This window comes from Canis lupus, chromosome 10 (genome assembly GCF_011100685.1).
Source record: "Canis lupus familiaris isolate Mischka breed German Shepherd chromosome 10, alternate assembly UU_Cfam_GSD_1.0, whole genome shotgun sequence".
In the NCBI taxonomy this organism is placed as follows: Eukaryota; Metazoa; Chordata; class Mammalia; order Carnivora; family Canidae; genus Canis; species Canis lupus.
The window spans coordinates 65,823,032-65,894,847 of record NC_049231.1 but is presented as its reverse complement, the minus strand read 5'-3'; the positions used below and the strand labels follow the sequence as shown (position 1 = coordinate 65,894,847).

The 71,816-nt window shown below is 43.8% G+C and overlaps 2 protein-coding genes across 2 annotated transcripts; one reads left to right on the top strand and one right to left on the bottom strand.

The window, feature by feature from the left end:
* Positions 1-13,991: 13,991 nt before the first annotated feature.
* Positions 13,992-40,339, top strand: RAB1A (RAB1A, member RAS oncogene family). The gene is given in 6 exon segments (NM_001003153.1): positions 13,992-14,163; positions 28,936-29,008; positions 33,744-33,839; positions 38,020-38,115; positions 39,689-39,820; positions 40,068-40,339. Coding segments are annotated over 6 exon segments (618 nt in total). The 5' UTR covers positions 13,992-14,140; the 3' UTR covers positions 40,266-40,339.
* Positions 40,340-41,749: 1,410 nt separating this feature from the next.
* CEP68 (centrosomal protein 68) lies at positions 41,750-67,214 on the bottom strand. The gene is given in 8 exon segments (XM_038551450.1): positions 41,750-45,133; positions 45,989-46,161; positions 49,093-49,189; positions 51,539-51,661; positions 52,871-54,037; positions 54,039-54,326; positions 55,860-56,265; positions 67,106-67,214. Coding segments are annotated over 7 exon segments (2,235 nt in total). The 5' UTR covers positions 56,223-56,265; positions 67,106-67,214; the 3' UTR covers positions 41,750-45,109.
* Between the last annotated feature and the right edge of the window lie 4,602 nt (positions 67,215-71,816).

The following is a 71,816-nucleotide window of genomic DNA, read 5'->3' as shown; positions in this document are numbered from 1 at the left end:
CTGGAACAAAGAGTTTCAATTGATCACATGGTTCTAAACCCATCCCCAACTGCTTAGAATCCTAAGAAACAGAAAGCAAGTTTCAGTCAAGATTTAGTGTTTGGCTTGTACCCTGTAGATATCATTGAAGTACTCTTATGGATTAATGAATAATTGTATATAAAACAAAAAATCACCATAAAGCAGAAGTTTTAATCCCAGGGCTTTAAAAAAATATTTATTTGCTCAATTATAAATTAAACATTTGGAAATAACTTTTCTTCCTTAATTTAAATTTATCTGGCCTCTTGGGCATGGCCAAGTCTCCAGATCAGAATCAAGATAATCTGTTGATCACAAGTCTGAGCACAAGTAGGAGGATATTCTAGAACTGGTTCTGCTGTTGTTGGGCAACAATTTCAATCTGATGTTGTTATGGTAGACTACCACGGAGGTTCACTTATCACTCTTTTTAAACTTTGAGAATGTTAGATTTTGATTCTGGGGATATTGTCTTCAGATCTCAGAGCATTAAGTGTTTTCTTGTATCAAAAATAGAAAGTCACTCTGAAGCATAGCAGTGGACAACAATTTCTTCTTCTTCTTCTTCTTCTTCTTCTTCTTCTTCTTCTTCTTCTTCTTCTTCTTCTTCTTCTTCTTTTTTCTTTTAAGATTTTATTTAGTTATTTATTTGACACAGAGAGACAGAGAGAGCATAAGCAGGGGGAGTGGCAGGCAGAGGGAGAGGAAGAAGCAGGCTCCCCACCAAGCAGATAGCCAGTATGGGGTTGGTTGATCCAAGGACCCCCAGGATCATGATCTGAGCCAAAGGCAGACACCCAACCAACTGAACCACCCAGGTGCCCTGGACAGCAATCTCTTGCCCACTCCCAGCCAATTGGCCTACACTGTGTGCCTCTTTCCTATGCTCCAGTCTTGCTAATCTTTCAACAAGTCCTCATATACCATATTCCTTCCTGCTATGGGACCTTTGCAAGTGCTATCTTATCCTCCTACCCCCACCTCTCCATTTCTTCAACTTGCTGAATTCATCATTTTGCTTCGGTTCAAACACAAGTTCCTCAAAGATGCTTTTTCTGACTTCTGCAGAGTAGGTGAGGTGCCCCAGTTATATGCTCCCATAGTACCCTATATTTATCCATCACAGCATGTTTTGCAATTATAATTACATACCCTTAATTGTGTAATTATTTTTTTGAAGGGGCATATTTTTCACATGTTGATGGCACCATCTAAGTAGCTTAGTCTATATATCAACATGACTTCACCATTCCAGGCAACTCTTTACCAGGAAGATAAAAGTTACAAATGACTTCACTGTTGATTCCAGGATCTGCTTGAAAGACTCTTCTATTCTTCAAAACAAAGCATCAGACGACAATTTTTTATTTCAAGACTGAGCCCCTTGTCTCAATTGCTGTGTGTACCAACCCTAAACTATCATATCATGATCCTTATCCAATGCTAACCAAGACTACCCCCCTACCTTCCAGTGAAAGACTCACATTAAACTGGACTTTTAAAGTTTAAGAAATCGCCCAATTTTGTCCTTATCCTCCCCTGAGATGCTACAAAGCTTATTTAGATAATGCTTTCCCTTACCTAGGTAAGAAATAAACTGAGTTTTGTCATACCAACACATTGCTTTAGTGATATTTTTGGAGAGGAATTTGTGATGGTGACATCGAATCACTGTGCATATTTAGTGTGGTAGCACTTTTTCCTCCTGAAAAGCTATTATTAAATCCATGAGGGAAATCAATGATACCTTAGATTTGAGGAAACCTAGTTGACTGATATACCTCTTATGAGAATTTATATTCTTCATAAGGGCATAGACCCAGCCAGTTTTTCTCATTGGTTTATCTCCATGTCAGAGCAGAATAGGTGCTTAATATATAATTGTTGAATGAATGAGTGGATCAATGAGTAGATGACACACAAAGCTGGATTTCATGAAGTAGAAGGACAATTCTTACTGATGAGACTTCCTGGTTGAGACTCTTGCGGCAAAACGAATCAGGGAAGATAGCTCCACTTTCTCACCCTTCTGTTCTAACCCAATTTCAGAGAACATCACACGACTATAAGGGTTTTACAAGGAGCTCTGATGATTGGGGCACCTGCGTGACTTTATTGATTAAGTGTCTGACTCTTGATTTCAGCTCAGGTTATGATCTCAGGGTTCATGATCTTGGAGTTGTGAGATCAAGCCCCACATTGGGCTCTGTGCTGAGCATGGAGCCTGCTTAAGATTCTCTCTCTCTTAAAAAAAAATAAAAAAATAAAAAGATTCTCTCTCTCCCTCTCCCTCTGCCCTACCCCTCGCTCTCTCTCTCTCTCAAATAAATAAATAAATCTTAAAAGAAAAAGGATCTCTGAGGGTGACCTCATATTGTCATACAGTTGCTTATCTATTAGTTCATGATTTTGATTTGCCCAGACTAGTTATGTAAAGTAGAAATTGTCCATAAGGTTGCCATTGTTTTAGAAATGAGTGAAAATGAGTTCTTAGCAGCACATAATACGTCGGTGTGACTTGGGTAATTGAAGAGTGAAGGGTAGTAGCACGTGCCACCTCAAAATATGCTATTTTGGCATAAAGATTGTTTTGAGCTGAAGGCAACTGAGAAGAAGCAAATGTAAGACAAACAAACAAACAAACAAAAACAACCGTCTCTGCTATTTGCCTATTTGCCTCAAAGCAGGACATAAATTTATAAAGATGTACCCCTCTTTTTTATATCTAGAAGAGAGGACTTAATTATCAGAGACACCTCTAGACACTTACTGGCCCAGAGATGACACCAGAGGAATCTACATAACAAATCTTATAACTAGTCCATATCTTCCATTCATTCCCCAGATATATACCTTCCCATAATTTGCTACCCCCAGAAACCCAGTCTTTTCCTTTCTTTTGTCACATTTCTACAGATGTAATATTCTTAGGTTGAAACGCTGTATGAGCCAAGTTCTAAACACTCTTTTGAGTTGCTCATCTCTGAGTATGCATGATGCATATGTTAATAAACTTCTATGTTTCTATTGTCAATCTGTTTTCTATCAGTCTAATTTATGGGGCACTAGCCAATAAATCTAAGATGAATAAAGGGAAAAAGATGCTCTCCTGAAAGAGTGTCAACTGAAATTTGAGCGATCCTATGAAGATGACAGCGCCCCACTCATGGATGGTATGGTGGCAGTGGCATGGGAACATGCCCCATAAGAAGAGCCATTACTGAGATTTGTCCATCACTAGCATGGCTGATACATGCACTGTTACGTGTACATTAGAATATAAATGGCCAGAAGACTGACTTGTTTCCTATAGGGCTTATTTAGAAACTTCACTCAATCAACACTCAGTACTTAAAACATCTTAGGCACTATGTAAAGTGCTTTGAAATATGAGTATTTTTGAAAAGCACTTTAAAGCACTTTAAATGGTTTGTTCTGGGGTGCCTGGCTGGCTCAGAACCCGAGACTCTTTATCTTGGGGTTGTGAGTTTGAGCCCCACATTAGGTATAGAGATTATTTTAAAAAATAAAATAAAAAGGAATGCCTGGGTGGCTCAGCAGTTGAGCGTCTGCCTTTGGTTCAGGGCGTGATCCCTGTCTGGGGGTGGAGTCCTGCATCCAGCTCCCCACAGGGAGCCTGCTTCTCCCTCTGCCTATGTCTCTGCCTCTCTCTGTGTCTCTCATGAATAAATAAATAAAATCTTTAAGAAAATAAAAAATAAGTAAAAATAAAAGCCTTTGTCTTGAATATATTCCATTATGGAGAAAGATGACTGATGCTTGTGTGCTCAATATAATCAGCTATTTATTAAGATATATTTGTTGGTTTTACAAACAAATCAAACACTTACATATTTATACAAAATCTATTCCGGGCTAAGCCCTGGAGACCCAAAGAAGTATAAAATACTCAAGATGCATACACGGAAAGGTGACAATACTCATGCCAACAGAGTGTGGAGGGGCCCAGCAGCGTGGTAGTGCAAGCTGAGAAGTGAGAGGGATCGTTTCCTGCTGGGTTTAAGGAGAGCGTTCATGGAGAGAAAGAAGATTTTAAATTGTACCTTTAGAAGGGGGAAGACTTAGAGGAATGAACAAAGGAGGTGTTAGCTCGGGGGTAGATGCCAGGGACAGAGACAATTTTGAGGCCTCTTCCATGGCAGGCATTTTTACAGGCATCACCTTTTAATCATTTCAAAAAAGATGGGAGACAATGATGACAATGAGTTCTCTGCTTTCAAGGGTACGAGCATTACAGTTAGAACAATTAGAAGACCATAGAAGATGACAGGGAAGAAAACACTGGAATGAATATGGTCAAGTATGGTTCAGCTCTTGCTTGCTAGTGGATTTCTGGGAGAAAGGAGTCTCCAGTAACTGAATCCCAAAACCCTCCTGATTGAGATCAGGTAGGTAGTTGAGAGCTGGGGAAGGTCAGGCTGCTAGAGCTGGGCTCTGAAACAGGTCCAGATTGGCTCGCAGAACCCTTTAGCACAGGTGTCACACTCCTCTGTAATGGTTCTGAGACCTATTTTGGGAATTTTTGATTTGATTTTATTTGACACACCTGTGGCCCCACCCTGCCATTTGCTGAACACTGTGGTGACCTTGGCAGCACCCTGACCTCACAAATATTCCAAATTGGGGACAACTCTATAGGAGGTAAAAGGGAACCAGGTGTCCAGACAGAGGTTCTTTTCAGAATATTGTAGGCCGGGAGTTTGATATCTATGGCAAGCATAGTGCACTACGGCCAGTCCTTTCCTTTGCCCTTTCTTCCCGCTGACCATTACTAGATGGACAGGAATTTCTTATAGATTAGCCTTTAACACATTTTTCTTCTTTCTGGGAAGATGGACTGGGCTTTATTTTTGGCTGAGAATAAAGGAAAAAGATTTAAGTAGTCCTAGAGCTTACTAATGAGGCAATTCTTTCCTGAGGAGCCAATCAATGAATAGATATTTATTAGGTATAAAGCGCTGTGCTAAGCTGGGGAGGGATATAGAGTTGAAAAACTCCTCAAGGAGCTGATACTCTAGCTAAAAAGATTAAACATACACATAAAAAATTATAACTAACAGTATGTAGTGCTGTTCCAGGGTGCCTGGGTGGCTCAGTCGGTGAAGCGTCTGCCTTAAGCTCAGGTCATAATCCTGAGGTCCTGGGATCCAGCCCCGCATTGGGCTCCCTGCTCGGTGGGGAGTCTGCTTGTCCCTCTCCCTCTGCCCCTCCCTCCTCCTCATGTTCTTTAGTGTGCATTGTCTAATATGGCAATTCAGCACCTGAAATGTGGTTAATGCAATTGAGGAACTAAACTGAATTTTTAACTTAACTTTAACTCCTTTAAATAGTCATATGTGGATCAAGGTTTCTGAACTGGACAGCTTTGTATGAGGCATTAGGGAAGGCTTCCAGAAAGGGGTGTGATTGGAGTTGGTCCTTAGGAATAAGTAGCATTCTGAGAGGACAATATGTAGAAGATGGCATTAGCTCCTGGGGACTTTCAGAGCACGCTTGGGGGTACCAGAGAATAATTACTGAATAGAGTAGATATCTTTTTTTTAAAATATTTATTTTAGGGATCCCTGGGTGGCGCAGCGGTTTGGCGCCTGCCTTTGGCCCAGGGCGCGATCCTGGAGACCCGGGATCGAATCCCACGTCGGGCTCCCGGTGCATGGAGCCTGCTTCTCCCTCTGCCTGTGTCTCTGCCTCATTCTCTCTCTCTCTGTGACTATCACAAATAAATAAAAATTAAAAAAAAAATAAAATAAAATATTTATTTTATTATTTATTTATGATAGTCACACACACACAGAGAGAGAGAGAGAGAGGCAGAGACACAGGCAGAGGGAGAAGCAGGTTCCATGCACCGGGAGCCCGACGTGGGATTCGATCCCGGGTCTCCAGGATCGCGCCCTGGGCCAAAGGCAGGCGCCAAACCGCTGCGCCACCCAGGGATCCCCTAGAGTAGATATCTTATTTCAGTTTTCATTCATCTATTGTGTTAAAAAGATGGTTGGATTTCATGAGACAAGTATCCGTCTTTAGAGCTCTGTGACACTTCCTTTCCAGGGGTCTGAGCAAATAACCTTAAAGAAATGGGAAGAGCACTAGAATTGGAGTCAGGATACATGGGTTCTATTCCTGCTATGTCATTAACTCACATGGGCTTAGTTGTTTTTGTTTTGTTTTGTTTTGTTTTGTTTTGTTGGTCTAAAAAGGAACAAGGGTTCTTTAGTAAATATTTTCCAACATTGTCCTGTACCAGGGTTCTCCGATTTCCCCCACATTTTAGTGGAACATGATGATGCAATTCAATATCACCCAACTTAAAGTCTTGCTCAGGGTAGAGAATAGAGTCATTACAAGTAGGGGTTGGGGGAGGTATAGGGATGCAAGAGTCTACTACATCCTCTACACCCTCCTGTTTTGGAGGAAGAAAACAGAGGTGAAGGAATGGGAACCTCACTTCTACTGTATCTCTCACCCCTAAGGCAACAGCGGTCTTTGATAGGTTGGGAAAGGTGGGAAAAGGTGGAATAGAAGAAGGGAACACCTTCAACTGAAGTGAGAATGAGTTTAACGTGTATTTGCAATATGTATTTGAAGTAAGGTTGGGTATGGGGAAGGGGTGTCTGGTGGTAACTGGTAAATTCAAGTCCTGGAAACATTTTCCAACCTGACATAAGAATTTTTTTTATTTTTTTATTTATTTTTTTTTTTGCCATTCCTGCCTACCATTACTACAGATCAAATGTGGTACTTCAGAGTCATTGACAAAAAGGGATGTTTCTTACACAATTACCGGACATCTTAAATTTCAGAGTTTTGTCTTGACAAAGACTCTCTTTGACTAAACTCTAGCAGTCAGTCTCCTTGGAACCCTCTTCTCAAGTAGGTCTCAACCTTGGCTTATAAAAACTACAGACTCTCAGCCTAAATTATTTTGTCCACCAACATACACTTACAAGATTTGAACAAACACCAGGATAGTTTCTAACAGCTCAAGGCCACATCTTTGGGACAACCAGGCCCCTCTTAGTGCCTGCCTGAGAAAGCTCAATGCTGCCTGGAGAATTTATTGCTTGTTCCAGCCAAAACATGGTGGCAGGCAGAGAGGTCCCCAAACCCCCTCGTAGTCACTTTAGGACACTTCTAATTGTAAATCCTTCCCTTCTTCCTGTTTCTTTGAAATGCAAACATTCCAAGAGGAAACTCTCACTCGCAGCCCAGTGGCACCGCGGGGCACCGGGCGCCTTGCTCTAACTTGCTTGCTGCTTCCTATCCCAAAGATGCAAAAAGTGCCTGTTGACAAACCCAGTCGTCCTAGACCCGTGGACCAACCCCGTTAACACCTGTCAACCTGTCAATGCCTTTTCTTAGCATATGCAAGCTTTAGAAAGTCTCTCCTTTCACAGATGGTAAGTTTGGTTCACACTGAGCCTTCCCTATTGCCATGGTTACTACTGAATGAAGTCTATTCTTTTGACCTCTTTAAGTAGGGTCTACTTTTGTCTTTTTTTTTTTTAAACTCTATACATTACTTAGTGCTCATGATGATAAGTATACTTTTAATCCCCATCATCAATTTCACCCCTCCCCGCACCCGCCTCCCCTCTGGTAGCCATCTTTTTGTTTTCTAGAGTTAAGACTCTATTTCTTGGCTTCCATCTCTCTTCCCTTCACTCATTTGTTTTGTTTCTTAAATTCCATATATGAGTGAGATCATGTCAGAAATCTTTCTCTAACAGACTTATTTTGCTTAACATTATACTCTCCAGGTCCATTCATGTTGTTGCAAATGGCAAGATTTCATTTTTTATGGCTGTGTAATATTCTACTATATATTTATACCACCTCTTCTTTATCCGTTCATCTATTAATGAACACTTGGGTTGCTTCCATAGATTGGCTGTTGTGTAAAATGCTGCAATAAACATACGGGTGCACGTATCCCTCTGAATTAATGTTTTTGTATTTTGGGGGTAAATAGCCAGTAGTGGAATTATTGGATCGTATGGTAATTCTGTTTTTCCTTGTCTGAGGAACCTTCATACTGCTTTCCACAGTGACTGCTCCAGTTTGCATTCCCACCAACAGTGCGAGAGAGTTCCTTTTCCTCCATATACTTGTCAACACTTGTTATTTTTTGTGTTTTTGGTTTTAGCCATTCCGGCAGACGTCAGGTGATATCTCATTGTGGTTTTGACGTGCATTTCCCTGATAATGAGTGGTACTAAGCATCTTTTCATGTGTCTGTTCACCATCTGGATGTCTTTCTGGAGAAATGTCTGTTGATGTCTTCTGTCCATTTTTTAATTGGATTGTTTTATGTGTATCAGTTCTTTACATACTTTGAATACTAACACTTTAACAGATATATCACTTGCAGATATCTTCTCCCATTCAGGAGGTTGCTTTTTAGTTTTGTTGATTGTTTCTCTTGCTGTTCAGAAGCTTTTTATTTTGACATAGTCCCGGAAGTTTCTTTTGTCTCCCTCGCCTCGGGAGACATATCCAGAAAAATGTTGCTTACATCCAATGTCAGAGAAATTACTGCCTGTGCTCTCCTCTAGGATTTTTATAGTTTCAGTTCTCACACTTAGGTTTCTTGATCCATTTTGAGTTTATTTTTGTGTATGGTGAAAGAGAGTGGTCCAGTTTCATTTTTTTGTATGTTACTGTCCAGTTTTCCCAACGACATTTCTGAAGAGACTCTTTTTCCAATTGCATATTCATTCCTCCTTTGTTGAAGATTAATTGACCGTATAATTGTAGGCTTCTTTCTGGGTTTTCTATTCTGTTCCATTGATTTATGTGTTTATTTTTATGCCAGAACTATACTGTTTTAATTACTACTACTTCGTGGGACAACGTGTTGGCTCAGTCAGACAGTATGCAATTGTTGATCTCAGGGTTGTGTGTTCAAGCCCCATGTTAAATGTAAAGATTACTTAAAAATAACGTCTTTTAAAAATTTACTACAGCTTTATCATGTAACTTGAAGTCTGGAATTGTGATACCTCCATCTTTGTTTTTCTTTTTCAAGATTGCTTTGGCTATTCAGGTTTTTTTTGTGTGTGTGTGGTTTCATACAAATTTTAGGATTGTTTTAGTTATGTGAAAAATGCTGTCGGTATTTTAATAGGGATTGCACTAAATCTGCAGGTTGCTTTGGGTAGTATGGACATTTTAACAATATTTGTTCTTCTAACCCATGAGCATGGAATGTCTTTACATTTCTTTGTGTTGTCTTGAATTTCATTCATCAGCATTTTACAGCTTTCAGAGTATAGATCTTTCATCTCTTTGGTTAAGTTTATTCCTAGATATTTTATTGTTTTTGCTGCAATCATAAATGGGATTGCTTTCCTAATTTTATTTTCTACTGCTTCATTGTTGGTGTATAGGAATGCAATATTTTTCTGTAGATTGATTTTGGATCCTGCAACTTTACTGAATTCATTCATCAGTTCTAGTAGTTTTTTGGTGGAGTCTTTAGGGTTTTCTGGTTTTGTCTTTGACAGTCTTGTGTGTGTGTGTGTGTGTGTGTGTGTGTGTGTATGCTGACTCAGAAAGAGTACAATTTCCAGACGTCCTACTACTTCTATACCAGGGCAGCTTTAACTCTGCCCTCAAACTGCATAGCACTGCCAATCTTCCACCTGTACCCCTTTCCATGGCCTTTCCCTCAGTTCTCGGACTTTAACTGGGGCCTTGGTGTCCATGCTGGCAGGTAAACTGAAGGTCTCTGGGTCACTTTAGGTTCCTTCCCTCCTCCACACCTTTAAGTTCTACATCCTCCTCTCTGGAATCTTCCCTCCTTTCCATTCTGGATGCAACTATCCTAGATCAGGACATATGGTCTCTTGCCTAAATGAATCTAATTACCTTTTAACTAATCTCCCTACCTCTAGTCTCCAAAGAACTGCAAAATGCTCTTTTTAAAACATCGACTGAATCAATCAATCAATCACTGAGCTGATCACCTCACTTTCCTTCTCAGAACTTTTCTTGGCTCTCTCCACCACCTACTCGACCTACTGAACAAAACTAAAACTCCTTAGAAGGCATTTGCGCCCCACCCCACCACCTTACCTTAACCTAAACATCTCCTACCTTATCTACCACGGAACCTATGGTCTTTATTCCTTAAACACATGTGTATCTTCACACTTCAAGGATTATGCTCACATTATTTTGTCATTCTGGGATATACAGCCCCCTCTTCCCCATTTCTGCCAATGACCACTATTTTTTTTCAGTGCCTAATTCAAATATCACCTCCTTCATGAAAGCTTTCCTAATAGTGTGAGTTGTTTCCTTCCTCTGTATTTCCAGCTTATATCATTTTTTGAAAGTCAGGTTCATAATTGAGGTATAATTAATACACAGCAAAATCGACCCCTTTCAGGTGTATTGTTCTCTGAGTTTTGCCAAGCAAAACATATAGTTGAATAATTAACTATCATTACAATGAAGTGATATTTTAGTGAGACCAAAAAATTCCCTTGTATCTCTTTGTAGACACTTCCCTCCTCCCATTCCTATTCCTGGCAATCATTGGTCTAATTTTGGTCCCACACACCTCATGTCATTTAAATGTATTTTTGCATTTTCCCCTATAGGCCTCGTTTGTGTACCCGTCTTTCTCTCACTGGGTTGTATGTAATCTCCTTGCAGGCAGAGAGCTCTAATCATTCACGTTTGTTCCAAATGTACTTATTACATGCCAGGTCATAAATATTTGATAAATGAGAAAAAGGCAGAATAGGCAGAAAGGAAGGCCAGAAGAAAGGAAAGAAAGAAAAAAAAAAAAAGGAAGGAAGAAAAGAATGAGCCAAGGAATAAATGGACAAATAGCCTAAGGTGAATTCTGATTCAGCAATGGGGCAGCCAACAGAGTCCCATGCTAGTTTAGTGAATTTTTCTGAGTTATTAATCTGAACTACAAAAGCAGTTACTCTTAAACACCTAAACATAAAATATATTGACGTGTGAATCAGCAAAACTGACATTCAAGTTTGGGAAGGAAACCTTAATGTAAAGGACATAAGGCAGGAAATGACCACCCACCACTCCCAGGCGAGAGCTGCCTCTGATCCCCTCATGTATCACACCAGCATGACTAACCTATGAGATGCTCTGTTCTTGATATATATAGCCCAGGCCCTGAAAACCTCCAGGGGAGTTAAGGGAAGGAGAAAGGTAATGTTAAGTGCCCCAAAGTCACGGTGTTATATACAGTTTGTACAGTTTTCTTTAATTCTTACAACTACTTTCTCACTGAAGTTAAAAGTAATTAGGAGGTAACTCTCTTTTTTGGGAAAGGAAATAGATAAAGGAAGTTTAGGGGTGGACCTCCTAAGGGGAGGGACAAAGTTAAAAGCTATTTTTAGTTCAGGGTAAGTTCTTTGGAGATTTTTCAGTTTTTCTTCTGTGAAATCACAATAAGTGAGAAGGGACAAGAGTCCAGAGGAATAAACATTTTCTTTTCCAGAGGAATAAACATTTTCTTTTCTTTTCTTTCTTTCCTTTTTCCTTCCTTCCTTCTTTCTTTTCTTTCTTTCCTTCTTTCTCTTTCTTTCTTTCGTCCAGAAGAGTAAACATTTTCTTTTCCAGAGGAATAAACATTTTCTTTTCTTTTCTTTTCTTTTCTTTCTCTCTTTCCTTCTTCCTTCCTTCCTTCCTTCCTTTTTCTTTCTCTTTCTCCCTTTCTTTCCTTCCTCCTTCCTTCCTTCCTTCCTTCCTTCCTTCCTTTCTTTCTTTCTTTCCTTTCTTTCTTTCTTTCTTTCTTTCTTTCTTTCTTTCTTTCTTTCTTTCTTTCTTTCCTTCTTTCTTCCAGAAGAATAAACATTTTCTTTTCCAGAGGAATAAACATTTTCTTTTCTTTTCTTTCTCTTTCTTTCCTTCTTTTCTTTCTTTCTTTCGAGTCCAGAGGAATAAACATTTTCTTTTCCAGAGGAATAAACATTTTCTTTTCTTTTCTTTCTTTCTTTCCTTTTTCCTTCCTTCTTTCTTTTCTTTCTTTCCTTTTTCTTTCCTTCCTTCTTTCTTTCTTCTTTCTTTCTTTCTTTCTTTCTTTCTTTCTTTCTTTCTTTCTTTCTTTCTTTCTTCCTTTCTTTCTTTCTTTCTTTCTTTCTTTTCTTTCTTCCAGAAGAGTAAACATTTTCTTTTCCAGAGGAATAAACATTTTTTCTTTTCTTTTCTTTTTTCTTTTTTCTTTTCTTCTTTCTCTCTCCTTTCCTTCCTTCCTCCTTCCTTCCTTCCTTCCTTCTTTCTCTTTCTTTCTCCCTTTCTTTCTTTCGTCCAGAAGAATAAACATTTTCTTTTCCAGAGGAATAAACATTTTCTTTTCTTTTCTTTCTCTTTCTTTCCTTCCTCCCTTTCTTCTTTCTTTTCTTTCTTTCTTCTTTTCTTTCATCATCCATCCATTCAGGGTGCTTCTCTTGGTGTGAGAAGACCCCGACAGGATGCGAAGGAACTCTAGTGCCCTGTTGGATGAGGTTGTCAGCTAAGGCGCAGGGTAGAATTTGGGGGTTAAGGAGCACATCGTTTAGTAAAGCGGGGAATCATCGCTCCCTTCTTTCCATATTTTGGTGTCATGAGAATTTAAAGTGCTTTTGCAACCGCTTGCAGAGGAGGCAATTTTCTTGGTTCTTAGCGCAAGTTGGAAGATAAACTTTGGACAACCTATTACACTATGCCCTCTGCAGTTAGACAACCCAAGATAATGTGTTAAAGTTTACTGGAGGTTTAAATTCCTGAGCTGATTAAAAGAAGAGTTACGACTATCAATCGGGTCTCAGAAATGTTGTGAATGCCGTTCCCGGAGTCTCTAGGCACCGTGCAGCGATGCGTTAGTTGCACCTTCCCCTCGCTTATCATTCTTCAGTCTTGCAGAGCAGCTCCGCCTTGAGTAGCTAAAATTACAGTTCGGCTTGAAGCCTGGGACCAGGGCGGGAAGACCCTGAATTTCGGGCCGACTCTGGGCTGCACCGCGGCCACGGAGAGGCGCGGCCCCCGCAAAACGGTGGTGGGCTCGGGATGCAGCGCGGTTTCGGGGAGATAATCCGGCTGCGTCGGCCAGCGGCGGGGGCAGAGAGGAGGCCGAGGCTCCCGTCGTCGCCGGGCCGGGTGGTCGGAGCCGGGCTGCACGGGGAGCCGGGGGGCAATGCGACCAAGGAGACGGCACCGTGTGCGGCCAGCGCGGGACCGTGGCCCTGCACGGGGACCTGACCCAGCGGGGCCGGCCGGCTGGGGAACACCACCGAGCTCCGCGCTCTCCGGACCCCCGAGGTTCCCAGTAGGGGCCCCTCAATTCCTCCTCCGTCCTGGGACCAGCTGGGAGCTCGAGCTCTCAGCAAAGCACTGGCCAGGCGCGACCTGCAGCCCGCATTTCCCCCGCGGCCCCGCCCTCCAGCGCCCCGCGGTCGCCGCTGCACCCCCCCCCCCCCCCCGCAGCGCCCGCAGCCCCCGCCCCCGCCCCATCCTCTGTCCGCGGCCGGCGCCGCCCTCCGTCCCTCCCCTCCCCCTCCCCCCTTGGGGCGCCGACGCGCCCTGCTGCCACGTCTCACTGATGACATCACCGGGGCCGCTCGGGCTTAGCCAATCCGCTAGGGGGAGTCCGAGCGAAGTCCTAAGCCAGCGAGTCAGCGGGGCGGGGAGCAGGGAGGGGCAAGACGGGGGGGGGCGGTGAGCGAGTGGGGCATGGGGCGGGCGACAAGCGCTCGAGTGCGCCTGCGCCGGAGGCGCGGGGCTTGGCGGGAAGCTGAGTCGCGGCGGCCGCGCCGCCCCGTAGGCCTTCGGCGCCCGCCGCCGCGTTGGAACTCTCTTTCCCGGCGTGCCGCGCGGTGCGGCCGCCCTCCGGGCCGTGTAAAGACCCCTCGGTCTAAGGCTTTCCTATTTCCTGGTTCGCCGGCGGCCATTTTGGGTGGAAGCGATCGCTGAGTGGCGGCGGCTGCTGATTGTGTTCTAAGGGGACGGAGCAGGGGAAGACGTTTGCTCTCCCGGAACAGCCCGTTCTCGTTCCCGTCCCTCGATTACCCGTGGCGTCGAGAGTCGGGGCGGCGGCTGCGGCAGCAAGGGCGGCGGTGGCGGCGGCGGCGGCTGCAGTGACATGTCCAGCATGAATCCCGAATAGTGAGTGCAGGAGAGCACCGGTCGGCTGGGGCCGTGGGGCAGCCCGGAAAAGCCTAAGGGGGGGAGGCGAGGAGGGCTGAGGCAGAGGCGGGGGCCTCGGCCAGGGCGGGCGGACGGTGGTAGGGCCGGAGATGCCGGGAGCCGGGGCCCATTGTCTGACGGAAGAGGGATCGGCCCGGGGGGGGGGGGCGTCAGGGGGGCCGGGGGGGCCGACGGGGGGGCGCCCGGGCAGGTTGGAGGCCTTGAATGCCGGGCCAGGGCGGAGGAACAGTCTTCGGAGGGGGGGGTGGGGCGGTGGGAAGGGGTAGCTTCACGCCCAGGCAGTGACTTTGGAAGGAAGACTTGTTTTTAGGGTGGGAGGGCTGCCCTAGAGGGCCCTGTCGGGGCCGGCGCCCGCGCCCGCCGAGCTGTCAGAACCGTCGCGGTGGGAAGCCAGCCCCACTTGCAAATCTTGAGCTCGTTGGCTCCGTCCTTTCACCCCTCCCCGGCCAGGTTGCAGGTAACACGGATGCTTTTCAGGACTGCGTGGGATGGAGCGGGGAAATGAGTAGAAGGGGAGAACAGATTTTAAATTTTTAGTGGAGGGGGGGTTTAGGTTATTTCCTGGAGTTTTTTTTGTTTTTGTTTTTTTTCCGAGAAGTCACGACGGGGCCCATTGCCTCCCTAAAAACCTAAGCATTTGTGAGATTTCCTTTTTTTCTTTTTTTTAGAGGGCACTGAAGTCATTTGGTCTTGTGTAAGGTCGAGGAAAAGAATAAAGAGAACTAAGACGTAGGAACGTTTTTTTCTTTTCTTTTTTCTGATACTATCAGATTAAAGGAAGACTGCTGTCAAATTGAAAGAGAGAACGAAGGGGCTCTCTATGTAATCCGTAGGTTTTGGATTACCTGCTTGAATACTCGAAGATAGGGAGTGAGGTTCCATGACGTGTCATGAAAAGTTAATGCATTTCTTTTTCTTGCTCACTCAAGAAGTCCCCGCAGCATATGTGACACACCTGGCACCTTTCCTGGGAACTGGTGTTCACCTTCCTTGGGAAGACTTCGTTGGGTTCTCCTTCATGGCCCTTTAAATTCCTCCTTGGGTTTACCTATATAAATTAACGAATAATTGGCAGACATTTAATTGGTATTCCCCTTCAGCGTCAGAAGGCTTGGGGGGGGGGGGAGGAATTTTTTTTTTTTAAAGGAAAAAATTGGTATTTTAAAAGCTGTGAATGTATTTGCAGCTTTGGTCATTTACTGCTAAACATTTCCCCTAAAGGTCCACCCATCAGTTTAGCTGACTGTCATGTGTGTGTCACATGGCTCTTGCAAAATGCATTCTGACTTCCAAGTTTTGTAATAACAGTGGTTTGAAGCAGAAATGTCCCCTTTTGCACTAAACAGAAGCCGTGGTATTTCACTAAAATTTTATGTTCTTGCAGAAGTTGAGGCTGGTGTTCTCATGGTGCCACATTTGGCCACGGCGGCAGTTTTTAGTTTCTTTATCAAGGGCTCCGAGGACAAAGTGGGTTTTGCATAGTTAGGGAGAATGGAACTTGAGGTACCTAATCTGGTGGTTTTCCTGGCAACAATAAAGTACATGGATCTACCACTTTACGGAGACTTGTAAACCTCCTCTGTTCAGGGAGTTTCTTATATTTGCTAAGTATGTCAAGTAGCATAAGTAGATCTTTACGATTAGTTGGACAGAGCCATGACACATTAGCCTCTGAATTTGTTTCCCCTTTTGTAAAATAGGATAATAGGAGTCATTATTCGTATCAGGGTAGTTGTGAGATTTAAGTGCATGTAAAAGAAAACATAAGAGGACTCTAGGTGGTGTTATGTCATTACCATGTACGGCATCGTAATAGTGCTGGGATTTAGGAATACAATCCTTACCCTCAAGGAGTTTATAATGGAGTATAGAAAACCGTTATATATGTCAAATACCAGTAGATCTAGTTTGTTCCAAATTTACAGGATGGATAGGAGCAACAAGATTTCAAAGGAGGGTGAAGGATTGTGGTTGGCTAGTTGGTTTCAGGAAAATTTTATAGAAAAGAGAATCCTAAGAGAATTATTAACAGATTTAGAGAAGCACTAGGGAGTGAGGAGGATTTTTCAAGGGGGAAGAAGGAAGAATGGTTAATAAATGGCAGTGATAGTAATTCTTCAGTAAATACCGTGCCAAACATCCATTAAATTAATGACGTTAACAGAATCAAACCCAGAAATTATACTTTTTTGCCACCGAGTATATGCCAGTATCAGGTCTACTGTATTTGTATTCTAGACTAGTAACATAGGAGTTTGGAAAAACCTTTGGAAGAGCACTAGTGAGAGGAGGTGATGGGTATTTTATTAGAGGAGGTCACAAGGGCAACCAGCAGGCAGATTTTTAATAATGTGACTTCAGCAGGTTTTTTTTTTTTTTTTGTCTTTAATGAAGTTTGTTACCATCAAAAAGTAATTAGTGGAAAATAGAAGAAAGAAGGAAAGAAATTCTTAGTTTAATTACTGAATACAAGTCCATTTACTTTTAATACCTTGTTCTAAACTTTAAAACCTTGTATTTTTTCTTAAATTAAAACTTTTAGTGGGTGAGTGCCTTTCATAATTCCATGATGTTGTCTTAATACCTAGCATTTATAGCTACATATATGTTAGGCATATTAAACATTATAATACATGTGTATTATATAGCATACACATTATATGTTGATGGGAAAGAGTAGTGTACTAGGTAGTGTTTATTTTTTTTATTTTTTATTTTTTCTAGGTAGTGTTTAAAAGTGCAGTCTAAATGTTCCTTGGTTTTGGTTTATCATCTACTAGTTTATTCCTTTTAGAAACATTTAAAATCTGCTTCATGGGTGCTGCTGACTTTGGAAATGAAAGTGGGTTCTTGACAAGAGAAGAGGTTTGGTTCTCTAAGAAGGAACAGGATTTTAGATTTATTGGTCGACATAGGGTTACCTCTTGGTAGCTTTTTTATTGAATGCTTTTACTTTATGATCTTTAAATTGTAAGCTTGGTTTGGAAGTGAGGAGAATAAGAAATATATCAGTCAAAGATTAAATTTTAAGCTGTCCCTTTGATTACTTTCTGTGTTATGTGGCTAATACAGGAGAAATGACAACCCTGGATGAAACCCTTTATGGCAGAAATTAAGGGTAATGACTTGTTTGAATTTCAAGTACAAACAAAAAGAAAAAGCAACTGGAAGTGGATCTGAATAGTGGAAAAGGTAGATGGAAAAGATCAGAGCTTTTTTTTTCTGGAGAGCTGAAGACAGATTTTGATTTTATGAGCTAGGTATTGAAGCAGGCAGTGATTATTTCAGCACACTGGCTAGGAAATGCTTAACATTATTCTCATACCAGAAACATTTTTTCTAATCCATTAGCTTTTAGTGGATTTTTTAGTGTCAAGAAAATCATTTTGGCTACTTCATCTATAAGGAATGTGTTAATAAAGTATGTGTACCTACATGAATATACCAGTTTACAATAGGAGGGACTATAGTAGTCTGCTTGGATCAACTGTAGTTCTTTAATGCAGAAAAATTTTATAGTAAGTGCCTTGTTTTTATTTTTTAATATGGCTCTGGAGTGATGTTTAAGATCATAGCTCAAGATTTAATCAGTCTCTTAAACTTTGCTCTTCTGTCATAGCAGACTCCAGGAACATTTGACTTTTTTTTTTTTTTTTTGCCGCCATTGTTTCGAATTAATCTGTCTTTTAACATAAGAGTTTGAATGTAAAAGCAACTTAATCAGTTTTTTTATCTGTCAGTATAATTTCATTAATGAGTATGTCCTAATTGGCTTTCATATAATTTTTATTTACAACTTTTTTCATTAGAAAAGAAGCGTAAATCAGTTAAAAGTAAGTTGCCTTTTTGTTGTTTTGATGACTTTTTGGTGGAGTTTGTAGTGGTTTGAAAAATTCAGAAAAGTTTAACAAAAATAATAATCAGTATTCTCACCATTCCCAATATGATTTCTTAATGTCTGTAGAGAAGCAGCATACGTAATTCTTTAGGTAGTGTAAGTTTCTAGGAGCTGTATACAATCTCCACAGAATGAATCTTAAGAGTTTTGTATGAATAGATTTTATAAGATCATTGGAAGATAACGGAAATTTTGCATTACAAAATTTTTTTCATGATTAAGGTAAAATGAGAATTGTTGACTCTTTCTTACATATTCCAAATAAAATTTTTAAAGTTTAAAAAATAATGTTGAAGATGGAAGAGCTTCAGAATCAAATGTTCTCTTAACAACTCTCTGACTTTTAAGGAGAATTTTGCTTTATAAATAATTTTATTTCTTGGATATTTCAGTTTGTTTTTTTTTATTCTACAAGCAATCTTAGTAATTTTGGTACTAACATTCTTTTTTTTTTTTTTTTTTTTGTACTAACATTCTGTTATGTTCATATCCTATTCGCAATCTTTTGTGTATGTGTGTTTTCTTGGCAACTTCTGACTATACATTTATGATAGTTTTACTATTTGCAGTTGTGATAGTTTTGTTTTTGATAATTAAGAATAGGGATCCCTGGGTGGCACAGCGGTTTGGCGCCTGCCTTTGGCCCGGGGCGCGATCCTGGAGACCCTGGATCGAATCCCACGTCGGGCTCCCTGCATGGAGCCTGCTTCTCCCTCTGCCTGTGTCTCTGCCTCTCTGTCTCTCTCTGTGTGACTAGCATGAATAAATAAATAAAATCTTTAAAAAAAAAAAAAGATTCTTTTTGCTAATATTATCTACTTTTTCTTTAACATGAAAATATTTAAGGTCAAGTAAAATACTTTTTTAAGTTTTTGAGAATTTTTTTTAAGATTTGCTAAAAAATACTTGGGTTTTTAAGATGAAAATAAACCAAAATGAGTATAGGATGCCAGTGCATGAGGTATTTTAGATATATAGCTTAGCAGCTTACCACTGTAAATTCAACTTTAGATTTTTAGTAAGAAAAACTCTAGTTTTTTAGTAAAAAATGCCTGCTTTTTTTTTTTTTTTTAAATCTTATAGGGAGAGGGGAGTAGTCGGACTATTCTATTCCACTGTTTTCCTGTAGAAGGTGGAGCTGCTATTGCTTCTTTGATGTCTAGAATAGAATTTAGGGAAGAACACCCAGGTCTTGGCTTTTCTTTGGAACTGCTCTGTGAATGTTTCAGAATATAAGAGGGTAATGGTGGGGTGATATTTGAAAAAAAAAAAAATAGTCTTGAGGAGCAAGGGAACAAGTGGTGGTATGTTGACTGACTTTAGTAATTAAAGAAATGGGGTACAAAGGAGAACTAGGAAATGAAGTTTTTCTTGCTAGTTTTGTGACTAGTTGGGTCATTTGGTCAGAACACTCTGTTTTATTAAATCCAAGATTGTGATAGTTTACTCTTCTGTTTGTGGATTCCTAATTCTGACAGGTCCTGTTACATGGAAGTGCCTTTGCTCACAAAGGGGACCATTCTTTGGAAACACCATTTTTTAATAGTAGCTACTATTTAATGAGTCCTTACTCTGTGTGCTAGCCACTTGGCATAAGATCTTTACACAGGGCATTTTATGTAGTCTGTGCTTCAAACTAGTGAGCTTTACAAATGAAATTGAATAAATTATGTAATTGAAATTTTCCAGGAACAGCAATGGATTCAACTTGTCTGAATGTATTTCTTATGAATAACAGTAGTACTTAAATGGAATTATTCTTTGTCTTTTCCACTCTGCCTATAGATCTTTCCCAACAACTTGATTGAGGGCAGTTACTCTTTTTTTTTTTTTTTTTTTAAGTTTTTATTTTAACTCCAGTTAGTTAACAGTGTAATTAGTTTCAGGTCTACAATATGGTAATCCAACACTTCCATACATCACCACGTGCTCATCTCAAAAATTTACTCCTTAATACCAGTCACCTGTTTCATCCATCCCCCCACTTCCCTCCTCTCTGATAGCCATTAGTTTTCTGTAATTAAGAACTTGTTTCTTGATTTGTCTCTTTTATTTTTTCCCTTTGTTTCTTACATCTCACATATAATGAAATCATATGGTATTTTTCTCTGATTGACTTAGTTTGCTTAGCATTAACTCTTTAGCTCCATCCATGTTGTTGCAAATGCCAAAGGTTTTCTTTTTTTAATGGCTGAACAATATTACATTATATATAAACATATATATTTTACATCTTCTTTGGCCATTCGTCAGTCGATGACACTTAGGCTGGTTTCGGACCTTAGTTTTTGTAAATAATGCTGCTATAAATATAGGGGTGCATGTATCCCTTTGAACTAGTGTCTTGTATTCTTTGGGTATATAGGGAAATTATTCTTAACCCATTATGATCATGTACCCCTCGGAGCATTTGATGAACTCTGTGGACCTGCTCCCCTTGTGCATACATGCTCATAACATTTTGCGTAAAAGTGTATGTTGTTAATATTTTCTGAGCCTATTAATGGACCTTAAGTTAAAGAACCTTAAGAATGATTTAGGAGATTGAAAACAGAAAAGAATGTTTACTACTACTCTTGAAAACATGAAGACCTGAATATGACAGTTTATTTTTATTTAAGATTTTATTTATTTATGAGAGACACAGAGAGAGAGAGAGAGAGGCAGAGACACAGGCAGAGGGAAAAGCAGGCTCCATGCAGGGAGCCCGATGTGGGTCTCGATCCTGGGTCTCCAGGATCAGGCCCTGGACTGAAGGCGGCGCTAAACCGCTGGGCCACCCAGGCTGCCCTGAATATGACAGTTTAATTAATTAATTAATTAATCATTTTAAAAAGATTTATTTATTTATTTATTCACGACAGACAGAGAGAGAGAGAGAGAGGCAGAGACACAGGAGGAGGGAGAAGCAGGCTCCATGCTGGGAGCCCTACGCGGGACTTGATCCCGGGATTCCAGGATCGCGCCCTGGGCCACAGGCAGGCGCCAAACCGCTGAGCCACCCAGGGATCCCCTGACAGTTTAATTTAAAATCTGGTCCTGAACTACTAATTAGTTTTAAAATGTGAGATTTCTTTGGGCATATTTTATTTTGATGACCTGTTCTGTTCTCTTTTTTTTTAAATGCTACCTTTCTGTTAAGTTACTAATATATGATTGTTTCTAAGAGCCTTGAAATGAGGCATACTAATAAGTTCACAGAACATTAGCATTTAAGAACAATAGGTTATCTCTAGTATCTTTACTACCTCAGAATCTGTGTCTGTCTTTCATTCTCTGTCTCTCATGAATAAATAAATAAAATCTGGGGATCCCTGGGTGGCACAGCGGTTTGGTGCCTGCCTTTGGCCCAGGGCGCGATCCTGGAGACCAGGGATCGAATCCCACATCAGGCTCCCGGTGCATGGAGCCTGCTTCTCCCTCTGCCTCTCTCTCTCTCTCTCTCTCTGTGACTATCATAAATAAATAAAAATTAAAAAAAATTAAAAAAAAATAAATAAATAAAATCTTAAAAAAAAAAAAAAGAATCCATGTGGCTGTAGATAGGATAAATGCCTAGCCAAGTTTATTATAGTCTTAAGCATTTGATGAAACTTATAAGTTGAATAGCTAGGTTTACAAAAGGACATTTGAAGCAACTTTGTGCACACTGTGGATAATTATTTAGTGCTTTATTTGTAGATTGGTAGCTAATACTTGTTTTCATAAAGAGCAGTTGAGTTCATCACTTACTAAAGCTAATGAAGTCTGAGCTCTAAAATTTACCATGCTTTTTGAGCTAAGCTCAACTTATTCCCTACTAACACAGATGTTCTGAATTAATTTAGGCAGTGAATCACACTTTTCTTTATATTTGGTCAGGTCCTGTGTGCTAGTTCATAGATGATTTGATTCATTCCTCTAGGTTAACTTACTGATATTTTTATCATCTGAGTATAAAGTATATTATTGAAGGATGTCATATGATAAAAAAAATAGCATTTGGAGTTATAACCCTGGGTTTAAGTTCAGACTGCCACTTACATCTGCAAGCTATTTATGCATTTTGAGCCTGTTTCTTTATCCATAAAATATGGTTAGTACCACCTCACTTCTGAGTCTCAACAGTAAACTGTACAGTACTATGAAGATGTTATTTGACATGTATATTCTAATAAAGAAGGTTAGAACATATGTAAATGGCAAGTAGTTTCAATTCTAAAGCTTTTTTTTGCACATAATCACACAATTATGTCTGTTTTTTACCTTAACAATTTTTTCAGTACAGATTTTTAAAAATCTTCCCGTAAATGCATACATGTATGTGTGTGTATACACATGCATGTGCACGCACACACACACTTACAGAGTTAATTTAACCTTAGAAAAAAAAGCTCAGTAAAGAAAACATCCAGCCCTTTCTCTGTCACCAGGAAAGAGTATGCTAGAAGTTGGGAGGTTTTTTGTTTTTGTTGTTTTGATTATGAAACATGGACTCTGCTCCCACGTGCTTACTCATCCTCAAACAAATATAATCAATATCACAGTATTAGCACAAATTACATCTTGTGATAGATACTTTTAAAGAATAGGATGAAAAAATAAAGAATAGGATGGCTAAATAGCATGAAAGATTTAGAGAAAAGAGGTGTGATTTCTGTCATTAACAGAAAGTTTTACTTATGTTTGGCTTAGCTGGAGAGTGACAGAGCACTGAGGAGGATTCTCCAGAACCCTTGGTGTGCTAGTCATGGGATGTGGTCAACAACTAACAATTTGAGTTGTCACCACCAGCCAGAAATTTTATGTATGTACATTATTTCCTCAATCCTCTGAAGAAACAGTGTCCAGTTATACAAATGGGGAAACAGAGGAAGAGAAGAGTTTAAATGGCTTGCCTAAGGGCATTCAGAGTAAGTAGCAGAATTGGAATTTTAACTCAAGGGCCTGTGATTTCACAGTTCTAGTATGCTGTTTCTAATTTACTATGTGTGGTTAACTCTAGGAATTTAAATTTTGAGCCAGTTAATTAGGCGACTAACATTTTTGTGGTCAGTTTGTTTTAAAATTCATGATTAGGTCTTTTTAGAAATGTTAAAGTTTTATGAAGTACATGTTATGAGCTACATATTATGGTCTTTGGTTTTCTCCACGTCTTGTGTTGGGTTGATATTTAAAGCTGCTTTAGGCTTGAAGTTAATTGTTGCATCCATTCTTGGTTTTTCTATCCTCATGACTATTGTTGAATATTTGGAGTCTTAGAAGTCATGGATGTCTTTTTGTGAGTAAAGCTAAAGAAGCAGAGAATTGCTTTTCTTTTGCTGGAGAGGGCACATTTGCTGCAGACCATGTTACTATTTTAAGTGTTACTAGACTTTCTGAGTTGTGACTAGTGTGATCATAGTACTTATAACTGTTAGTTGTGTAATTTTTAAACTTTTGCCTGAGATTCTACTGGTAAACTCCTGTGACATTTTGTCACCTATCATCTGAACAGAAGCTTTGGATAAATAGCTTCAAAGTAATGTCACAGCTCTTGAAGGTTTCCATCAAGTTACCTTGCAATTTGGAGAGGGAGGAGGAATAATAATAGCCACTTATTGTTGTGTGGTCCTGTAATGTGCCAGATACTGTGCTACAGGTTTTAGAGGCATTATTTCTAATTCTGACGAAAAGCCTAATTGGGTGGCAGAGGGTGCTAATAGAATCTCCCACAAATGAGGAAATTGAGGCGTGTGGTGAGGGAGTCCCTTGCCTCGAGACCTGACGGCTGGTATGCGATGGAGCCTGGATTCAAATACAGGTCTTTCCAGCTGTAAAACCCATGCAGGCTTTGAAAGGTAAAAGAGGTAGTGGATGATACACCTCCTCCTTGGAATAATTTTCAGCAAATACTTGTTTTATAGGTTGTAAGACCCATCTATCTACTTTCTTGTCCTCATGTATGACTTGGCACTTCCTTTAGCACTACCAAACTTCATTTTCATAATTCCAGCTTTGAATTTTTGGAACACTGTTCTAAATAGAGCTAAAATGGAATCTGGAAAACTAATTAATTGTCTCTAATTATGAAAGAAAAAATGTGTAGTATTAGGAGTAGATTATGGGGACAGTTTTTAAAAAATTGCTGAGCTATTTCCTTAAATTTGGAGGAACAACTCTTGTACTCTCAGATTCTTGATAATTGGTTCTTTGACTGTTTATTTTGACTAACAGACTGCTTTTGTCCATAGCTGAAGGTTTATTTTGTTTTTTATTTAGTTTAATCCTCAAAGTAATATGTGCTTTCTAAAAATCAACGTACAAATATGTGAAAGAACTAAAAGTTGTTACCGCTTCTCCAGCCTGATGGTCAATTTTGAATTGTTTTCTGTGGATCATACTTAAGATGAGTGAAGAAGACCAAGTAGGTTCAGACACAATTAAACTGTAGCCCAAGTTTTAATTAATCATTCCATACCCCAAAGTCTAATAGTGTATATAGTTTAATAGTGAATTAAAATATGTTTGGCCACTACGTCATAGTATCAGTCATAATTTTGTTTTAAATTTTATATGTAAGCTTAGTTTTAGGCTATTTTCAAGTTACGACATTTATAAAATGGCAAAATAACATGATTCCTATCATGCAAGTGAATTTGTTCCAGATGAAAAAACAAATTTACTTTCCCTGCTCTACCTACTTAGAAATCATTTGTGTTATGTCAGTTACTCTGGGCAAACTTGCAAAGATATTAAGTCTTTGAAAAAACCCTCTGATTAAAACTTATTCCTCTTGTCAACATTTTTTTGTTGTTGTTTTTTGGCTATAAGAGTATCATGGACTTGCTGCAGACTGCGAAAAAAGTATAAAAAAGAAAATATCAATTGTAATCCTAAAATTTAGACGTGTCCATTTTCCCCCACATTTTTTATGTTGTGAAAATTTAAAACAATGTGAAATGGGTTATACTAAACAAAATATAATCTTTTCACAATGATAGTGTTTCACATAAACAGTCCTTTTAGAGGGTTTAGAATTCCCAGTAGCATTTTAGATTCCGACATAAGCAGATTCATCCCTTACTACATATTTTTTGTATGTAGTTTGGTAATTCCATGAGAAGGAAACCATTTTACCTAAGTAGAATTTTGAACCAAAGTTTATTTTCGTGACTTTTTAAAAGTGTAATGTTACATACTCTCACAATAGTCTTTTTTTTAAAGGTACAGGAAACTTTCTGTTAGTGCTTGCATGCAAAGATGGTAGAGGTATCAAGATTATGTTCAGATCTTAAATAATGGACATAAAGAATCTCCAATAATGCCAAAGTAGACCACGAATCGACTTATAGGAAAAACTGATAGCAAAACATTTTTCACTTGCTATTATCTTTGATGCTCCACCATCCAGTTGTTAAAGGCTGTTAATTTCCCTGAACTACCCGTCTAGCCTTAATCTGTGTCAGTTTTACCTTTCTTTGCTTTCTCACTGAATTATCTCTTTTTTAAATTAAAATAATATCTGCTTGCGTTGCTATTAAGTTCAAGTAGCTCAAAAGAATTTTCTCTGATAATAAAAATACTTGTGGGCAGCCCAGGTGGCTCAGTGGCTTAGCGCTGCCTTCAGCCCAGGGCGTGATCCTGGGGTCTGGGATCGAGTCCCACGTCGGGCTCCCTGCATGGAGCCTGCTTCTTCCTCTGCCTCTGCCTCTGTCTCTGCCTCTCTCTCTCTCTCTCTCTCTCTCTCATGAATAAGTAAAATCTTTTAAAAAAATAAATAAAAAAAATACTCGTGCCTCAGAAGCAGGTATTAAGTTTTTATTTATGTTGATTTAACTTGAGAAAACACAAAGAAACACGATGTCTCTCTTAGGTTTAAAAACTCTTTTCAAAAAGATTGTGGTTTTGTACCCATTTCACTAATGTCTTCATACTTAGTGGGTTTTTTTTTTAACTTTTTATTTTGAAATGAATTTAGATTTATAGAAGAGTTGTAAAAATAGTACAGAGAATTCCTATGTCCCCTTTACCTAGCTTCCTCTAATATTAACATTTTTCATACTAAGGTACATTTAAGAAATTAACATTGGAGTGTTATTAACTAAACTATAGACTTTTATTACCAATTTCTTGAGTTTTTCTGTTACTGTTTGTTTTCTGTTGCAGAATCTAGTCCAGGATACCATGTCATATTTAGTTGTTCTGTGTTAGCTTCCTTCAGTCTGTGAGTTTCAGAGTGTCCTGTTTTTCATGATCTTGTCACTTTCCAAAGAGTACTATTACGTATTTTCTCAAAATGTCCTTCAATTTGGATTTGTATGAGTTTTCTCATAATTGGACTGGGGTTCTGGACTTTGGGGGAAGATACTGTAAAGGTGAAGCACTCTACTCATCACGTCATCTTAGAGGGTACATGATATCAACATGATCTTTTCCTGGTGATACTCACCTTAATCAGTTAAGGTGGTGTCTGTCAAGTTTCTACTTTGTAAAGTTACTGTATTTCCCCTTCCATACTCTTAGCAGTTATTAAGAGCCCATACTCAGCAAAAACGGAATTAAGTTCATCCTCTAGAGGGAGGAGTATTCAAAGAATCTGTGGGTATATGTTAAAGCTGCCACAGTAATATTTGGGGGTGGGACATACTTTGAGGCCATGTAAATATCTTGTTTCTCCTTGAAGTTTCATTCACAAATTTTAGCATTCACCAGTGGATTTTGCCTGTAGCAGTTATTACTGTGGTGATCTATTGATGAGTTTCTACCTCTGAATTCCTTCAACACATACTATTTGGACTCTTGTAAGTAAGGAAGATTAGTCTCTTATCCCACTTTTCTATTTAATAATTGATAACCAGTATGAACTCATAGATTTTATTTTATTCTTTGGCTTATAACCCCATATTCATGGTTGCTTATTTTGTGGCTCAAGTTATTCTCCTTTTGGCCAGCGAGAGAACTTTCTTTCAGGTTGGCTCCTGTGTGTGTCCTTTTGACATCATGGCCCCATCCATTTTTCCCCCTAGTTTTTTTGCCCAAAATGTTAATCAAGGTTGGCTGTAGATCATCTTTAGTAGTGTTTTACAATGAAAGAGACCTGATTAAAAATGCAAAATTAGGGATCCCTGGCTGGCTCAGCGGTTTAGTGCCTGCCTTTGGCCCAGGGCGTGACCTGGGATCGAGTCCCACATCGGGCTCCCTGCACGGAGCCTGCTTCTCCCTCTGCCGTGTCTCTACCTGTCCTTCTTTCTCTGTCTCCCATGAATAAATAAATCTTTAAAAAAAATGCAAAATTAAAATGTTCTTTAATGTCTTGGCATGTGCTATGTAAAAGTACAATGCTAGATTTTGGATACACAGAATAATAATTCAGTTTATAGACAAGGTATGTCAGACATAAGAGTAGGGAAAAATAAACTCTAGACTACTTACAAGGAGAAAATATTCAGTGTCTAAATATTTAGACATGAAAAAAACTAGAGGAAGTTCTGATTTGAGAACATTGAATAGGGTTTGCTAGAAAATCTAAAGTGGAAGAGTGATTACTAACAGTTGTAACTCTATAGATTCCTGAACTAGAATAATACGGTTTTTTCACTCAAGTCAAATTATATTGTAGACTGAAAATCCAAATTCTTGGGGAATGAAGAAAAAATAGGTGTAAAGTCTTACCGGTTGCTAAATTATTCTTTCTCTATACCAGAATTCTCACCTGTGTGCTCTATTTTTAGATTTGCATATTTTTGTCAATATTTTTACTGTGTTCTGTTTCATAAATTATAGAGAAATGTTTTTAAGCAGTCTCAAATCTCTGAATTCTCTTGAACATTTGGAAATTAATAATTTAGAGATAAGCTACTACAGTAGTAGGTGATTTTATTACCATTTTTTTTAGTTGTAGGTAATTTTAAATGCCCCAATGCAAATAACATGCTATTAATTGCACTCTCCAGGTATGTGTATTCAATTTTGATTTTGTTTGCCATTCTCTTCCGTTTCTCTGGTCATGTAGTAAAGCTGATGGTTTGGAAGAGAACAAAAGTAGTCTTTAGCAATAATTATTTCTTTGCAGAGAAGACTGCTCAACTGTTCATATTATTTATAGTAGCTGTTAACCTTAAATTATCAGAAACTCTCATCAATTAAATGAAGAATATGGTAATTGGAAAAGTTGATTTTTGGAAAATTGATTACTAATTTCATTTAACCATAATATAATTTGTAACACACTTAGGAAGCATTCTTGTTGTGTGTTGACATAAACAGCATTTGATCTTACCACATCTCAAGTCTAAAATATTTTAATACAGGTTTTCAGAAGTTAAATGATCCTTTTTTTTTTTTTTTTTTTTTTTAATGGGGAGAATTCCACTTAGATGCAAGATTCCACTTTCCACTTAGGAAAGGGTTGTAAAAGCCCCTTCTTTGGAGTATTGCTATGAAATACTGAAATACTGATCTGGTCTTGGAATTTGAAAGAAAGATTTATGTTTCATTGGCAAGAACAGTGGAAAGTTAACTCCCTGTATTCTAATAGTGCAGAGGAGTTGGATTTATCTAGCGTAAGTCTCTTGGGCTCTCCAGGAGTACACATGACTTATATGTTCTTTCATTCCTTCCTTGGAAGTAGAAGTTCATTGATCTCAAGAGACCATGGGTGGCATTGCTTATATCTTAACTTTACATAATTCTGTCATGTCCAGTGATTCATAAAAAGGGTTTCTGCTGTTGGTTGCAGTTTTGGCTTCTGAAGCCATTTATGGGCCTTTCAGAAGTCCTCGGATGAGCTATTATTCTTGGCTATATTTTTGTTGTAGAACTTACAGTGCAGTATGCTTTTTATTAATATAATCTTCTTTTTCTTTTTGCAGTGATTATTTATTCAAGTTACTTCTGATTGGCGACTCTGGGGTTGGAAAGTCTTGCCTCCTTCTTAGGTTTGCAGTAAGTTGAAATTGAAATGCCTTTAAAGAAATTAATGCCGTGTGTGTTTTCTAGGTAGACAAAGGATTAAACAATTTTATTCAGATTAAAGTAGTTCTTCCAGAATTTATATGTTTAAAAGCCTCCAAGCATATATTCCCAGTGATATCTTAGACTCTTAAAGTAGAAGAAATGCTTTTGCTTTTAAAAGAAATTCAGCAAAGCATGATTATTAAACTTAGAATGTCTAATACTCTTGGTAGAGTTCAAATAGTTGACCTGTGTTCAAGTGACTTTTTTTTTTTTTTGTGTTCAAGTGACTTGATGAAAAAATGAATTTTCAACTAAAATTTTAGTCGAATTAAAGACAAAGGGCCTGGTACTAACTTTTTTTTGACAATGGCATAGTGTTCTATATGCTGCACTTTACGAATAGGTATATAACTTTGAACCTACTGAATAGAATCCACAGTCCCCTTCATAGTCTTTATCAACTGCCTTCAAATTTAGCATGTTTTCCTTCTCACTGTCTAGGTCATTGGTTCTCAGAGTATGGACCAAAGACCCTTGGGGATCATCAAGACTTTCTCAGAGGGTCCATGAGATTAAAACTTTTATCCTAATAATACTAAGCCATTAGTATTTACTAAGTAAGTACTTACTTAGTACTAAGACAAAAGACATTTGCCTTTTTCACTGTGTTGACATTTGCTCTGATGATGCAAATGCTGTGGTGGGTAAAATTGCTGGTGCCTCATCACCACAATAAGGCAGTGCTAAGTGCTGAACTGTATTCATAGTCATAGTATTTACCTGTATTTGTGGGGTGGGTGGTGGGGAGGTGGATTTTCATTTAAGAGTGTCTGATGAGAACAGTAAAAATGATTAATTTTTAAAAATCTTGATCCTTGAGGTTTTTTTTTTTCAATGTTGTGTGTGGAAAAAAAAATGAGGAGTACATTGTACTGCAGACTGAAGTATGTTAGTTGGTTGTCTTGAGGAAGATTAAAGCACTTGTATAGGTGTTTGAGTTGTGAGCTGAAATAGCTGTTTTTTTTCCTTTTTTTTTTTTTTTTTGTTTCTTTTGTTTTACTTGAAAGAATGGACAAACTGGTAATGTAGAATTTGGTGGTATTGCACAGACATTTCCTCAAATGAACTGAGACTATCTTTGAAGGAAAATATCTGATAGCATTTGCTGTAATGAAACTCAAGCTTTCAAGGGAAAATTAGAAGTTTAGAAAACTTAAAATTCATCACTGTGAGTTTGATAGCATGCCAGATACTGTGACTTTTCTGATGAGTGACTATATTAATATCATTTAAAAATATATAATTTCATTATATGTAACAGTGAAACCAAGGAACTACTAGAATAAAACATAGGTGGCTCTTTTTATTCCCCCCCATAGGTGGCTCTTTAATCGTGTATGAAAATATTTTCTAACATGGAAACATATCAGGAAAGAAAGGGTTTTTAAATTTGATTGCATTAAAATTAATGTCACATCCATAAAAATGTTAGGAAACACGATACTAGCAAAAATACATATTATGAGGAAGGGATGATAGTCTCAATATATAAGAAAAGGATGTTTGTCCTAATGGAGGTATGGGCAAACACTACACAAACAGGCAGTTCACAAAAGAAGTACAAATTGACAATAAATATGAAAATTTCAGTTTTATTTGAAATCACAGACTTTAAAATTAGGTAGTACTTAATTTTTATTAAATTGGTAAATAGTAAAATCAGGAATCATCCCTAATATTAAATCAGCAGTGCTAGGTTATGTTGGAAGAAACTGGCATCTCTCGATGAACATAGTTACAGCCTGAGGTGTCTGTGTCTGAGAAAATCCTCTCTAGGATGCTTTTTGATGTAAGTCTCAGGTGTTCAGTACTGCCTACCTGCACAGTAGAATTGCCCAGGAAGCATTTAAGAAATACTGATTCCGGGCCCCTAGAATAGAGATGAGTTGCAGAGGGTATAATAAAGAAATGTACAAGCTGCAGGAGCACAGAGGAAAGAATCTCTGTTAGCCAAGGAGTTCAAGAACATTTGGACAGTCGGTAGTACCTGAGCTAAGCATCGAAGAATGAATAAGAATTGTGACCCAGGAGCTGGGGATTAGGAGGTACGCAGAAAGAGATGTTGAAAACTTGGGCAGAAGGAAGAGCATGTGCAGTGGTGCAGTGGCATGCAAGTAAGGCACATTAGGGACCTAGAAGAACTCTGACAAAGCATTTATAATAAGTACTTACAACAAAGTACCTGTTGTGGGAGTGCTAAGTGAATGCACTCATTCTCCATCCACTTTCTGTAGTACCTGATACTTATTAGACATTCAGTTAAAAAGAAGATTTGAAAAAAATGAATGCCTAGTAATGGTGACCCAGCATTTTGTCACATTGCATTTTGTGCTTTAAAAATATCCTTTTACCCAGTGATTCTGCATGTGCATAGCTACCTCTGGCCACCTGGGACTCTTTCTCATCACATTTTACAGTTTTCTTAAGAGATCGTTTTTGTTTTAATTTCATGTATACATTACATTCATTATTACTGAGACTTGCCCACATTGATTTCTTTTCTTTTCTTTTTTTTCTTTTCTTTCTTTCTTTTCTTTTCTTTTCTTTTCTTTTCTTTTTTTTTCTTCTCTTCTTCTCTTCTCTTCTTCTCTCTCTTTTTTCTTTCTTTTTTCTTTTTCTCTTCTTTCTTTTCTTTCTTTTCTTTCTTTCTTTCTTTCTTTTCTTTCTTTCTTTCTTTCTTTCTTTCTTCCTTCTTCTTTCTTCTTTCTTTTCTAGGAGGGAGGGGAGGGAAGGAGGGAAGGACCGGACTCCGTCATGCAGTAATCTTACTGGCTTTTTCTTTTCTTCTTCCTTTCCTCCCCTTCCCCTTCCCCTTCCCCTTCCTTCTTTCTTCTCTTTCTTTTTGGAGTGTTACAATGCAAATCCCAAATGTGTCATTTTATTCCTATGTACTTTATTATGCACTTCTAAAAACGACATTTTTGGAGTGCCTGCCTGGCTTAATTGGTGGAGTATGCAACTCTTGATCTTGGGGTTGTGAGTTCGTGCCTCACATTGCAGGTGATTACTTAAAATCTTTTAAAAAATGTAAAAAACTGGTCATTTTCTTATAAAATAGTGCGATTGTCAGCTTACAAAATAAATTTCACTGTCGCAGAAGTATGGTATCATAGTTGGTTTCAATCAGGATTCAGGCATGGTCTGTACATTCTATTTGGTTGTTTGCTGCTTAAATCTTAGAGTTTTTCCAACCTCCTTTTTTATTTTATGTATTTTTCGTGTCTTTTACTTTTCACAGAACTTGGGCAGTTGTTATATATATTATCCAACATTTTAGATTTGTCACTTTGTTTCTTTGTGGCTACTTTAAACTTATTCCTTTATCCCTTGTGTTACACAGTATTTGGAAGCCCCAGAACTGTGATATTCCTATAGTAGCTACTAGCCTCATGTGGCTATTTAAATTTAATTAAATTTGAATAAAATTTAAAATTCAGTTCCTTATTCTCACTAGCTAGTGGTTACTGTATTGACCAGCACAGATTATAGAACCTTTCTATCATCAAAGCCCTGTTAGACAGGGCTGCTCTTAATAGATTTAGGCCCATCTTCGTTAGCAGAGTACTTGGTAGGTGTTGCTTTGTGCTTGCATCTTTAAGATTATTCAGTGGGTTTAGGTGGTGATAGCCTCATTTCTCTATTCACATATCTTTTTGAAAAACATTTTCACTTAAAAGTTTTGTTTCCGTTCTGAATAACAGATACTTGAGAAAAACAGGTGCAATTTTAAAAGTTTGGGTTTAAACATTGTTCACACAAAAACTTATGCACAGATGTTCATAGCAGCATTATTCATAGTAGCCAAGAAGTGGAAACAACCCGAATGTCCATCAGCTGACGGATGTATCACAAAATGTTGTCTGTCCACACAATGAACTTATTCAGTCATAAAAAGGAACGAAGTGCTGATACATGCTGTAACATGAATGAACCTTGGAAACTTTATGCTGAATGAAAAGCCAAATACAAAAGGCCACATACATGATTGTATTCACATGAAATGTCCAGAATATACAAAGCCATAGGGACATAAAGTGTATTAATAGTGGTTTCTGGGATTAAAGGGGAGATGAGGAAATGGGGAGCGATTGCTACTAACAGTGTTTCTTTTTAGGGTGATAACAATGTTTTGCAATTAAATAATGGTTATGGTTGCACAACTTTGGGAACATACTAAAAACCACTGAGTTGTGTACTTTAAAAAAGTGAATTTTATGGTATATGCATTATATCTTGATATTTAAAAGTCATAGCTAGGAAATAAAATTGACTTCTAAAAAAACTGGAGAGAATGACATGATCATTTCTTTGTGGTGAATACGTTGGATGGAGGGTCAGAGGAGCAGGAGTTTTGATTAGGCGATTAGAAAGATCATTTGTAATCAATGAAAATATGAGACCTCTTTTGATATGTATGTAAAGAATTTGCCTAGAGAGGTTTGGTAAAATTAGAGGACAGTTCTTTAGAAAATCCTAAGAAGAAACTACTATTAAACAATGTATTGTAATCTGAACATGAACTGAGTACTAGAGTGGGATAAAGTAGCTGTTCTCAACATGTTATGGTTTATAAGCTTTTTCAGCTTCGTAGATAAAAGTTGACATGTTTTCTTATTTCCTCTGTTGAACATTAATTTTATTTGTTGACCTTTTTTCCCTTCAGGATGATACATATACAGAAAGCTACATCAGCACAATTGGTGTGGATTTCAAAATAAGAACTATAGAGTTAGATGGGAAAACAATCAAGCTTCAAATAGTAAGTCATTTTTAGACTAGAATTTGTTTTTGGAAATTATTTTGGTAAATTTAGAATGTAGTATTTGTCATTTTTTAACATGCTAAAATTTAAAGGATCGTAAGAATCACGCACCTATGATAGAATGGTAGAATAAGATTTAGACTTAAAATGATTTCTCAAAAAAAAAAAAGATTTCTCTAAGATTGCCTTCCTCATTGAATTTGCTTTTCATAAAGCAAAGAAATACATGTTGTTAAGTCAAACTTGGTCCTAGTTCTTGTGCTTTTACCAGCAGCGTTGGGAGGTGTTGGGGTAAGGGTCTCAGTTGAAATATGTCTTAATAGTGAAAGTAGGATTAAGCATTTTCTGGTGTCTAACTGTGCCGAATACTGCGAAACATTAAAAGGAACCTTAGGAGAGGATTTTCATATGTGGACAGTTGAAGAGTTTTATTTAGTTCTTTTGTATTTATTAGATTGTATGTACCAACTCTGTAGAAAGAATTTTATTGAAGAGGAACTACCATGTTTTAGAGCTCAGAAAATTAATGCCAAGGGATTTAATAACTTGTCCACAGTTACTGGGAGAACCAAGTGACTTACAGCTTTCTTCAGTATTTTATGTCCCTGTGCCATCCTAGCCCCCTTATGGGTTCCTTCCGTCCCCAACCCCAAATTAAAAATAGGCAATTGTAGTTCAGTTGTATCACCTTTGTATGGGTTTAGGCACTACAGTATGGACATACCAGTGGTCTTTAAAAACACTAATTTCTTAGTATCTTTTGGTGTTGACTCTTCATATGAGGTAACATAGAAAACCAGTGACTGCTAGGAGTTCTGGATTTAAGTCGGAAAACTTGGATATGTTGTCTTCACTCTGGTATTTACTAGTGAAAGAGTCATGTGTTTAACTTACTTCAGCCTTTTTCCTGGGACTCCATTTCTTATCTCTAAAATTACCATGATGATACTTGATTTACTAACTTAAAAGGTAGTTGTGAGAACCAAATTTAGTAGCTCTGTATGTGCACACAATGATGTATGTGAAAGCCCATCGTAAACTTTTGGGCATTATATAAATGCTACTGGTCGTGTGACATACCCAAATAAATGGATGTTTGACAGGTTTTTTTTTTAGTTGCTCCCTTTTCTCATCTGCCTTTGATAAGAAAAAAGAAGGTACATTACAAAAGAACTGTGGACTTCAATACAAGTGAACATACTTGATACTATAAATTAGGACTTGCAAGGATAGAGTTATCAAAAATAGCTTTTTTTCTTTGAACTAGTGAGATTAGGTGCCATATTGATTTTTCCTGTTATATGTAGATTGCCAACTGTATACTTGGTGTATCACAGATACTTTTGCAAAAAAAGATGTACTCAGCTGTCTAATCATTAATGTGAAATGATTATGTGTGATCATTGAGCTCATAAGATTTGAGTGTATGTTTGTGAAACATCCATTTATTATTACTTCCCTGTGGCTGGAGGGCATCTTACAGGTCAGATACTCAGTCTTCCTTTCATCTTCAATGGGGGTTTCCTTTTGCTAGCTGGTGCCTTTTTTTGAACACTTCTGGGAAGTTCACCATTTTTCAAAGCAGTTCCATTTATAAATAATTTTTTTAAAAGATTTTATTTATTCATGAGAGGCACAGAGAGAGAGGCAGAGACACAGGCAGAGGGAGAAGCAGGCTCCATGCAGGAAGCCTGATGTGGGACTCCATCCCAGGTCTTCAGGATCAGGCCCTGGGTCGAAGGCGGCGCTGAACTGCTGAGGGTTGTCCCCCGCCCCACCTTTTTTTTTTTTTCTTTTAATAAATAACTTTTGATTGTTAATTCTTTATATTGAGCTGAAGCCAGTTTCCTTTAATTTCTCATATTCTTCTGCCTTTTGGCACTGCCTAAACACAATTAATTCAATTTTGATTGGCAGCCTGCCTTTTAGATTGATCTTACCACAACTTTCTACCCCTGAAGTCAGTCATTCCTTTCTGGAAGCATGTTTCCAGAGCCTGTTACAGTTCGAGTCACTCTTGCACATTGTATGAATGCCTTTTATTAAAATGTGATTCCTCAAATCAAATATGAGATAGAGTCCAGCCAGTGTGAACTACATGTGGCAAATTTTCTTTTGATTTGGACTTTGAATTTTTTTTCTCCTCCTTTGCACTTCAGGATTCATGCCCTTTTCTCAAAATCCATTCAGATATGAAGTTGTAGAGATAGATGAAGGAAACAGGGCCCCATAGGAGGAGATTCCATTTTAGTGGGAAAGACAAATGTGGGAAAATCAGTTACCCTGTGATTATGAGGGGTAAGGAGAATTAGATACAAAGGGTGATCAGTTAGAGAGGAAGGTACTGTTAGGATGAAAAGTCACAGGAGTTTTCAGAGCGGAGAGGAGACATCAGACAGCTTACTCTTTGGATGCCTCTGCTTAGCTACAATTATTTATGTTAACATTTGTTCAGAAACAATTTCTTCCTTTTCTTGTCTAACGTTCTCTTTGTGAAAAGGGTTGGTGGGTGGAAGAAAGGGAACCCCTATTTTATAGAGCAGCTTCTATAATCAGGCTAGGCATTTTGCAAACATTAGTTCATTTAAACCCCGTTAGCAGCTCAATAAGGTGAGTGATACCTAGGATCTGTAGATGAGCAAAGTGTTAGGTGACTCTCCCTAGTGTTAAATAATCAGGAATGTAGGTTTGATGTTTTGAAGTCAGGTTGCCTTGACTCCAAAGCTCATGCTGCTTCACGGATATCCTGAAAGACTTTGAGGCTCCTCACTTATACAGTAGATCTTAATAGTCTTCTGCGCTCTCAACCTTAGTACTTTGGACAGAAAAGGTAATCAAGCTGTGGTGACTTGTTTTTGTTTGTTTGCTTTAGATTAACAGTTGTTAACATTTTACCTTATTCGCTTCATTCTTTTTTTTCCTGGAGCATGCTAAATTATGGACATTATGCTTTACTCCAAAAATACTCTAGAATGCATCTGTTTTACTGTGTAACCACCATTTTCACATCTAACAAAATTGACACTATTGTCATAATATTCTCTAATATCCAGTCTGTATTTGGATGTCCCCCCGGATTGCAACTTGTTTTTAACACCCCTAAGTGGGCTGGGTCTTTAAAAACAAAAAAAAAAAAAAAGATTTCACGGAGTGTTCCTGAACCTTTAGTTCTGCCATTTAAGATGTTAGTGGAGATCAGTGTCAAGTTCATAGGTATATTACAAAACCTTACAGTTCTTACCTTTGAAGGCTGTTGGGGTGCCTGGCTGGGTCAGTGGACTCTTGATCTCAGGGTTATGAGTTTGAGCCCCATGTTGGGTGTGAAGATTGCTTAAAAATAAAATTTTTAATAATTTTTAAAAGGCTGTTACGTCTTAATCTCCACTTAGGCATTGAATCCATTTTTTTGTTTTGTTTTGTTTTGTTATTGGTAACCATTAAATAACCACTGTGCTATTTATTTCCCCATCAGTCAAGCTGTTATATTTTACCAGTAACTTTTAGTGGGGTAGGTAGCTATTCTAATTACTAAAGTATTTTAAGAAGAGGTCATTGAGTAGGAGTAATTGCTCTTCTTAAAACCAAGCCTTAACAATTGAGTTTGCCTCTTGATGTTTTTAACAATGTTTTTTAAACCCAGAATTTTAGTGTAACAACGTAAGCATTTCTTTTCATTGCTTAAGCCTACATGGTTGAAGTGTGGTAAATGGCTCTTAAAATTAGTTTTATAAAGGTGTAAGGAATCCTCTTCTTTAAATTGTTTTTCCTCGGATTGAGATAGTATCTTCCTGAGATGGTTGAAATGCTGTCTTGACTAGTAGGTACCAGATTTGGGTCCTTTCAGTGCCTGTGCCAGCAAGTGGAAGTATAGAGTGTTAGCGAGGTGTTAGGAAAGCTGCCGGCCTAATAAGTCAGCCTGTCTCTGCATTCATACTGAATGCCTTGCTTAATGCTAAGGGCTCTAGGGCATATGAAAGGTATGATCCATTTTCTGAGCCTTCAGGTATTTGCTAATAACCATTAGTGGTTTAGTAGTGTGAGCACTGAGTGTCATGTTTCCATGTCAAATGTTGATAATCTCCAAAACTATGTAAATTAAACTGTTCTCCCTCTTCCTTCCCTTTCCTCCAACTCTTACTTAATGGAATTTTTTGGATTTCTTGATTGTTTTTAACAGTGGGACACAGCAGGCCAAGAAAGATTTCGAACAATCACCTCCAGTTATTACAGAGGAGCCCATGGCATCATAGTTGTGTATGACGTGACAGATCAGGTAAGTTCCGGGGGTACGTTTTGTTAGTGACAAAGTAGGAAGTTTAAAGCAGGTACATTGATATTTTTCTCCCCTCCATTATTTGAATATCCAACCAAAATTTTACATTATTTTCCTTTAATAGAAAATTTAGTAATTGGCTTTACATTTGCTTTCAAGGGACTCTGCTTATATTTATTATCAACTAAATCTTTTGATCATTTCAGCAAGAGTTCATAGGGAACTGTGGATTGTTTAGTGTGTACTGTGTTCTTGGTGTTAAGTATTAGCAGGAATTTGCTAGACCTCTTAGAGTTGTCAAAAGTGAGATTAGAGGTCTCTGTGTGTGGAGGATATGGGTCCGAAATAGGATGAGCTGGAGGAAGATTTTTAAGAGGACAATGAGGGGGCACCTGGGTGGCTCAGTCTGTGGAGTGGCCAACTCTTGGTTTCAGCTCAGGCTCAAGTTGTGATCTCGGGGTCACAGCTCAAGCCCCAAATCAGGCTCCATGCTCAGCAGGGAGTCTGCTGCTTCTTTCTCTCTGCCCCATCCTCCCGTTTGAGCAGCTCTTTTGCTCTAAAAGAAATAATCTTGGGGCAGCCCCAGTGGCTCAGCGGTTTAGTGCCACCTTTGGCCCAGGGCCTGATCCTGGAGACCCAGGATCGAGTCCTGCATCGGGCTCCCTGCATGGGGCCTGCTTCTCCCTCTGCCTGTGTCTTTGTTTCTCTCATGAATAAATAAATAAAATCTTTAAAAAATAAAATAATCTTTAGATGCTCATTGTTCCCCTCCCTCCCCCTTTTAAAAAAAAAATTTTCCCCTCCCCCCTTTTAAAAGATAAGCTGTTGAAAGAACATAGGGGATATAGAGGTAGTGTGAAGATGGTGGTCTAGGGGCCATGAATGTTCTTTTGATAAGAAAACTTCAGGGTCCTTTTTTTCTTATCAAATAATGAAAGGTAAACTTTGACTATTTAAATACATTTTTCTTGGGGCAGATGTTAAATCTCACTGCTACTGTGAAATCATAGCTAATTAAGAGATAGCTAGAATCCTAGACTTTAGTGCCATTAGAAGTATTGGGTCACTGATGTCAATAGAAGAAATGATGCTAATTTTAAAAATCTCAAGTCATTACCATGATATTATGAAGTATGAAAATTTTCCTCCCCTCAATAGGTCTGTGAAAAAGAAAAACATCTTTCTTTACCTTGGACCCATTTATTTAATATCTTTTGATATCTCTAGTATTATCATGTAGGTAGGCACTCTAGTATATGAACCAGCGTTTTATCAAATTTCAAAAACCAGGTTTTTATAGGTGCATTTAAATTGCATATTCCAAAACAGCTAGATTTGACTGAGCTGTAGTTTAATGATGAACTGGTATGTTCTCTTTCTTAAGCATTCAAATTCTAATCTCTTTTTCATGCAGGTACGGTTAGTCATTTTAGTATGTCACTTCACTTTCTTCCCAGCACAGCTCAAATTGTCTCACTAGTCTCTTCTTAGGCCAGGAAAGACCTTTTACTTGCTTGTTTAGAGCTGTTGTGTCCAGAGCTATGATCATTCTTAAAAATGTCTGTTTTCTTAGGAGTCCTTCAATAATGTTAAACAGTGGCTGCAGGAAATAGACCGTTATGCCAGTGAAAACGTCAACAAGTTGTTGGTAGGGAACAAATGCGATCTGACCACAAAGAAAGTAGTAGACTACACAACAGCAAAGGTATGTTTCAAGTTTGATTTTCAGCCAGAATTTGAAGGTGTTCAGTTTGAATTGTGTGTGGGTGTGGAGTCACACGACAGCCATAGCCACCTACATATGTGCACTGGATCACGCAGATAGTGACAATCCATGCAGTATCTATGGATTCACTTAAACTTAGTCCTTCCTCACTCCCCATTTCAGATGATAGAAATGCACTAGGTGGGAAAAAATTGTCAGTGTTAATTAAGGCTTCCTATTCTCTTAGGAATTTGCAGATTCCCTTGGAATTCCATTTTTGGAAACCAGTGCTAAGAACGCAACGAATGTAGAACAGTCTTTCATGACGATGGCAGCTGAGATTAAAAAGCGAATGGGTCCTGGAGCAACAGCTGGTGGTGCAGAGAAGTCCAATGTGAAAATTCAGAGCACTCCGGTCAAGCAGTCAGGTGGAGGTTGCTGCTAAAATTTGCCTCCGTCTTTCTCTCACAGCAAAGAATTTGCAATCTGAACCCAAGTGAAAAAACAAAATTGCCTGAATTGTACTGTATGTAGCTGCACTACAACAGATTCTTACCGTCTCCACAAAGGTCAGAGATTGTAAATGGTCAATACTGACTTTTTTTTTATTCCCTTGACTCAAGACAGCTAACTTCATTTTCAGAACTGTTTTAAACCTTTGTGTGCTGGTTTATAAAATAATGTGTGTAATCCTTGTTGCTTTCCTGATACCAGACTGTTTCCCGTGGTTGGTTAGAATATATTTTGTTTTGATGTTTATATTGGCATGTTTAGATGTCAGGTTTAGTCTTCTGAAGATGAAGTTCAGCCATTTTGTATCAAACAGCACAACCAGTGTCTGTCACTTTCCATGCATAAAGTTTAGTGAGATGTTATATGTAAGATCTGATTTGCTAGTTCTTCCTTGTAGAGTTATAAACGGAAAGATTACACTATCTGATTAATAGTTTCTTCATACTCTGCATATAATTTGTGGCTGCAGAATATTGTAATTTGTTGCACACTATGTAACAAAACAACTGAAGATATGTTTAATAAATATTGTACTTATTGGAAGTAATATCAAACTGTATGGTGATAAGTATTGTTTTAATTCTTATGGTTAAAGGGAAATAGAGCCTTGCATTATACTCAAAACAGCCATGTGTATGTGCAACCAGGGCACTCGTAGACCTATCTTAGAGCAGCATCCAATATGCTTTCCAGATAATATACCCAGTAAATGACCTAGGGAGGCTTCTGTGCTGTATAGGGATTTAACCAAGCCTTAGCGGTTCAGGGAGACTAAATTGTATGGAAAACAAGTTTAGAATGTATGCTATCCAGTCTGTTATCTCTGCTCCTTCTCTGAAACCATCCGAAATGGCTTCATCGATCAACATTTCGTTAATTCTTCTGTGGTAGAGGGGAGGTGGAAAGCAGCACACCTTTCCTAACTGGCCAGTGATCAGACGAATGTGTGTGCTGATATTGTTTCTTCCATGCTCTGAGTCACGTGTCAACTATTTGATCCTCCACAACTGTATAATTTAGGTTGGAGGAGAGTTAAAGCATTAAAGTAGAAAACAGGAAATTTACTATTGATTGCCCTAATTTTAGGAACTATATCCCTAAAAATTAACTGAAAACACAAATGCTAGGTGGGAATGATAAATGAGAAAGATGTATTTATTTCAGTGGAATTTTGCACATGTGAAAATTTTGTTAAATAGGACCTTAAAGATCCTAAGGTTTGCTTTTATGGTGGGAAACAAAAGTCTCGCTAACGATGACATTTTGAGGTGATAGATGTCAGAGATTGTTTCCTTGGGGTTGAAATAGCAGCCAAAACATTTTCTCTACTTAGGCACTTGGGATGTGGCTGTTGGCAACACATTTTATGGTGGGATCTTTAATCCAGTGATAAAATTTAAACTAAAAACAAGCCGAAAATGATAGGTTTCTTTATTTTCACTAAACAGGCAATTGAAATACATGGTACAAAAATAAGTGGTAAGATTATTGTAAAATGAAATGGACAGAATAAATATTCAATTTAATTTTCCATCTATGAGAATTTCACAATAAAATCATAGTTTACTTTGTATTATAGATGTGCTTGTTGGATCTATTCATCCTCGCATAAGGCAACTGAAAAAAAATCCCTCAAGTTACCAATAGTTATTTGGGTGAAGATTTTTTTTTTAATGTTTTGAAGTTTTGGTTTTTCCCTTAATGATGCAGTATAGAGGGGGAAAGGACTCAGAAACTATCTTCTAAAGTAGACGAATGCTACAAATGTTAGCATGATGCTGTGCACTTCAGTTTCATACAGCAAGTTGTTCAAACTGGCAGCTTATTGGTGAGTTAACAAGAAACATTACATGAATTTAAGATATAAGCATATTTACATACTTATGTAGTCTTGAAAAATCTAGTGTTCTTTCCCCCATGGCAGTCAAGACTGGGGCTTACCACAAGATGTTTCAGCATGCTTCACTATTTGCTTTTATGCATATGACAATAAATGCAGTTCAAAAACAAATATATTCCCATTTCTACTCCCATTTTCAAGTACAAACACCTCAAGGTACTATGGGCTTTAACAATTCGCTCATTTAATAAGGGGAATTCCCACTTGTCATTTTAATGTCAGTGGCTGCCATGAATTAGCTTACCTAAGTGGGGTGTTCTAAGCCCGAGTGGTTGCGGTCTCTGGGAAACTCTTGTAGAATGATAGCCATTCTGGCCTGAGCAGGAACTTCCTGTTCTTCTACCGTGGACTGAAGTCTCTAGCATACATGTTGCCACTGCAGCATAGTTTACATCATACATTCTTGATGTTCCCGTTTAAGCTCCTAAACAGTTCTGTATTGCCAGCGTTGCCTATTCGTGGAGTTGCAACATGAACCCAGGTCTTACTTGGTGCTACCCCTTCCCTGTGGACTCGAATCTGTTTACTGACAGGGACTGCTAGGAGACGTTACTACAGGTAAACTCGGGCTCTTAAAACTACTGTTCTGTCAGCGTGAGCCACTGCCGTCTGCCCCAACCCAGCCGTGTCCGCTCATGGACGTGCCGCTGGCAGCGTCTTCCTAGGCTGAAACCACTCCAGCTGGAGTTTGAGGGACAGCCTTAAACTTCCTACGGCCCCGCTGCACGTAGACTTAACGCTGTGCTGAGAACCCTTCCGTGGCACAGCTGGGTGCAGAGTACCTTCAGAGTCACACTTTATTTCAAAGGAGATGAACAAAAATATTCTAGGTCATCTCTGAATAAAGTAATACTTCCTCGGGAATCAGGGTACTCTGAAGTGAAATACTGTCCTGTCTGCTGAAGCTGGTAGCTGTTAGGTTGGATGGGAACAGGATGGCGTGGTCAGCGTTCACTTGCTGTAACATTGGCCAACTTTGTTTCCCTACAGTTATCTTCGAGTTTTTTTTTTTGTTGTTGTTATCATTTTTGTGTGAACTACCAGAAACATGTCTATCAGATACTAGCAAATTCATGAGTTTAAAGCCTCGGGGCTATCCTGTAACACGGAGTAGAAAGGCATGTACCGATTTATAGCCCCGTCCAAGAGAAGTGAAAAAGATCAATTTAAGAGACCATTAGACATACCTGCCTTTTTAAAGCATTTGTAGGTTTTTAAGAATGTTTTACCAATATAATTATTCACTCTGGAGGTGTTTTGTCCTGTCTTTTTAAATCTCACTGTGGAACCAAAATTAACATGGAGCTAGCAGAGTCATGATATAGTTTAATTCTGATCGTGCCCTTGCTCATTGGTAAATCCTACCATAGCAGCAGGCACTTGAAATACAGTGCATTTTATATAGTTTACTTCTGTAGTGAGTCTTTAAATAGTATTAGAATTTAACAGCTGCTTTCCCAGTGGCAATAAAGTCAGAGATTTTAAACCAGAAAAGTCACAGTAATAGGACTTTAGGTTCATATGGAGGTTAGATGACATAGTGTTATGATTATGTGGCCCCAGAACTAAAGTCCTTTTAAGTCTTTTAAAGAAGGTAAGTTGCCATTATTAAATATTTTGTTCTGAGGGAAGGTCAAAGGTCTCATTATTATATGAGAATAATCGTTCTAATGTCACCGTTAGGTTCAAGATGACTTGTTCATTTTTCATTATAAACATGAGAATCTTCCTTTAAGAACTCTCCTCAAGTGAGAATCTGGAAGCAGTTTGAAAAAAAAGATCTTTAAGTGCTTATCTCACATATATTTCAGTGTGAAGAATCCTTTCCTGACATCTTCACCCGCTGTAATACTAGAAATACGTGGGGGGAAAATGTGCTTTCCTGCTTCCATCTTCATTCATGGCACAAGAGAAATTTTTAAAGGTTTTTTTTTTTTTTTTTTTGCAGACTCCACAGCAACAGCTGATCGTTCTGCGTTAGAAAGCTACAGAACTAATGCTTTAAATGATTGATCCACGGATTTTTTTCCCATCAAGGTACAGGTCACTCTCAAGCAGTGAAGAATTTCCCCTTTTTCTTTCACTTCTGGCAGCCTTAGTTTCCGTAGTTAACCAGGCTGTGTGGTCCTATTGGTGCCCTTCTCTTCCCTGATCTTGAGCCACTCTTCCAAGGGAGAGTAGGAATGGAGCGATGCGTCCTCTGGGAGGTACCCCGGAGGTGTGGGGGATCAGGCCATGGTCCTGTAGAAGCTCAGTGGCAGTTCCCTAAGTCTTGGACACATTTCCGTTTAGGCAGGCAGATGGTGCCCCACTAAGCCCTGAAGAAACCTTAAAGGGTGTCTTAACAGCCCAGAATAAATTTGTTCAGAACTTTCTATTAATTTGGAGATTTAAAGTCTCCTCTAAAATCTTCAAGAGGGATTTATAAACCTAAGCTTAATTTTATAAAAAAGACCCAAGTGCCTGGCCAGTGACTCATTTTTCCCAGCCTCTTGGGTCTTCCGGTATGCCTGAGAATACCAAGTATCTGGTGCCTTCTATCACGTGAACCTTCTTCAAATGATCTCAGCACGTGGACTATTTCAGGAGCCCTGTTCTTTTTAATTGGATACAGGGGAATGAAAGATCTGTAAGCCTTATTAGCCTCATTTTATCAAAAACTGCAAAACTACATGCTTTTGTAGAGAAGCACCAAAAGGAAACCTCAGTTTGGAAGGATTCATCTTAAACAGTAACTCAGTAGCCCTTACTTCAGGGAGAGAAAGGCATTTTTAAAGCTAGTACATTAGAGTTCAGTTTCCCCTTCACTTCAGTGTTAAATGGTTCTTACAAGGGCTTCCTGGAAGTTTCCCACCAGCCAGGTTTTAGTCGACAGATTACATCTCTGCTTGAGAAGATGCCTGAAAGAGAAGGGGACACACTTTTTACAGGTGGGATGCTGCAGAGGAAGAAGTGACAACAGCAATCACTTGTATTCATTTTAGACCTGAAATGACCATTGCTCAAATCCCGGAGGCAAGTACAGGGATTCCCTCCTCTTGACATACCTTGATTTTATCCTTCATCCCCTCTTGGCTACAGTAAATTGTCACCTAGGAAGTCTGTAAATTAAGCGCCGCATTCTGGTTGTGGGAGAGGAAGTTTCAGAGAAGGTATGGTCCAGTTGTGGGAACGCGAGGAAAGTGGCACAGTGGCGATCCCACACTGGGCACCAAACCCCTCTGGCTCTTAGCTCCTCTTCCTGATTTTCCCAAAGATCAAAAGGAGGTTGTACTGTTAGGTCTCTAGGGCGTGTGGCCCTCCGTCTCCCCCCGGCCCTGTCTGCCAGGCAGTGTGCTGAGACCACTGCTAGGAGGGAGGGACGGGCACCTGGTGCTGGGGCTGCTGGGGATGGGGCGCCGCAAGAGCCTACAGAGCACGCGGCCTGATGGGCCGTACTGGAGGCCGACGCCGGCTGACTGGCTTAGGGACAGAGCTTTGCCCCTGTTGTCTGTAAGGGATGGGGGTGAAGGGATGGCCACAGAAGTGTGAGCGTGGGGCACCCTGGTCCCAGGCAGGCTGCAGGCAGGGGTGAAGTCAAGTCCTGGGAAGCACCGCCCAACCTCCCTCCAGTGATAAGGGCCTTCTAGCTTCTCTTTTGTTTCGAAAGCCCTTGGTTCAGCAAGCGTCTAGGAACTAGCCAGCTCTCGGAGCAGGAGCTGCGTGCCCTACGCCAGCACCGGGGCCCCTGGCCAGAACTCGGGGTGCCTACTCACCAGGCTTAGCCCTCTCACATCTGGGCTCCCACGTGCTGCTGGCGAGTCGTCAGGCATGAGGGTGCAGCCAGCCAGCATGTCCAGAGAGGCTAGGATGGCGTCGTACAGGCGGTCTGCGTGGCCCTCCAGCTCACTGGGCTGCTTCGAGATTCTCCCGAGGACATCCTTCAGCACTGACAAGTGAGGTGCAGAGCAGTTAGGCCAAAAACCAAAACCAAAATACAACGTGTAAGTAACTGTCTTTTCTAAAGAATCCCCAAGGGGTGTAGCATTTTACACAAAATAGGAACGTGGCGATAGTTTCAGGATGTTCAGGCTCTTTAACAGTGACTCCAGGGACTGCTGTTGCCGAGGATCTGTTCCCTCCTGATTAGGGCCAAGAGAAGAATTTCACGAGCTCCTCTTTGGATTTACCTGGTTCACACAAAGGCACACAAGCGTGACTCTGGTATGCTCTGGCTTTCGGAGTCCCGCCGCAGGGCACGCCCAGATCCTGAGGAGCAGGCTCCCCAGAATGGCAGGCCAAGCCAAGATGGGGACGCTGGCTCTGGCTGTCAGGGGCTAACAGCTCCCGCGGGGGGTGGGGTGGGGTGGGGCATCTGGGGCTCGGCCTGCATACGGGTCACCTGGGAATGTGAACCCTTCTCTGGGTCCTCAATAAGCAGACTTCAAAAGAAAATCCTCTGAAAGCAGGCGGATGAGCTTAGTGAGGTGCAGATTCCCCCGCCCCCCTGATGGGCCAAGTGCTCCCCCGAGGAAGGGATGGGCCACGTTTGGAGTGCACCACACATATCAGGCTCGTTCTCTCGGAAACCTTATTTCCTTTGTTAAACACAAAGGCTGCCTTGGCTTCCTGAGCCTTTATCAGCCGCGCTCTCTCGCTCTCCAGCTTCCTGCTGCGGCCGCAACATCTGCCAGCAGCGGAAGGGAAAGGGGAAGCCGCCCCTCTGCAGCGGATGCGGGCGGCGGGTGGCAGGGTGGGACCGGGCCGGGAGGGGACCTCAGCCCTCGGGGAGCTACTGCCCTGGGCCGCTGCCAGGCTGCGCCCCGCCCTCCTGTGTGTTCGTCAGTGGGATTCGGGGGACCTTTCTTTTCTTTCTGAACTTTTACTGTACTATGTTAGAATATTCGGTTGGGGCCAAGTAAACAGAAAGCTGGGCCTGAGAATGAAATCTTTCGCATTCAGACTTCCTTCCATGGTGTAGCTGACTCCATACACACAGGAGCCTGGTTCGGCTTCACGCCCACAGGTTCCAGTGGCGTGGGTCCCAGAGAGGACTGGGCACGTGTGCGCTGAAGCAGTGAAAAGGCCAGTGCTGTCCATGGGGAGGCCTCCGGCAGAGGCTGAGAGATATTTTTTGGGGGGGAATAAATGTGCTGCTTGTCCCTACGGTTCTGCTTGTGGCTGACGAGGAAAGCCGGCTGCAAAGCTGCGTAGGGGTGTGCGCGCCCTGGAGAGCGCTGAAGGCTCATGCCTCTAGCTGGGGAAGCCCTGTGACGGTCACGGGGAACACCCATCTTCACGTGACACTCAAGTTCCCGGTCAGTCCAGCAGGGGATGGGGGGGCAAGGGGCCCATCTCTGAAAATCACAGGAACCTCATATGTCTCACATTATGAGACCAGGGCAAAGGGGGACGTTCTTACTCCAGATTAAGCACTGAGAAGTATTACTGGGTTGGTTTTTAAACGAAGGTTCAAGAGCCTCCTAAGAGGCCCATTGTTACAAGTGGCCCCAGGGCAGTTTCCTGGCCTGGAGCTCCTTCCCTTCCAGCTCAGGCCCCGCACCTGCAGCAGGGGAGGCAGCAGCGAGGCAGCAGCGTAGAGGGCTGGGGTCCAAGGCCAGTTCACAGCTCTGAGGTGGGGGTGATAACATCATCTCACAGGACTCTGATTAAATGGGAGGAGACCTGATGTTAACCGTGTCAGCACGGTGTCTGGTGCACGGCGTTCAGTGTAACGCTCATGGTGTTACAAGTAGCAGAGGAGCCTGACATACTGAATTTCTGGCCCAATAAAACCGAAAAAATACTAGTGCAAGAACTGAAACAAAGGCCTCCTGCAGGCAAGGGATTGCCAAGGGTTCCCACAATCCACCCTGGGTAATTGCTGCCCTGCCACAGCCCTTCGGAGGCTCCCTGTCCCTCTGCCTGTCCCCAGTTCTCAACCCACTTTTCTCCCTAGGGGCTATGTGGCAAGTCTGGAGGTATTCTGGGTTGTCACAACTGGAGAGGAGGAGGCGGGGGTGACTGGTACCTAACGGGTGAAGGCCAGGGATGTTGTTAAATGTCCTGCAGCGTGAAGCACAGCCCTCCTCACAACCACCGTGCGGCCCAGAAAGAGGACACTGCCGGTGTGAGAAACTCTAGCAGCTCCCTAACACGCTCCCCCACTTCTGGTGGGGACAGGCTACCTCAGTGCCTCTCCAGCAGGAGGGTCCCGCCCAGCTTTGCTCCCGTGGGTTCTTTCCAGCACGAGCCCCAGCTCACTCCAGAACTGAGGCCTCACACAGATGGGATGTCACAGCTCTTGCGTGCTTAGACTCACAGGAAATCAGGGGCCGCTCGGGACCGCCAGTTCTTGCTCTAACCGAGCTCATCCTCCACTGCCCGTGTGCCCCAGCAAGGGCAGGGCCACCTGCAACTTGCACCCTGCGGGCCTGGTGTGCTCCTAGTCTGTGATTTTACATTTTCCTAAACCGGGAGCCTGCAAAACGAACTCAAGCCCGTCCTCTCATCGGTGCGCAGCTTTTTGAGTCTGTGCCCTTACAACCAAGCGCTCTCCAACACCGAACCACAGATGACAAGAGAGGGGTCCGGCCTGTGCTGGGGAAGGAAGGGAGCCCCTGAGGGCCCCCTGGATGAAAACCAGCATTCCCACGCAGGTCCCTACGAGGGAAAAGAGGGCGGCCCTTGCATGCCCGGCTCGCCGCATGGCTGGGGGACAGGGATGCCATGAGGCCTGGCAGGCAGTGGGGACCTACGGCAGCAGTGCAGACGCAGTGCAGACGGAGGCGCTCCTGCACTACTGGATCCTTACCGGGGACCCCGTGACCCCTGGACCTACTGCTGGGAGGGAGGGAGGGAGCTCTGGCTCAAGTCTCACCTGGGGTGTTCTCCAACAGGCACTGAAGAAGAATCTCCCCTTTCTGCACAACGCTCTCCGTCAGGGACTGGTGTTCATCTAGATCTTTCTTAAATTGCTTAAAGCATGTGAGAAGAGAGAAAAGAAAGAAAAAGCTTCGTTACTATTGTTTTGTAAAACTTACTCAAAATGATCCTTCGTAGGGGTAGCTTGACTCCCCTCTCACCTGGAAGACAAACCCCCCCAACCTTCAGAATTCCTGAAGTAAACAGGACATTAGTCTAACTTCACCTTGAGTCCAAAGTAAATCCAGACTCAGTCCTTTTTTTTCTGTTTACAGTTGGACAAAACAAAGAGTTTCCTTTTCCCTAGCAGAGCCTGGTTGGTGAACAGCTTGGGGGTCGGGGTTTCTTTCTGTCATTTCTCTCAGGGTTTTCTTTAAGCTCACAAGGCTAAGGGATTCCCCAAACACGGGGCCTTCTATGCCAATGGGCCTGGTAAGAGCCGCCAGAGGTGCCTTCACCCACCACCCTCCGTGTTTCGCTCCTGCAGACCTGGGGCCTCGGGAGGAAGCAGGGAAGCTGCAAGTCTCCCAAGTAGCCGGTTTGTTTCCCCCTCCGTGGGTACCTGGGAACCCTGTCGTCCTCTCTGATGTCCCTTTAGCCACTAAGATGTGTAAAGTCAAGTCCACAATGAGCTTTAGGCACAGAACCTGGTGGTTCACATTCTGGAGTCAGAATTTTACTCTTGGATTATACTCTCTTCCTGTCTTTAGTTTTCCTTTGCTCTAATACCTGTACTTATTATTTTATTCTTTGGTATCTTCTGTAGTTTATATGCTGCCATAAGCCCACTGTGTTAAGCCAAAGCATAGGAGACCTGTCATGATCAACAATATGTGTGCACACACCTGCTTGCCTGAGGTATCTGAGCAGGGGTCAAGGGGCCCCCACATACACAGAGACGTGCACCATTCCGTGTGGGGAAGGGCCTGGCCTGACTGTGGTTCCGCCACGCGACACGGCTGTGCGGGTAACACGGGGGCTAGTGTTCACTGACTTGTGAGGGTAACTCCCAGCTCACCAAGCAAGGAAGCTGCTCTGGCTAACCTTCCAGTTGAGGCCGAGGAGAGAGTGTGGGGATAAAAGGGAGGGAGAGACTTCTATTTGGCAGCTGCTGTGACAGGGATGGGCCTGAGGCACTCTGCAGAGACCACCTGGTAGTCAGAGGGCAACTTCCAGGCATTTCCTCTCTCCAGGTGGTACTGCCCAGGGCCCAAGGGGCGCATCTTGCTCAGCCCAGCACACGCACTGGGGAGCTGCCACAGAAGGCCCCGTCAAGCCCAACCCCCTTCTCCTTCCTCAAGCATGCTCTGGGCCAGGAACCCAGGGCAGCCTCTCTGCACATGCAGGAAATGGCGCTCCCACTGAGGTGGGACAGCTGACCCATCAGGCGAGGAGCTGGCTCTAAGTTGGAAAACAAAGGACCTCTCTCCTGCCAGGGTGTGGTGGGAGCTGGGGGGCTGCTGCTCTGGTGGAGGCACATGGAAATCATATCCTCCTCCCAAGGCACCTGATTCGGGTGTAGACATTCAAAGAACTGCCTTAGAAGATCCCTTCTAGACTAGCATCAGCCTCAGACCACATACACTGCCTCTGCTCCTTCAGAAAAGGCTAGAAATGCTTGGCCAACCAGACACGCTAGAGGCCTGAGGGTAGCTCAGTCGAGGTTATGGTCGTTAGACTTAGGGAAACGATAATTTATCATCCAACTCACAACACTTCTGGGAATGAAGGGGGATCTATTGATCACTATTTCTGAGCATCAGGCACAAACTATCACTCCAAATACACCTGATCTGAAGTCAAATTAACCAGAACCCACAATTAAAGAGATTTAAAAATAAAACCTTAATGAAAAAGAGGCAAAAAAAAAAAAAGAAAAAAAAAGAAAACCCAACAAAAACAAACCCCCCCCCCCAACCCCAAACAAACACACTTGAGAAGCAAATTCTAGTCAGTACTGGCCAACAGAACGTTCTGTGATGATGGAAGTGTCCCATGGACACCTGTTCACTATGGTGGCCGCGAGCAAACGAGATGCTGGGACACCTGGAATGGAGCCAGCGCAACTGGAAAATATGAATCTTTGACTGACTTTAAATAGTTGTATGTGACTAGTGACTCGTAACGAGCCAGTTCTACACTTAACCCCGGGGACACTGCAATCACCCGTAAGCATACTTGATTGAGGATCTACTTTCTCCAAACTCTGCTTGGTCTGGGAAATAACTCCCACATTTTACAGTTTCTCACCATTAGAAACTTGAGGAAGGCGTCTGATTAGATTTCAGGGCAAGCAGTCACTGCGCCGTAACATACCGAGAATCAGTTATTTGAGCTTTTACACTGTAATCAAGTACTTAGCACTGGCAGGTGCACGGCCAGAAGCCAGGACCGCGAATTACCCGGTAAAGCTGCAGAGAAGACTTGAGACCTGTAAGACTGGACTTGGGTGGGATCAGGTGGTCGGTAACGTCCGCCACGTTACGCAGCCAGCGGATCAGCTCCTCCAGCTGACAGCAGAAGGTCTGTGCAGACAAAGCAGAGAACGCGCGGTATTACTGACCAAACTGCTGCTGGCGTTTCCAAGGCCAGGGGTTCCGGGAGACAGACTGCGCCCCCTTCCCCGAGTGCCTCTCCCTGTCCCTGGCCTGTCCCCGCTCCATGACCCCTTCGGTCTCCCTCAGCCTCTGTGCACCGACAACGACAGGCTGAGAAAAGCCCAGGACACACGCGCCTACCCCGGAACTTGACTCGGGTGAGCACCACCGCTAACTTTCTAACTGTCCCAGAGGGAAAACATAAAATAAATGACTAGAATGGTGACTAACTTGAACCTATGGCAGGAAACAAGTGAATTAAAGCCGCGTATCCCAGCTTTGCACTTGCCTTGCAGTATTTCAGCCGTTATCCCCAAAGAGGCCCACGCTAACATCCGTCCTCCTGCTCCACACGACACACAAGATCACAGGCCCTCGGAGGCCGGGAGACGTCTGCACGGTGGGCTCATGGGTCTCCCGCACCCGGCCTGCTGCCGTGGGTGTGCAGGGCTGTGCCTCCCAGGACACCAGGCCGTGTGCGGACTCCCCGTGTGCAGAGACCCACGCTCCCGAGTGGCCTGTGTCAGGGACGATGCAAAGCCCTCAACGTGAAATACTTCACATAACCCACACCACATCCCGAAGAGGGAGGCTCCACGTTTTACTGGTGAGCAAACTCAAAAGATTGAGCTGAAATTCCAAATATGGCAGAGCCACGATTCGAATTCAGATCCGCCTGATGTGGCCAACGCCAGTGCACGGAGCATTCATTCCCCTCCAGACAGGCACGCATCTATAGGTGTGGTGGCCAGGATGGCCAGGACACTGGGCACCCCCGACTCCTGCTCCGTGCTCCACCACTTGGTCAGCCGGAGCTCCCAGCAGGCCTACGGGCTGGAGCACCACTTCCCTCTGCCCAGCATTTCCTACGGGCTCGTGAGCACGGACGTTCTTCGTGCAACACACCTCCTACCCCTCAGGGTCAAGAGCCCTAGGAAGCAGCGCAGTGGCGGTTAGACTCCGGCTGCAGCCCGAGGTGGGCAGTCAGCTAACCCCTCGCTGCCTGGCCTCCGTATCTTAAGGGAGAGCGCTGAAAAGCAAGGGGAGGGCACGGCACAGCGCAGAGCGCAGAGCCAGTGCTCAGGGTTACCGCGAGCGGAGACGCACGTGGAGGCAAAGGCCCCGAGCCCAGTTTACCTTCACGCACTGCACGAGTGATTCTCTTCCCTGCTCTCCCCTCCCGGGAGGCTGCCCCGCGGTGTCTGGGTCCCACACGGCCGGCAAGGAGGAGCGCGCTCTCAGTGGCCCGCAGGAGCCCCCCAGGGCCCGGCTGCCCCCCAGACCACCTTCCCTGGCCGAGCCCCTTGTGCAGATGAAGGAGCGCAGCAAACGGTGGTCGGGGCCCCCGGGGCCCCCGGGCGCTCTGCGGGCAGCCCCAGGCAGAAGCCGGCCACGACCCGCATCCGACGGGAGGGAGGCCGGCCCATCACTGTCCGACGCGTCCAGGGAGGTGCGCCCTTCAGCAGCCCCGGTGGGCAGGGTCACCGACGGGGGGACAGAGCCTCGATGGGAGACTAAACTAGAAACCTGCGTCAGCCGAGTGGGCAGGGCAAGATACTCATCGTCGCTTTCTAGCTCCTCTTCGGATTTCCATCCGGACTCCGCGTGGGCAGGCGGCCAGACCCCCGGGCCAGCCCCCTTCTCTCTCTCCGTCCAGGGCAAGGGCCAGCCTCTGTCCCACGTCCTCAGCTCACGCTGCCTGCCCACAGGGAGCCAGTCCTTCACAGCCCTCAGGGCTGGCTCTCCACTCTCCCAAGGAGCATCCCTACTGCCCGGGGCTCTGGGGGTGGACGCGAGCAGGTTACAAGAGGCCGACCCCACGTGGCTCTGCTTCTGCGGTGTTCCAGAGGGCCGCCGTGTGAGGCTCTGCTCTCTGAGCCTAGAGAAGGGCAGAGCGGAGGCCTCTGCGGATGGGCAATTCTGGGAGCCATTAGTGGGTGACTTCAGGGTACTTGCCGGGGAGACAGAAAAGCTATCAAGGTCTACACCTGAGTCCTGCAGGAGAGGGTCGGCCAGTGTGTGGCTGTCCAGGTGCTTTGGGAGTTGAGGCCCGGGCCTGAGTGGGTAAGTGTAGTCCAGCAGATCTTCATACTCTTTATTTGGGTTCCAGAGCGGGGAGTGGCGGTCGGGGGAAGGAGGCAGGGAGTCTGGCAGCACACAGGCCCAGTACTCGGCCTGGAAGGAGAGGCGCCTCCTGCCCAGCCCAGGAGCATCCACCCCAGACGACGCAGGCTGTGGTGGCCACTGGAGCCGTGGCCCCTGCCCCGCCACGTTGGAGGCCGAGTGGCGGCCGACCAGCTCCAGGAGAGGACGAGACCTTGGCAGCGGAGCAACGTGGAGGTCCAGCCTCTTCCCGGTGACCCTGGAGACTGCTGCCTGGGGAGGAGGCTCGGCTCCCCAGCGGCCTCCACTGTGGCAGGCAAGGGACACCTGGGCTGTGGGGCTGCTGGCTGAGGTCCGGCGCCCGCGGCCACTCCACAGGGGATGGCTCATCCTCGCTGTGGGCATCGTATCCTGAGTGAAGGCCTGCAGCTCTGGCAACGCTCGGAGTCTGAGGTAGTTCCTCTGAGGCAGAAAGCCTCGTCTCCTCCACCTGCAATGATGAGACAGAAGACAAAGCTCTGAGGTTAAAACAGCAAACCAAACTTCCCTCCTAGAGGACAACTCTGGATTCTCCTTGGGGCCCGGGTGATAGTCAGGAGAGCCCCGGCGACGAGAGTCGACCATCCGGTGCGGGAACCAGACGGTGTGCGGCCGGGCGGCCAGCACGAAGCACAGCACGCTCCCGGGGGGCAGACCGTGTCCCCACACCCCTCCCATCTTCCCGCAGGCGGGCAGTGGGCACACCACCTACCCTCAGAGAAGCCAGCCCTGCCTTGGGACGCAGCCACACCAGGCAGCCAGGTGACCCCCAAGCCCCACCCACTTGGCTCACACCTGTTAGCAATGAACAAAGTGAGCCCCTCAACTCAGCTTCTTTATTCTGAGTTTTCATTCTGCTCCATAAAGAACCTGCCCCCTGGGAGGCAGGACAACAGTGGTTAAGGCTGTATACTTTGGAACCAGACAGACTTGATGCCAACCCAACTGCTACCTTCCAGATGGACGACTCTGGGCCTCACTTCCCTCACCTGTAAAATGGGAATGGTAACGGTACCACTTCCTCAGGACATGAGGATCAAAGCAACTCGCGTGTGAAAAGCCCAGGGTAGGAGCTCAACCAACACTAGGTACCACAATTAACAAGCCCATTCAACAGCCTATTTCTAGGTTTACTTACTTGCTCCCTGCCTCGCTAAACCTCGGACTCACAGGTGCCCGGGCTCCCGAGCACCCCTGACTCCCAGGCAGACGGGCTCAGCCTCGTTCTCTCCCAGTCACGCTCACAGGAGAGAACGGCATGGGAGGAGCATGCTGCAGCCAAGGCCCCAGTGACGGCGAAGACATCAAAGCCATGCCCGTGGCAGGCCAAGCAGAACACAACAGGATGTCAGAGCTGGCAGGGACAGATCATCCAGATCACCTTCCCAATTATACGGAGGGCCTGAAAGATCTGGTGATATGCCTGGGGTCATAGAGTGAAGCAGGACTCATTGGGCCATGAGACTTGACCAGGCAAAGCTTCCAGGCAGTCAGGGAGGCCCAAGAAATTCTTCTTCCCCAGGGACAGTGCCCCCCAGCACGGGGGCTCCACGGCTCTGCCAGGTGCCCTGGGTCCCAAGGGATATAGGCTAAGAGCTCAAAGGAACCCCCTGGCCTGGACCCTTAGGGGCCCCCTGAAGAGCTCAGATCACCAAGTCAGAAACAGGACACGGCTCCCCTATCACAGCTCCCCCAGCCTGGCCCCCTGGGCAACAGGTCGTGGCCACAGCATCCCCAGTCTTCAGAAGGTCACCAGTCATGCTCTTGAGGAACAGGAGATGCTGTGGACAGAGTCCCCTCGCTGGCCCCAAGGCCCAACTCTCCAGGTGAGCCTGTAAAACAGAAATCATCACACCCAGACTCCCCCGATGGCCCAGCTTGTACAGGAACTGGGAAAGCAGGTAAGACAGCAAGAAAACGCGAGTACACACTCCCAAAGGCCCACACTAGTTAAAGCTACAGTCCCATTTGCCTTGTTACCTACCTGGCTTCCCACAGAGTGCAAAAGGTCTCTAGTGCCAGTGCCAGCCGGAGGAAGCAGGCAACCAAGAGCAAGCTTAGATATACCAGCTACTGGCTCCCTGCTGGTGCTGCTGGCCTGTGGCTGGTAGGCTCCGGAGGGGCTGGAGCCAGCTCCATCACCGCAGGCAGGGGCACACAGTCCCTCCGCTCCCCACACAGGGGAGGCAGCCCCGCCCGCAGCTTCCAGGCATGGTGGCTGCTCCTGCTCCCCGCTCACAAGGCCCGGGGTGTCCACCTCCTGCTCCCTGCAGCTCCACTGCCCATAGGACGGGGTCTTTGTGTCTGCGGACGCCTCCACCTCTGCCTTTTCTTCTCCCAAAGCCATGGAGATGTCCCTAAGTCAGGGTTCCCCTGAAGCCTTCAGCTCTCTATAAAATGGGAAAGGAAAAGAAAAAGTTATAACCTCTGCATCTGTGTCCAAGAAACCTTGCTTTTTCATGATTAAGACAGACATTTGCACAGTGAAGGAAACCAGCAACAAAAAGAAAAAGTAGCCTACTGAATGGGAGAAGATACTGCAAATCATGCATCCAACAAGGGTTTAATATCCAAATATATAAAGAACTCATGCAACTCAACGCCAAAAACATAATCTCATTTTTTAAAAATGGGCAGACGACCTGAACAGACATCAGGTGGGCCAACAGACACATGAAAAGATGCTCAACATCACTCATCACCAGGGAATGCAAAATCAAAACCACAATGAGATATCCTCTCACACCTGTCAGAATGGCTAAAATCAAGAAGACAGAAAATAAGTGTTGGTCACGAGGTAAAGAAAAGGGAACCCCTTGTGCAGTGTTTGTAAGTTACTATAACTGGTACAGCCACTGTGGGACACAGTATGGAGGGTCCTCAAAAAACTACAACGAGGGCACCTGGGTGGCTCCGTTGGTTAAGGGTCCGCCTTCGGCTCAGGTCATGATCCCAGGGTCAGGGGATGGAGTCCCACAGGGGGCTCCCTGCTCAGTGGGGGGCCAGCTTCTCCTTCTGCCCCTCCCCCCGCTTGTGATCTCTCATTCTCTTTCAATAAATAAAATCTTAAACGAAAAGAAGAATATGGAAACAAGGAATGAAATCGTGCCACTCATGACAACATGGCTGGACCTAGAGGGCATCATGCTAAGAAAGTCAGAGAAAGACAAATACCACACGTTTTCATTTATATGTGGAGTTTAAAAATCAAAACAAAGACCGACAAAAAGAAACAGACTCATAGAGAACAAAGGAGTGGTTGCCAGAGGGGAGGGAGGTGGGAGGATGAGAGGTGAAGGGGAGTAAGAGATACCAACTTCCGTTACCAAGGAAGTCATGGGGATGTGCCTGCCAGGTAAGCAAGCCCAGCATGGGGAATAAATACCATCTATAATACTGTGATGGCACCGCATGGGGACAACTGGTGACTCCACTTACCCACCTGTCATGGTGAGCACTGTGGGATATATACGATTGTTGAACCACTATGTTGTACGTATGAAACTAATATGTCAACTATATTTAAAAAAAAAGGGACAACCTCTTTTCTTTTTTTTTTTTTTTTGGTCAAAAAAAGAAAGAACAAATGGTGTCTGCTTCCTCCGAGAACACAGGTCCGGCTCTTCCTTGGCTCCAGAGCCCTCCGAAGAGGACACAGTGGCAGACCCTTTTGTCCTCTGCTTCCATAGGGCCAGGACCGGCCGTGGTGCCCAGGCAGCAAGTGCAGGTCCGGGTCAAGGCCAGGCTTCCAGCGCGCTGGCCAGGGCCCGGGGCTCGAAAGCACCACAGAAGGGTCCCCGCACAGCTTCCGTGCAGTGTTCTCACGGCAGGCGGCTCCGGCCCGGCGGTGACGGCGCTGTTCTAGGGGGCAGCTCAGGCCTTGGCTGAGCCCACGGGGTCCCACGGTGCCCCCTGTGCCTGGGGGGGCAGCAGGGTCCTCCCAAGCACGGAAACCCTGCCGCGGCTGTAGGCAGGGGCTGCTTCCCATTGGGAGGACGGCCAGGGAGCAGAGAGGGCGCGGTGGCCACTCTCCCCCAGCAGCCTGGTTACAAGCATCCCGCACCTGAAGCTGTGCAAATGCAGGTGGGCAATGGTGGCACGGGCTGCATGGCAGGTGTGCAAGGTGTGCACGTGACAGGGAGATGGGCCGCGGACAGGGTGGGCGGGCAGGGGAGAAGCAGGGCAAGCCCCAGGGAGGGAAGAAGGGACAGTGAGGGAGCGGGCCCCGAAAATACAACCGTTCCTTTAAGAGCCTCAGGAATAGCAGGGACCCCACTCCCTCAGCCTAAGGGTCCAGGGGACAACTGGACAACTGCTGCTGGGCACCCTGCGGGGTGGGGCTGGGCCGGAAAATGGGCAGGAGGGGAACGAGGCCACCTGCAACACACCGGGCCGACCTCCAAGCCAGAACTTGGACAAAAATACCCTCGCTTCCTCCGAAGCCAGGAGCTAATGTGACAGCAGGAGGTGCTGGGAGCAAAGGGGAAGCAGCTCACCCCACTCGACCCTGGGAAGCAACTGGGTGGGCACCACCACCCCGAAGGCAGCCACACCACAGAAGGGTCCCCTCTGTCCGCCTGGGCACACGAGGCTCTGGGCCTGTTCCAAGGCCACCCCAGAGAAGGGCACACACACTTCACACGTACTCACGTCTCACAACCACTGCCGGGGGCAGAAGAACAATTTTTTTGCAGAGTAATAGGTGGGTGAAATAGGAAATGCGCCGCAGATCTAAGTCTCCAGTCCTCACTCAAACAAGTACACACGCAGGTGTGGTAATAACACCGACCTTACATTACGACAGTGCCTGGTGCCCAGGGTACACAGAGCGTCAGCGGGTGCCATCAGTGTCATGGGGGGCACAGAATCAGTGTGACGAGTCACCTTACAAACAACAAAGGAACCCAACAGGGGGAGCAAAAGCAGCCAGCATTTCACAGGACAAAGAATATTTACTATTAGAGACTCCCATAAAAACAGGCGAACGGTCCCATCATTCTGTGTGTGTCTCTCGCCTCTTGATGCACACGCAAACACAAAGTCTCTCGCATCCTTCTCCCTCTTTACATAAAAGCAGCACACTGTACAGGACATCTTACTCAGAATGTTTTCTTTCTTCTTCTTTTTTTAAAGTATCTTGGAGACCTTTCCTCAGCAATACACAAAAAGGGAGCTTCCCTTCCTTCACACCCCTGCCCAGCTCTGTACTCCACCCTCTGGTTTATTTCACTGGTCCCTTAGGGGTGGATCCTGGGGTTATTTCCAATCTTTCCTTACAAGCCATGCAGCAAGGAACAACAAAGCACCTAGCGGAACCAACAAGTGCACACAGCCCTTGTGTGCATGCTGGCACGTGCACAGCACCAACATTCACAAGTGCAACTGCTGAGGTGAAGGCCTGCACATACTCTGGCATATATTGTCAGGTGGTCCTCTAAGGGGTGGCACTGATTTACAACCCCCCCCCCTCCAGCCGTATGTGAGAGTGAGTTTCCCACCGGAGGCAGGTCCCCCATCTCCCTTCACAGAGGGACAAACCAAGGCTGAGAGAGATGCAAATTCAGGACTGTAGGACTCCTGAACCCAAGCTATTTATGAACCACCAAGGGAAGTTACAAAGCAGATGAGCACATGGAGGAGAGGGAAGAGGTGACAGGACAGAGAGATGAGCCACCAAGTCCTGCTGAGACAGGTTTTCACGGAGCCCCAGCCTCACCTTGTGGCTGCTTAGAAAGCTACACGTGGGGATCCCTGGGTGGTGCAGTGGTTTGGCGCCTGCCTTTGGCCCAGGGCGCGATCCTGAAGACCTGGGATCGAATCCCACGTCGGGCTCCCGGTGCATGGAGCCTGCTTCTCCCTCTGCCTGTGTCTCTGCCTCTCTCTCTCTCTATCTGTGACTATCATAAATAAATTTAAAAAAAAATTTATAAAAAAAAAAAATAAAAGAAAGCTACACGTGAAGATCATCGCTGAGCCCATCAGCTGGAAAAGTATAACCTGCAGCCCCCAATTTCTACTTCTTGCTCCATTCCTAGAAATTCTCTCAGTGGCCAGAATCAGGCTGATGGGTGGCTAATTCTCCTTTTGCCTGCTTTCCTGTTCCACTAAGGAGTGTGGTCTTGTGACTGGGGCAGGAGTAAGATGATGCTACGGCAAGAAAAGGGTACAAACAAATGATCTGTCTTTATTTTGATGATGTAGTTTTTATGCCTTGTCTGGACTCTTTCTTAGGAAAGAAGGATCCATTTATCCTGGGGGTGAGGAGTGGTGAGCTAGAATTATAAGCTATTCAGGAGACACCTCCAGGTAATTTTCAAGTGTGCAGACAAACCCGAACTAGGTTAACACTGTCACCAGAGGCCCTTCTGCAACCAGGTAAGATGGTCTGAAATAATGATTTTCATGGAAACGGTGCCTCGAAAAAGGCAGGTTTATTTTCTCAGTATGGATAAACAGTCTCCGCATAATCTTACTTATTAATCTGCCTGGCAAATCGTGCCCCCTCCAACCACACAAATTATGAGAAGACAGATACATGGGAAAGAAAAGAATTAAAAGCGGTCCCCGAGAGCTAATTCACGGCGTATATAAGACACTATGCAATACAAACGGAGAAATCGGCTGGGATAGAAATAATCAGGGAAAACTCCTTGTAGTAATGACTGTTGAAGGCAAAGGCATTTTTAAAACATCACCATGAAGTGGCCTAGCAAATGCACAAATTTCAGACTTCAGGGTTCCATCCTGCCTGCACGGGCCAGGTGGGCATCTCCATGAAGGCCCAGCCCTCATTTCCATAGGTTTCTATTTTACACAGCATTCCTTCTACCCTCCTGGGGTGAGGGTAGACGTGGGGATTCTGCGTGGACACTTCTGAGGAGCAGCAGCTTACTCCTTTTCAAATGGACTGCCCTGGATGATGACAGGACTTGTGGTACAGGACCAGCACTGTCCCCCGAGGCAATGGCTTCACAGAGCCTGTAACTTTACGTAGGGCCTTCCTGCTCGGAAATCATGTATTTTCCAGCGCTCCTATAGACCAGTGGCCCAGGGAGGGGCCGAGGCCTCAGCCAGCCTCCTCCCTAACGGGAGCACCACACGGCTGTAATGAGTCTCAGAGCACAGACAACAAACGGCGAACTGAACCCGCTATCTGGGCAAGGTCTACACACACCACAACTGGCCAAACCAAGAGACAGGCCGCATAAACTTCAGGGTATTCTAGTGACCACCCGCACTTTGCTATTAAAATTCTCCACGAGTCCCCGGCAGAGGCCACATGACCACCAGACGTATATAATTAGGAGTGACGTAGGCCTGGCATGCACTTGCCTTGCAGTAAAAATATGCTCACACGTCACGTATGTGGCAACGCCAACTCTGTAAGCCTGGACACCTGACCCTTCTTGGGATCTGCGGCGCCACCCTCGTGCAGTCCTGTCACAGCTGCCAGGGCTTCCTCCCACCCGCTCCTATCCAGGAGGGGAAGGAGGACCACGAATTAGGAGAGAGGACACTCGTGTCTCTCTCTCTTAACTAAACCATTCTGATAAAGGAAATGATAACCAGGGAGCAAGCCTCTTTTGATCAGAAAAAGGACCATCTCTCCCCGCCCCCTCCCTGTAAAGGACTATCTCCAGGATACCTTAAATCACGACCTCCCTTTGAAATAATCTGATCTACAACCACTTTGCCAGGGAAGCTGTGTTCGGGCAAGGCCCATCTCCGTACCTGGTGCACACAGCCAGCCACCTGCACTGGCTACACAGGCCGTGTATCACTTGAGAGAGCAAGTCCCACCAGTTCAGGCCTCAAACTCCTGTGTTTTCACAGGGGGCCACTGGCATAAGTGCTGAACGCTGTGCACACACAGTGGCAGAGGCTGACCACAGAACCAGACAAAGAGGCTCTTAGTACAAGAGCTCTTTCTCTAAAAACAGGAAACTGCCCACAAGGAAAGGGGAGGAAGCAGGGTAGGACCCAACATTGTCAGGTTGCTGGCAAGTTTCTGGGGGAACTAGATTTATGGGAAAGAAGCTTAAAGGCAGAAGCCCATGATGTGGGGAGGTAGCATGAGAGGGAGTACATACATATGTGGGGGAGGCCAACAAAAGGGGCAGTCACAAGTGGCCAGGGCCTGCCTCAGAGCAGCACGGGTGCCAGGAACGTTGTGGCTAGAGGTCTGAGACCAGCCGACAGCCAAGAGCAATCATCATTCCACCTGCTGCCTCCCTGGCTGTTCAGCAGACTTCAGCCCCCAGGTCCGACAGTCTTCCACACTAGCCCCATCTTGTGTCCACCTCCTCTGAAGGTCAAAGCCAAGTAAAAAGAGGCTCAGAGCTATGGAGGGCAGACAGGTTTCCCAGAGGTGGGTAATGGGCCACTGCCATCCCCAGAGTGCTCAGGCACCAGCAGCCTCTTTCCTTTTGCTCTCAGAGCAACTTCCCTGTGTTTTGCTTAGTCAGAGGGAATCCTCCAGTGCCCAAGAAGGAGCCCCTGGCTCCCTCTAAATCAATATGGTGGGAAAGCTGTAGCCAGACTGTTCCTCTTACTTCCTCCTTCGCTCACTCACGGGCTGGCGAGTGACTGGAACCACCAGACAGCCTTTCGGCAAGGCCAGCCAGCTAACTTATCCGCAGGTCTTCAGAAGGCCTTTCAACAGACGTAACTCCCACATCTACAAGGGGCTTGGCTGAGCTTCCAGCCCCCTGTCCACTCAACTGCAAACTCTCTGGCCTCCTTAGCAGATGGTCCCCATCCAACTATGAGGACGCTGAGGACTCAACATGTTAATAACTATACCCTCTGTTCCCACCAAAGACGAAGGCAGAGAAACAGCTTTCCTGTAACAAACATCTCTCCTACCGTCTTTGCAAGCTGGCCCTGAACCACACTGCAGTTCCACAAGCCACTACTTGTACTGTACTGTGTATTTTCTGTGAGGCAGTCAAGTTACATGTATGAAGACTGATAAAAAATCTTACTGACAGGAATGTTGCTCACTGTACCAAAGGATGCTCTTTTTGGAGAAAGCACTGGAGAATTCTCTTGTCTTGGTAACAAAAACAAGTACTTCACTGAATAGCCCGTTTGTTTTTACTATCAGGCCACACAGGTATTGGCAAAACTGAGAAAATTTTCCTCTTTGCTTTGACTACTAGAAAGCTCAGCACCAAATCTGCAATCCTACCCAAGCAAAAAAAAGCTTAGGACAGAAAGGCACTCACCTTGTATACTAATCTTATCCTTGATTTCCTCTTTTCTTTCAACCTATCTGCCTCAATTCTATTTAAAATCTTGGGAAGATTTTTACTTGGGAAGTAGCTTGGAATGATTTTTCATATCACTTTTTGGAACAAAATATAAGAATTATTTAAAAATAGAATAACATGGGACACCCGGGTGGCCCAGTGGTTGAGCGTCTCTCTTTGCCTCAGGGCGTGATCCTGGAGTCCTGGGATGGAGTCCCACATCAAGCTCCCTGCATGAAGCCTGCTTCTCCCTCTGCCTGTGTCTCTGCCCCCCTCTCTCTCTGTGTGTGTCTCCATGAATAAATAGGGTCTTTGAAAAAAAAATAGAAAAAAAATCATAATCTAAGACTTTATCCCCAAACCATAAGAAAACAAAACCTGTTTTTAGCAATATTTCTAAAAACCAAGTGTAGTACTAATGTTAGTACTTTCCTATTCAAAATGTGGTCTGCAGACCAGCAGCATCAGCATCTCAGAGCCTGTTGGGAATGTAGATTCGCAGTCCCCACCAGTCTTGAAATCATAATTTGCATTTGAACAGGATTTCCAAGTGATTGGTAATGTTTCAGAATTATCAGGTTAGTCAGTAAGCTTGTTTCAACACGTTGGAAAGAACTACTATAATGGCTTTACAACCATTCACTGAGTTTTCTTTTTAAAGATTTTTATTTATTTATTCATGACAGAGAGAGAGAGAGAGAGGCAGAGACACAGGCAGAAGGAGAAGCAGACTCCATGCAGGGAGCCCGACGTGGGACTCGACCCCGGGGTCTCCAGGATTGTACACCGGGCCAAAGGCGAGGCCAAACCGCTGGGCCACTGGGGCTGCCCTAAGATTTTTATCTTAAAAAAGTAATCCCTACAGCCAAAAGGGGGCTCCAACTTACAAGATCAAGAGTTGCATGCTCTGCAGAGTGAGCCAGTGAGGCACTGAGCCAGTGAGGCACTCCGCTCAGGGACTATCCTATGCCAGGGCACACTTGAGAAGGAAATTTATGGTCCTTGTCATTGAAGTCTTTGCAACAGGACATGAGAAAAAGTTCACACCTTATAGCAGGTTTTTAATAGCTAATTATAGTATGTCACATCTGGAAAGAAGTCCCCAGAAAGAACCACATTCTCTAGAAAGGATTCACGATTCATTATGGCTACATTAAAAACAGAGTCAGAGCCCAGGATTCTCCTGTGATAGTTACAAGTGAAAAGGAGAAGGTATTTATTTTGGAGACTCCAAACAATTTAAGAAAAACTGACATGTCAAGGGGATGGACAGCTGGAAGGAAATGCACAACCTAGCCTGCTTCCTGCCTGCAGAAAGTGAGGCAATGTCCCCATGGGTTCTGTTCTATCTGCCACCTCTAGGTCTGGCCAACAGGTCTAAAGCCAACAAGATGACGTCTTCCACTTTTCACAATGTTTGTGAATAACTTCAAAGACAGGAGACGGTTTCTTCATGAGAACAGAATTACATTATAAGGAGAAAAGCCACTCTGAGTCCATCTCCACGAGCTCTGCCTCTCTGGGCCAATCACCCTAAAAATTTCTGTTTTACTCCTCTGCTCTTCTAGGACCATTCTGAATATCAAGACCACATTAAGAGTATGTCAACTACTACTGTAATATGGTGGTGAGACTCTAAATGAATAACAGATAATCTATGGAATACTTTTACTGTGGGGGGAGGGGTGGAATTATGAAAGGTTTAAGGACTTAAGATAGAGCAACAGAAAAGGACTAAAAGGCAGAGACCCAGAAGGGTCAAATACTATACAGACACTTAATATTAGTAAACTGATTCAAGTATCTATTTATTTTTATCCTAACAAACACTAACAGTACCTGAACATTTTCTTTGGCCTGTGAACTATGCTAAGCACTATTTATCAGTATCTTATTTAATCCTCAGAACCCATGGAGTAAGTCCTACTAAAACTCCTATTTTACAGATAAGGACATCAAGGCACAGAGAAGTTAAATGACTTATCCAGAGTTAGTAAAATGGCAGATAAAACCTGATTTAACTGAAGAGAGCCGAAAGGCAACTGCTTCCCTAACCTGTAAAGATAATTGGTCCTGGGCAGCTTGGGTAGCTCAGCAGTTTAGCGCCGCCTTCACCCCAGGGTGTGATCCTGGAGACCCAGGATCCAGTCCCACTTTGGGCTCCCTGTGTGGAGCCTGCTTCTCCCTCTGCCTGTGTCTCTGCCTACCTCTCTCTCTGTCTAATGAATAACTAAAATCTTAAAAAAAAAAAAAAAAAAAAATTGGTCCTGAGGATCCCTGGGTGGCTCAGCAGTTTAGTACCTGCCTTTGGCCGGTTTGATGCTGGAAACCCGAGATCGAATCCTGGGTCAGGTCCCCGGCAGGGAGCCTGCTTCTCCCTCAGCCGGTGTCTCTGCCTCCCCCTACCCCGTGTGTCTATCATAAATAAATAAATGAAATCTTTAAAAAAATAAATAAATAAATGGTCCAACAAATTAAAGGAATGAAAATTTTTGTTTTGTCAACTTTTGGCTACACCTCTGGGGGTTTTTTGTTGTTGTTTTCTTTTGTCTTCAATCACCCAGGCACCGTGCTAGGAGCTGGAGAAACCACGATGTGTAAAAAAAAACAAAAAAACAAAAAACAAAAAACGGGGAGGCAGCAGAAGGCAGCCTGAGGGAAGAAGTGATTAATTAGCTGTGGGATGGGGAGGAGCTTTTAAAAGTTCTTCGGAAGAGGTGAAAACGGAGTTCTTTGCTTTTTTCAGTACCAAGTGGCCTAGAATCCATCCAGGTGAAGGAGAAAACGAGGATGTGAAGCGGTGACTTCAACTTTTCTTTAACCAAACCCGAGGCAGACTGACCTAGCACATTTCGTCCTGCATCCTAACAACATCCTTCTCACCCTGGGGGGTACTTATGAATACCACCCCTCTCTATGCAGGCCCCACTCCCCCCACCCATCCCCGAGCTCCCCGTGAGGTCCAACGTGCTGGGAGGCGGGGAGGGCTGGCCTGGCAAGGTTTCCGCTCACTTGTCTGACCAATAAACACACCCAACCCAACCCAATAATCATAAAGGACCTGAGCACGTGCATGCGCCCCCAGGCTGCTGAGGACAGTTCTGGTGATGCCCGTTGGAAAGGGTGGCGAAAACGGAGTTCTTTGCTCTTTTCAGTACCAAGTGGCCTAGAATCGATCCAGGTGAAGGAGAAAACGAGGATGAGAAGTGGTGACCTCAACTTTTTTTTTTTTTTTTTTTTTTAACCAAACCCGAGGCAGACTGACCTAGGGCATTTCGTCCTGCATCCTAACACCGTCCTTCCCACCCCAGAGCTAGGAGCTGTTGCAGGTACTTAGGAACAGCACCCGTCCTGCGCAGGCCCCACCCCCACCCCCCCCCCACCCCTCCCCGAGCTCCCCGCGAGGTCCAACGTGCTCGGGGGCCCTGGCAAGGTTTCCGCTCACTTGTCTGCCCAACAACACACCGAACCCAATAATCATAAAGGGCGTGAGCATGTGCATGAGGACAATTCTGGTGAGGACCGTTGGAAAGGGTGACCCTTAAAAAAAAAAAAAAAAAGAAAAGAAAAAAAGAAAAAGCACATTTTCTGTCTGTCGTCGGCAGCTGCCGCGCTCGGGGCACCAGGGAAGCATCCGTCGTCTCCATCGTTGCTCCCGCGGGAACGACCCCGAGCGGCTGAGAGACGACCTCCGCGCGAGCCGCCGCCCCGCCCCGGGCCCCGGGTCCCGCCGGGCGCGCAGGGCTCACGGGGCTCACGGGGCTCACGGGGCGCGCGGCCCCCGCCGTCCCGCCCGCAAGGCTGAGGCGGCGGCACGAGGCGCCGGGTCCCCACAGGCCCTTCCCGGCGGCGGACGCGGCGACGCGGGGCCCGGTGCGGCCTCACAGCCCCTGAGGCGCGGCGGGGCCGCGGGGGCCGGGCCGCGCGGGGGAAGGCGTTGGAGCCCCGGCCCCGGCCCCGCGCGCGGGCAGCCACCTACCTCGCCTCGAGCGCTTCGGGGCCCGCGGCGGGCCTGCGGCGACGGCGGGCGGACGCGGCGGCCCGGACGCGGGGTCCCAAGGCGGAGACCGCGGCCCTCACGCCCGAGCCCGCGGCGTCCGGGGCGGGACCGCGCGCCGGCCACGCCCCCGCGGCCCGCCCCTCCTCCGCGGGGAGCGGCGCGGCCAATCGCAGCCCGGAGCCTGCGGGATCCACCAATAGACGCCCGGTTCCCCCGAGCAGAGCCCGCCCTCGCGCCGTCCTGGCCAATAGGAGGCCGCGTCTTCTTCGGCCGGGCTTCTCCGCTCGCCTGCACGGCTCCGCTGCTGCAGGCCGGGGAGCGGGGTCCTGCGGGCACGTGGCCCCGCGGGGCGCTTTCCCCGGGGTGCGGGATGCAGGTCGCGGCCTCAGTCGTGCGTGCATCCCTGCGTTCATTTGGCGCGGGGCATGCGGCGGTGTTGGAGGAGCGGTCCCACGGTCTGTGACTGTGCGCGGACATGTGACCGAGGCCCGAACAGGTGCCTCTTCTCCTCCCCCGCCCCCCGCCCCGGGTAACAAGCGCAAGAGGGGAAGGGCTCCAGCCCGAGGGGTTGGGGGCGACTCCAGGGGTGAGGTGGGACTTAGGCAGGCTCGGGGAGGGTGGATGAGCCCGGAGCCACCCAGAGGCTCTGAACAGCCAGGTCCCGTGGGACATCCGTGATGGAGACCAAGAGGAAGAGGGAGCCAGCGGTGGAAGGCTGGGATGCTTGTCCCAGCGGAATCCAGGCTGGGAAGGGGCGGGGGGGTCACGCTGTGCCCGTGTTAGATCCCTTCCTCCTTTCTGATCCTTTTGCTCAGCAGCGCTTTGGGCAATCTTCCACGCAATGCCTCCACTAGTTTATCAAACAAGTCTGTAAAGGCCTGACCCCCAGGTGTGGATAACGTCCTTCTCAGGGAGCTCCTGGGCCGCAGGCAGTTAGGACGCAAAGACTTGTTGAGTTTTCTCGAGCCTGTCCTGATAGCTACAGGTTGTGTCTACACAGGGAGTCACAAACTTTTGGCAGCAAAAGCAGAAACTAGCCCCCAGATAGGTTTTGTTTGGGCAGCACATTGACTTTATTTGCTTTTGTTTTGTTTTTTGTTTTTTTTAATAAAAATTAAATCCCATGAGCACCACTTGTGTATTAATCAATAGCCAGCCTCTTCACACATTTGTTACCTGCCTGATATCAGAAGGCATTTGCGTAGGGTGATCCTTGGTCTTTCCTGAATACACCAAAGACCTCTGGGAGAGTCACCTAACCCCAGGGGCTGAGACTTGGGTCTTTTCTCCAGCCAAGACATTCAGCTGGACAGAGAATCCGGCCAAGTCCAAATAGGCAACCAGGTCAAATGGAGAATCAGGACATCAAATCAAAATGAAGGGAGCCTAAAGAAAAAAAAAAATCAAGGCCAAATAAATAGTCTAAAAAAAAAACAAACCCCAAAGCAGTTATGGGTGGTGGAGTTTGAGATAAGCAGACTATGGGCAGAAGTAATTTTGAGCTTAGCAAAAGACCAATATAGTCCACCCACTGTGTGTCAGGTCCCAGGTTAAATCCTCCCACCTTCATCAAGCCGACCCTTATCTCAACCAGACCTGCACTGGCCCTCTTTTGAACTCTGCAGCACTTGGTATGTACCTTTTCCATGGCCTTTATCATTTTCTACCCTGTATGGTTTCCTCTTCAAAAGAGGGGATAGGATGGATGACTCTCAAGGTTCCTTTCAGCTGTAATTTTCTGTCGAGCATCTTTTGTTTTTGCCTGACAAGTAATCTTTCCTTAAGGAACTGCCTGAAATCCCCTGAAAGGGGGAAAATGGGCCATCACCTACAGATGTGGACTTGGGGGCAGATAAAATAATTCATGAGACAGAGCTGTCCTCTTTTGAGGAGGGGATGAGTGAATTTTTTTTGTTGTAGGACAGATGGTTGCATTGGGCAGACTGAAGGATAGACGATCATGGAGTATCTATTGGCTACCCACCATCTGAGTATCCTTCAAATGTGAGGGAGCCTCCTTTACTCTCAGTCTTGGAAGGAGTCTGGGCCTTTCCTCCCACAGTAGGAACCAGTAGATCTAGTAGAAGCTTCAATAGAAACCAGAACCCTTCTTGCCTACTGGTAGCTACACACAGGCACATGACCTAGAGTAGAACAAGTCAATGGTCCTACCCAAAACAATCTTGAGTGGATAACTAATATCACAAGAATTGAAAAGCAATTCATAGTGGCATTAAAAGTTCACACATGTACCCTAACCAGAGTGCTAGAACAGCATGGCTCTGGCTCCATGCCCCCAAGTCTACATCTGTACCTGATGGTTCATTTTTACCCTGACTTTCATCATCATCCTATCTCAGTGTTGTAGTATGCAGACTACAATTTAAAAGAAACCATCACTCATATACTGAAAATACAATAATGAAGGGAGATGAAGAGAATGGACCATAGCTAAAGATCTACACTCATTCATGACACAGAAAAAAAAAAACAAAAAACAAAAACAAAACAAAACAAAAACAAAACAAAACAAAACAAAATACCAGGAGAGGCTACAATCTTCATTTTTGCAACTGGTCATGAAGCTCTATTGGCATTTATCATTTGCCCTCTCCACTCCTCCTCATTCCAGGTTCCCCTTACCTTCAAGCTGACCAGGATTCTTTACCCATTGGGGTAAACCAAATCTTTGTGCTTGAGGAGTCTGTCCTAGTGGGCCTCCCTGCATGTAATGTGGTACGTTCCCATTAGCTTGTATTTCTGGCACGCTAGTGATGAGGCGCCCTCAGAGACCTCCTGGGCTCCAGTCATACTCCTCCTGCCATTGCCTCCAGTCTATCCCCTTGCTGGTCAGGTCTCGTCATCAGCCAACATTGCAGCTTCCAACATGAGAGAACCATTTCAGTCTCAGTTTCCAGCCAATGGGAACCATTGTTAGAAGCTCTGCTGTGAACACTGCCCTTAAGTATCTAAACCAACTGATGAAAAGAAAGGGAAGCATCTATTTTGGAGAATCATTAGGTATAATTTGAGAGGTGCCGCACCTACTTTCACCAGCTGGTTCCCTGACATCTGCCTCCTGTGGAGGAAACTGTAGTGGCCCTTGGCTCAGAGTGTGCACTTTAGCCAGAAGGACAATACTACAAACTCTCAGCAGGCACTTTAACTAATCTTGTTTTAATTACATTTTTTTATGTTATTAAAGTAACACATACACGTATATTTTTTTTCAAATCGTGTAGTACTACAAAACTCATAAGACTTCTAAGAGTCTACTGCCCTTTTTTTTTTTTTTTAAGATTTTATTTATTTATTCGTGAGAGACAGAGAGAGAGGCAGAGACACAGGCAGAGGGAGAAGCAGGTTCCATGCAGGGAGCCCAACGTGGGACTCGGTCCCGGGTCTCCAGGATCACAGCCTGGAAAGCGGCCTTAAACCACTGAGCCACCCAAGCTGCCCTCTACTGCCCATTAAACCCCTTAATCTCCTTTATTAGAGGCTTTCATTTTCAAATTTTTAACTTTCTCTTCTGTTATTTCCATATTTTTAAATAATGTACTTGTTATTTTTTGGTTTATGAATATGAGACCCAATCTGCTGACTTTTTATTGTGTTAGATAAGGACCTAGCCCTATTATAGCTCCTTTCCTATTTTCTCTCATCCACCCTAAATTTGGTATATCACAATTTTCATAATTAAGTCAGTAGATACCTTTTATATCATGATCTGGTAAATATTGTTTACAGAGGAGTTCCACATAGTGGTATGTTTCCTTTCTCTTATAGCTTTTTGTTTTTCCTGGAGCTAATGATTTTTTTTTTTTACCCGCATAGATTTCATTGTATCTCCTCTTATTTTTTCCATTAGATGTGACATATTTCTACCAGTACTTTGTTTGAAATGCTCACATTCATCTACCATTCCCATTTTCCCCCAGATGTTTTCTTTCCTAAGAAATCATCCTTCCTTGCTTTCCTTCTGAGCTCCTGCTGTAACTTTAACCTATTCCTTATGCCTGCTATACTGTCATTTCCCCTCAGTAGAAACACCTGTTATTTCTGGTGCAGGAGGATCCAAGATTCTTTGGGATAAACAAAACAGAATCCATATAAAACAACCGCAGAACAAAATAATAATCAAACCTTTTTAGCTAAAGAGAATACGACCAAAAAGCAGAGGAAAACTGCATCACAGCTCTCTCAACATGGATTAAATATCATTTAGCAAGCAACAGCAGCTATAAAGAATATCAAAAAAATATTTAAAAACTCACAGTAGAAAACGGCAAAGTGAGGATTGACTGAATTCAGGAAAGAAAAAAGCGATCTTGAGATATGAAAACTAAATTATATGGCATCTAAGGGAAAATAGGCTAGACTAAGGACTCAGTAAAGGACACTGAGAAAAAAATGTATGAGTCAAGAGAACCAAAAGTAAATCTGGAAAGGAAGTAAAAATATCAGAGAAAAAGTGAGAGATAACGGAAGATAGACAAAAAGCCAACGTATCTATCACCAGAGTGCCCAGAGAAGAAAAACATGCCAATAAAATGAAGCTGTGATACAGGGAAATTTTCTGGAAATAAAATAAGACGTGAATCTTTAGAAGGAACCAAAGGTACAGGGAAAAGATGGATTCAAGATCATTAGCCTGAGGGAAAGGAAATTATCATTTTGCATATCATCTGAT